This window comes from Hibiscus syriacus, unplaced genomic scaffold (genome assembly GCF_006381635.1).
Source record: "Hibiscus syriacus cultivar Baekdansim isolate YM2019G1 unplaced genomic scaffold, ASM638163v2 tig00110633_pilon, whole genome shotgun sequence".
Classification (NCBI taxonomy): Eukaryota; Viridiplantae; Streptophyta; class Magnoliopsida; order Malvales; family Malvaceae; genus Hibiscus; species Hibiscus syriacus.
This window is the reverse complement of record NW_024062806.1, coordinates 312406-384494: the sequence shown is the minus strand read 5'-3', so window position 1 is coordinate 384494 and position 72089 is coordinate 312406. Positions and strand designations below refer to the sequence as shown.

Sequence of the window (72089 nt, the reverse complement as noted above, 5' to 3'; positions counted from 1 at the left end):
GGAGAAGGCTTCGGGGCCTCACTTCTCGGCCCTCCGTTCTCCGGCCGCCGCTTTTGTCGACGCCAACGCTCCTCGTCAACCTTTCTTCATTGGTATTCCTCACTTCACTTCCTCTTTAAAAAAACAAACAAAGTATTTTCTGATAAGCAGCTGAACATTCGCCTTTTTTTTTATTTGAAAAACCGAGAAAAGTTTGAATGCTTTTATGAATCAATAAAGAAATACGATTCTCAAATCTGAATATCTGTTGCTTGTCTCTAATTTTGTTTTTATTTTCTTCAAATTAAATAAACGTGCCAAAATTTGATCTGCATTAACTTCGCGACTGATGAAGCAGGTGTTTCGGGAGGTACAGCTTCTGGTAAAACGACTGTCTGTGACATGATCATCCAACAGCTCCACGATCACCGTGTTGTCCTTGTCAATCAGGTTCAAATTCGAGTGGATATTTTATAATCTGAACTGTAATTTATTAGATTATTAGTATACATTTTTCATTTTTTTGGATGTAGGATTCCTTTTATCGTGGTTTAAATACTGAAGAGTTAAAACGCGTCCACGAGTATAATTTTGATCATCCTGGTAAATTAGTTTGATGTTGTTTGCTGATTTTGCTGTCTTCTGCTATGTTGGATTTGGACGTTATTGTTTTGACTGTTCATTGTTTCTTTGCTTGTGTAGATGCTTTTGATACTGAGCAGCTTCTGGATTGTGTTCAGAAGCTTAAAAGTGGGTAAACTGTTCAGGTCCCGATTTATGATTTTAAGCAACATTGTCGATCTTCAGATAGTTTCCGACAGGTAGTTCGTAAGTTCATTTGTTCATTATTGAACTTTGCTTAACAATGCTGAACAAAGATACTTGCATTCAGTTAAAGAACTTGTAATAGTTATTTCAGGTGTTTTCTATTTTAGATGTAGTGCTTGCTTGTTCTTGCATTTACTTGCGTTTCTCCTTTTAGTCATTAAGCTCTTTATTGCATTTCAGAATATCCAAATATGTTGGTGATAATTCAATAAGCTGGCTACTTCTTTTAATCTATTTCCAGGTTAATGCTTCGGATGTCATAATTTTGGAAGGAATTCTTGTTTTCCATGACCAGCGTGTCAGGAACCTTATGAATATGAAGATTTTCGTTGATACGGGTTTGACCTCTTCTACCGAGTACCTTACCATTATAGATATGTCTACTTGTATTATTTAATGAAGAAGCTAGATTCGTTTTATTTACGTAACATAAGACATGCTATCATGCGTACCTCACGAGGTTAAACAACCTATAGCCGTTGCCAACTACTCAAAAGAGAAAAACTGTTAACTGTAAGAACTGATAGATTAAAATTAAGTATTTATCAAGCCGAAATGGAAACTCATGGACAAAACTAAGCTCAAAGTCAACTTGTGTATTAATTGACTAATTGTTGACTGCAAACTGTGTTAAATTGTATATAGCCATTGACCTGCCAGCCAATAGAAGAGGAAAGTTTAGCTCTTGGTTTTCTTTTCCCTTCTTTTTTTCTTCACAAAAGTCGACTCAATCAATTCAATGAAATTTGGGTTCTTAAATCCCCAGGATTGTCACCCTCAAATTTCGTAAGAATGCAATGGCCTCACCTAGTTAAATATGTTTGCATTTGTATTTCATTGCTTGTGCAGTAGTGCCTCTGTTGCCTTTTCCTATGACCATGTTTCTTCTTTTCTTGCTCTCATGGTTTCTTATGGTTCTTGGTTTTATTTCACAATTTGTTATAGATGCTGATGTGAGGCTTGCTCGTAGAATAAGACGAGATACAGTTGAGAGGGGTAGGGATGTAAACTCTGTTCTTGAACAAGTAAGCCTATGTATACCATATCTTCTTTTGTAATTTAATACTAGAAATTATTCCTGAAGTAGCGTAAATCTCTGGGGTGTAATTTAATACTTCCCGTGATATGCAGCTTGTTTAAGTTTACTTGCCTGGTAATTGATGTCATGGTGTATGTTTGTGTATCGGTTGTATTCAAACACTGAAATGAATATCTGGAAGAATAAATGGGCTTGAATTTGAGACAGAATATGTTCTCATTCTCACGCATCCATTAAACGCTTATGGAGAGATTTTTTTTATTAGTATGTCTCACATTTAAGTATTTAAACATTTTAATGACGATGTTGCAATATTCTGTTGTTTTTGCAGTATGCAAAGTTTGTCAAGCCAGCATTTGATGATTTTGTTCTCCCATCAAAGAAGTATGCTGATGTCATCATCCCCCGAGGAGGTGATAATCATGTTGCAATTGATTTGATTGTGCAACATTTCCGCACTAAGCTTGGGGAGCATGATCTCTGCAAAATTTATCTGAATGTGTATGTAATTCAGTCAACCTTTCAGGTAAATCTCATGCTTGATCTCTGTCCTATTTCTTTTACAAATTGTTTGCTCATGTAGAGTAATACATATATCTGGTAAGATATATTCATTCGTAGCTTTTTCATGTGCCATGTACCCTAAAATGTTCTGGTAAACTATCAGTTTGCAGTATTGAAAGAAAGCTATCACACTTATTGTAGTTTGAGCTTCATGATTGGCAAAAATAACGCTACTACTTTAAAGTTATTCCCAACATTTTTTAATCTAGCGTGCATGGATCTTTCTTTTTCCTTAATTATTATGGTGCAGATTAGAGGAATGCATACTCTGATTAGAGACCGGGATATTTCTAAGCACGATTTTGTCTTCTATTCAGATCGGCTTATTCGTCTGGTACCTTCTTTTATATCTTGTGAATGAACCGTGTTCTGTTTTTCTGCAAGTGTTTTCCAAATGCAATATATTCCTGATTTTGTTGCATTTGAATTAGGTGGTGGAGCATGGTCTTGGACATTTGCCTTTCACCGAGAAGCAAGTAATAACACCTACAGGTGAGAAAACTTCCAGTTCTCCTTTCTGAGCATCTGCAATTGGAGATGTTCAAAAGGAAAATGATGAATTTTTCTTAAGCTTAAGATTTATCATTGAAAACAGTTAATATTCTGCTTATGTTTGAAACTTGCTGCTATTTCTTTTCAGCATCTGTTTATTCCGGGGTTGATTTTTGCAAAAAACTGTGTGGTGTTTCCATTATTAGAAGGTGAGCTTTCAATCAGGTATCAAATTGGTCGGTTTTGTTATTTTACATTGGACCTTGTTTAGTCAAAATCTGGGGTATCGGGCGATCGACGGTTACATCTGGTAAAATTCTGATGAATGCTCAGTTGTTTTTTCCTGTATTTACTAACAAGTTTTTTTATATTATTTTATTACAGTGGTGAAAGCATGGAAAACGCGTTACGTGCATGTTGCAAAGGAATAAAAATTGGAAAGTTTCTGATCCACCGTGACGGAGATGATGGAAAACAGGTTAAAAATGTTATTTGGATCTTTATGCTGTTAGTTACTTCATATAAAATCAATCTAATCATTAGTACGCTTTCTTCAAAACTTTTAGCTTATATATGAGAAGCTTCCCAAGGATATTTCTGAACGACATGCCTCCTCCTGGATCCGGTGCTCGGTACAGGTAAGTTTGTTCCTCTTCTAGAAGCTATGTCCGAAAGAAAGTTGTCTCGAAACTTTTCCACGTCCTTTTTCTTCTTTGGTTAGCTTCAGGGGATCAAAAATTGGGCTATCAAGTTTAAGAATATTGCGTGGAAATGCATGTAGAGCTACTTTGCAACCTTCAATAATCTATTGATTTCTGCAAAACCATAATGTCAACTCTTCTTGTAGGGAATTCTGCGAGCCATGCCATTGAACTACTGTTACGGAAAGGAGTTCCGGAATCTCACATCATATTCCTGAACCTCATCTCTGTAAGTTTTCAGCATTGTTGGGTGCATATACTATGTTGCAACTCTTCCTATGCAATGACCCTGATCCTCTGTTTTTCTTTTTCCTAAAGGCACCTGAAGGAATCCATTGTGTCTGCAAACGGTTCCCATCCTTGAAAATCGTCACTTCAGAGATTGATGTTGCACTAAATGAGGAGCTCCGTGTAGTACCAGGGATGGGTGAGTTCGGAGATCGTTACTTTGGCACCGATGACTGATCCACCGTTGTCAGCAAGTTCCGATTAACCAGGTATCGTATGGACCGGTTGTTCAGTATGTAACATTCCGAAATACATATAGAAGCTACAGAGTAGGACCGTCGGGACAGAAGTCTTATGTCGAAGTGAACTTTCTTTTGCCTTAAATGCTCAATTCGTGAACTTGCGGATAAAAGAATGGTCAAACAAAGTGAAGTCGTCGTCGTAAATGGCGTAGAACGTTATGAATACCAATTTCATGGGGTTGATTTTGGACAAATTTATTTATTTTCATCTGTTTACCAGTAGAATCCATAGATTAAATGTGAAATAACTAATGAATTTGGCGACTATAACGTTATAAAATGATAACATAAATGACCAAAACATTACTTTTTTTAAAATTTGGTGAACAAAAATGAATGTTTATAAAATGAAAGTGACCATTGGAATAATTTACCCTTAACTATATGTTTTGAAAGATAAGAATTATATATATATATTGACTTTCCGATTTTAACAGTTTAATTATTACCATTCCTATCTTTTGGTCAATTATAGCAATTACCAAACCTACCAAAATTATCAATAAACTTAATCATATTATCTTCGAACAAAAAAGAAAGAAAAATCCCCGCTGGAACAATTTATGGGAAATATATGAAAATTACTAATATTAAATAAGAAGAAAAAATGGAAAATTAATTAATTAATTGGTCAGCAAAAATGGATGATTATGATTCTTCATATGAACATGGCATAATAACAAAATTAGTCCATAATGTTTATCAAAATGGTTATTTTGCTCCCTATTCTATTTTTTTGAAGCATTTTAATTCCCAACGTTTCATCTTGGGGCAAAAAGCTCCGTTTATAGATGAAAACTATTAGTTAACATACGATTAACGCTCCAAAATAGAAGTATTTTTTAACATAAAATAAAATTTTTGAGGGTTAAAAAGCCCTAGAAAAAAATGAGGGACAAAGTAATTATTCTGTTAAATGTTAAGGGTATTTTTACCCTTAAATGAAACGTTGGGGGCTCCAAAAATAGAATAGGGAGCAAAACGACGAATATGATAAACATTATGTCTATAAACATTATTGCATACAAATAATATTTTTGAAAAACTTGTTTCATTGTCATTAAGAGAAGGATGAAAAAGTCAAGGAGGATTTCAAGGCTGCCATGTTGTCTCATTGTCTCTTTGATGTTCTTCATCTTCATCTGCTTCATTTTCCATCACTTTTCCGATCATCCAAACTCTCAATCTCTTGTCGTCTCCAAGCCAACGCTTCCCAATTCACAGCATGTAAGAAATATCCTTCTAACGTGTAAGAAATTCTGTTTCTTTTAATGTCTGTTTGCGTTTTTTCATTAGGATTTGGAAAGGAAAACTCTGCTGCGAGCAGCACTAAGGAAAGCATCGATGATCGATAGAACAGTCATTCTGACGGTCGTCAATGAAACTTGGGCGAAACCGGCATCGATCCTTGACCTCTTCCTTGAAAGCTTCCGAATCGGAGAAGGAACGGAACGTCTTTTAAACCATCTGCTTATCGTTGCCGAAGATAGCCGAGCATTCCAGTACTGTAACTCTAAGCATCCCCATTGTTTCAAACTCGAAAACTTGACGAAGAAACTCACCAAGACACCACCAGGAACACAAGGGAGCCTCATGTTTAGTCCAACCAGACTGATTTTGCTAACCCAAGTTATCGAATTCGGTTACAATGTCGTCTTCACCGTAAGTTTTTTTTTTGCAGTTTAAGACAATTTGAGACCATGTTAGATTCAATTCAGGCTTACTTAACTATTGTTGCAGAATGCAGACGTAATGTGGCTGAGGAATCCGTTAAGTAAACTTGTGCCTAATTCCGATTTGTCGATCGGATGCGAGCTTTATCCGATCGATGCTAAAACATTCGGAATCAAAGGAGACGGGGGATTCTTTCATCTCAAAGCAAACGCAAGGACTTTCGAATTCATCAGAACATGCAACTTGAACAGGGTTCTGTACCCTGATGATTCTGAACACCAATCCCTCTGCAAAATTTCCGAAAAAGGAGAATACATCGGCCTCATCGGAGTCGAAGTTTCGTATTTCAATGAGGAGAAATTCGGTAGACTTTGTCTGCCATGTGATTTGAAGCAGATACTTACGGTACAAGCAAACTGCTGTGAGAACATTGATAGCAAGATCCATGATATGAAGCTTGTGCTCGATGACTGGAGGAACTTCGTACAACTGTCTGCGAATAATGTTAGCTCGAAACAGACACCGTCGTCGTGGAGAGCTCCGGAGAAATGTATCACCGGGATAGATTCTGCTGTCGTGTAAGCCGACGAGGTACGCTGATGGATCGGATCTAATAGCTTGTCGGATGGACAAGACATTACCTGAGTTTTATGAGCTTGAATGTTGAATGTCTTTTACATCACATATACTAACAAATTCACAATGTTATTTAGCGAACACGTAAAGAATAAGTTAGGGGGGATGAATATGGATGAACACAACATTCGATAAATACTTTTTAAATTGTTTGTATAACATTCGTTTATATTTATTTATTGAGTTAAATAAACAAATGTAAACAAATTTTTTATGTTTATTTATTAATAATATTTTCTTTTTTAAAATATTAAAATAATACATCCTCAATTTATTATATTTGAATTAAATTCATTAATTTAGATGTACATACTTATTACCAATATAAGTAAGTGTTTATTTTTAGGTACTAAGATAATGTGAGATGTATATATTTATGTCGGTGTAAATATGTACTTATTTTTAAATATCAGAATAGTGGGAGATGTGTATACATCAATATAAATGTGTTTATTTCTAGCTATCATGATAGCGAGGTATGTACATATTTATATTGATGTAATGTAAATATGTGTTTAATATACTTACATTAACGTAGATATATACATCTAAATTAACGATTTGAAATTTAAATATTAAAATATAGAAATAATATCTCTATTTATTTTTATATTTGAATTGTAACTCATTACATTAGATGTACATACTTACAATGATGCAAGTGTATTTTTTATTTTTTAGTATTAGGATAGTGAGAGATGTCAATATATATGTACATTTTCATAAATATGTTGACAAATGCTAAATAAATTGAATTCAAACACATCAAATATTAAACGAATCGAACTTGAACATAATATTAAAAATTTAAACAAACATAAATCAAACATAAATAACTTCAAAATCAAACAAACAAACATAAACACAACTTGACTCATATGGGTCCGGTTCATTTACACCATAGGGATGAACATTTTATTTCATTTACTCGTATATTGACATAGCGATTCAAGTGGCAGGGTCCATCCGAATGCAAATTACAAGAGGGAAAATCCCCATAGAATCAAAGATAAAAAGATTTGGCAAAATGGGTTCATCAAGGAAGGTCTCCATCAGGCATGTCCCAGTTATCATCATCATCCTCATCCTTCTTCTTCGCAGATTCCTCCTGCTTGCTCTGTTGCGAGTATCTTGCTTGTGGACGTCTGCTCATAACAGGCAGGAGCGGATGAAGAAGAATTTTGTGTTAGGGGACGAATTTGAACTTATAAAATTTTAGAAAATAAAAACAATTTTAATAAAAATATATGATAATTTTAAATGTTCGATACGACTGACATCCCGCCTCTGCATAGGTACATCCCTTATAGCAAGCGAAAAAAAAACTGCCATCACTAATAATTTTCAATCGTATATAGTAGTGTAATATTTTTTTACGAATTTCTTTCTAAAATCTAAGCACTCTCTCTTGGTCTCGTACTATTCATCGTCTTCAACTCATCAGTCTCTTTAAGTGTGACCCGTCAATTTTCTGTCGTGAATGAACCGTTTATAACCGTCACAACTCAAATTTTATCTTAATAGATTGATTTAAGATCGTTAATCGTTCCGATAACTATAACATGAAGCGAAGGGGCAAAAGCTTTACCTTCTACGGTTACGTTTAGCAGCCTCGCGTGATTTACGTTTCTTCTCATCTTGCTTGTTCTCATGGTACTGTCTTCTCTTGCACTCTTGAATCACACCAGCTCTCATCACCTCTCTTCTGAACCTGTTGAGCAACCTTTCTTCGGGCTCGTTTTCATCCACGATGACCTGAACATTATATCCTGATTTGAAGAAAAGGGTGTTTGCATATGCAAGAGAAGGGCATATAACAGAAGGGAGTTCAGTGGATGCTGAAGGAGATTGATGATCCTCTTGAGCTGACAGTGAAAGCTGAGTGTTTTTGGGTTTATGGGATGAGAGTGAAAGGTTGTTCAGAGTTTGTGGTGGTGGCGACGGTGGTGGTGGTGGTGGTAGAGGAATGGAAGGCGAAAGGAAGGAGATGAAGTTTGAAAGAGAGAGCCAAGTGGCCATTGTTACGGATTGGTTTTGACTTCTTTTTCCAGTTTGTGGATAAGGGATTTTATTGGCTTTTCCTTTCTGTTTTATCGTATAAGAAAGAGTTAATTGCATCATATTTTCTCAAAGTATGACTTTTATTTTAAATTGGTCTCTATACTTTTAAATATTTTAATTTCATCACAAAACTATTACTCAAACTTTTGAACATTTCAATTTCATCCCCAAAACTATGGCATTCATTCTAAATTAGTCTTTAAACTTTTTGAACATTCCAGTTTCATCCTAGACTATATGTATATAATAATCACATCCATCTTTAATAAAATCGTTAGGCAAAGTTTTATTATATAATTGGAAAAAATAGGTTAAATTATTGTTGAAACTAATTATATTTTGGTGAATTTGGGGATGAAATTGGCATATTCAAAAGTTTGTGATGAATTTAAAAAGAGTGCCATAGTTTAAGGATGAAATTAGAATATTCAACGGTTTAAGCGTTAACCTAAAATGAGAGTCATATTTTGATGATGCTATTAGAATATTAAAAACTTTAAGATTAATTTAAAATGATAGTTATAATGTGGCGACATATGATATAATTAACTCTATAAGAAAAGATTAAATGGCTTCATTTAGGTTAAATTGGTTGATCCAAAATGCTTTGGGCTTTCTTCCATTTGGGTCAGAAATATCAAAGGTTAAATTTTCTTATTAGTCATTGTATTATGGATAAGTTGTAGGTCTAATTATATTCTTTAATTTGAGTAGCTTTAGTCCCCATGCATTTTAAATATTAAAATTTTAGGTTCACTACTATATAGAGTAAAATCTCTATAAATCAATAATTTCAGGACCACATAATTTTATTAATTAAAAATATATTAATTAATCAATAAATTAATAATTTATTAATTTCAAGAGATCTTTTTCGATTCAACGATCTACATTATTCTTAATGAATAAAACATATACATTGTATTAACTAATTGAATGATGTTAATGTACAATGTGACTAATTAAATATAATATACTCCTAAAAAAAGAGTTTATTGTAGTACGCAGTACTAATTAATACTTAATATAAATTCATGTATGGTGAAGAAATCAACAACTATACAAACAACATCAAACATTCCTAATTAGTCATCAAAATCAACCAACCATGGCTTCACATCTAAAATGTGTCCAAAAATCAACCATGACATATCGAATACGTAAAGTATTATATGAGTATAAGAGAGATCACCCTACATGCACTCAAAACTACTTGCAACAATGGATTGGTGTAAATTTTCATTTGAAAGATAATTAAGACACAATATTGAACACACTCAAGCGGTCATCTAAATACCTTTAAGCTAACTTAGAAAAAGGAGGAGATACCAAGTGACACAAACATGCAAAATATCCAAAGATAGAGAATGTTCTTATTAGTGGTTTCTCCAATACCACGAACGTGTAAAAATGTTCGGAGAATTAATTTTGGAGAAGATAAAAGACAAGATGAAACTTCTATATCCTCAACAACCTCTGAGTCGCATAAATTTTCAGATTAAAACCTACCCAACTTAAAACCTAACCCGATTTTTAAGATAAGCAACTAATTGATTTTTATATTATTTTTTAGATTGAATATTTTTTATCCTAAATTGAACTCGGCCTTATCCTTTAAAAAAACTTGATTCATATCCATTTTTAAAAAAAAATTAATCCTATAAGATGAAATCAAATTAAAATTCATTAAATTTGAATCAATATTTATTCATAATCATAACTCCAATATTATCCATTATGTCATGTTTTGACATTCCACTTAATAATTCAATACATTACAAAAACTGTATGTGTCACTATTTCACATCACAAAGGCGACCTGATAATCTTTTTTTCTCAATTTAATATTTAATTTGGTATATTAACATTATCATATTGTTTCATTTGATACGTATCTTTTAAAATATATTTTACATTCTTTTGGAAAATAAAAAAGATAAGATAAGATATGTAAACAATTTTTAATTGTAGGGAAATTTTTACTGAGCTCGTCGATTATGAAAAAACATAAAATATTTATATAATTTAAAAAATAATATATTGATAATTTTTAATAAAAATTAAAGGTAGATGAATACGATGCACTGATTAATAAAACTGAAATGATAATAAAAATTATTCTTAATATTATATTTTTAATTTTATCTTAATTTTCAAAAGTAATTATTAATATTATGATATTTTACCAATTTAATCCCTCTTCAATTAAATTAATACCATTAATAAATATAACTAATTTAAAAAACTAAAATATTGTCTTTTTCTTTTTCTTTTTCATCACCACTTCCTCATCATCGACAAAATCAATTAAATGGGATGTTGGAGAAAAAGATGGCTCGTATAAAATGAGACGAAATATTTTATGAGATGAGATTATTATTACAGTGTCGGGAAAGACGCACAGATCATCTAACATCTTCCCCATATTTTATGTAATTAGATTATCAAGACTAGCAAAATAACAAAGAAAAGAAATATTGTGATCACCGTGTATTTCTGAAGACATTATGCATCCGACGTCTTCTTAAAGACGCATTATACTCTCAGCCAAAATATTTTACAACGTCCAATTTTATCGATTTTACCCCACCATTAAATTATAATTGAGCATTAACCATTAGAAACATGATGGGCCCAAATTCCATCTAATCATATTTTCAATTCTAACCTTTTAAAAATAGGATTAGATTTATATATATATATATATATATATATATTATTTAAGGAATAATTTTTTATTTTTGCCAATTTGATTAACGCAATAGAAAAGGAAAAACATATCTTTCTAAATAAGTGATCATTTTGTAATTTTTTATAGTCATGAGATCTAACAAAATATATTATATAATCATGGTACTATTTATGTATTTTACCCAAAAATAAGACGTAAGCCCATTTTCTTCTATAATAATATCTTTTGAACTAATTGCCTTCGTCAATCTAGTGATCTCTTCTTTATTATTCCACTGTATAGCACACCAAAGATCAGCATTCCCACAATGTCGAACAACAAGCTAGAATGCAAAGTAGATGTAGACACCCATTTTATCCAGGTTTTAATTATTATTAGGGTAAAGTATAGTAATGGTCATTAAACTTTTTTAAAGCTTTCATTTAGGTCCCCAACTTTTAAAACTTGAAATACAGTCCTCCCACATTTAGTTCATTTGTAATATGGTCCCCCGCTGTTACACTACCGTTACTACGTTTGCAATATGGTCACTTAACTTTTCAAGCACTTGCATTTAGGTCCCCCAACTTTTAAAACTTACAACACAGTCCTCAATTTCATTCTAAACCCCAAATTCTTTTTCGATCTCGAATTTCCCTTTTCGCTTCTCTCTTCTCTCTTCTCATTTCTATCGTAATTTTCAGTCGGGGATGCATGGGAAATTCTAATCTAACTTTGAATTATGTGGAGGTGTTGACTTGAATAAGGTTCCATTGAGAAAAGACCCGACCAAGGGACTATCGGGACCATCAACGATTCAAGGTGTAATGTTAGATACATGTAATCTCAGGTGAAGCATAGATGTTCGATGAAATGCTTGTGATAAAAAATGGGGTTAGAAATGCAGAGTTGACAAATACTACTAATATGAACCAAGTATCATTGTTGAAAGTCACCAACAAAGCTAGAATTATTTTGTATAAATGATATATAATAATTTCTTCGTTTGATCCTCGTGGTTAAAGATTTTCCAACAAATGATCAAATATAATGAAATCCCAAACAACACATTCACCTCTCAGTCTCTTTCGCTCACATGCACTCTCGTTTGGTTTTTGTTCTTTAATTTTCCGCCATATAAAATTGTAAAACCAAGTTGTGCTCTATCTTTCATCTTTTTATTTACAAAGGAAAAAGGAAGGAAGAATTGCTGGAATGCAACATTGATTGCGTTTATTTCTTAGTTTCTCCCCCTCACTTGCAAGAAGGTATTTATTTTCTCTTTTGTGCTATCCGGAAGTAAGTTTTTCCTCTTTCGCACTTTTCCATTTTCAGCTCGCATTGTGTGTGTTTTGTTGAAATTTTTATGTTTCTAGAACTGCATGTCAATGATCTGGATATTCAATGTTAGTTTTGAACCAAAACAATCTAATTTTATTTCTTTCTTCTTAATCAAAACTTTTAGTACTCCTTATGAAAGATATTCAGTCCATCATAATAGAAGTGAAAGAGGGTCCTATGCTAATTTTTTTTTATCTTCTTGTTTGGTTTTTCTTTAAATCAGGGAATTGGTTGTGAGTATCGACATAGTGAAATCGCCAGACTCAATTCGAGAGACTGCTAGTACTCATTTACTAGGAATTGTATTGATCCGACCTATGGATTTTGACATCCTGTGAGCTTGTATTCTTTTTAATAAGTTCATGTTGATAATGAGACTGATATATCGTGAACGAATTGGATTTTTTACATGTTTTGGAAAATTTACAGTTAAATTGTATTAAATTATAGCTTTAGAAGACAATTCTACATGCACGCAAATCGAAAGGCATCATGACAGGATAGTATATTTGGAGCAGCTACTTGACCCTGTCATGATGCCTTTCGAGTTGCGAAAGAGACTGAGAGGTGAATGCGTTGTTTGGAATTTCATTATATTTGATCATCTGTTGGAAAATCTTTAACCACAAGGATTAAACGAAGAAATTATTATATGCCATTTATACAAAATAATTACATCTTTGTTGGTGACTTTCAACAATGATACTTAATTCATCTTAGTAGTATTTGTCAACTCTGCATTTCTAACCCTATTGTTTTTCACAAGCATTTCATCGAACATCTATGCTTCACCTGAGATGACATTTATCTAACATTACACCTTGAATCGTTGATGGTCCCGATAGTCCCTTTGTCGGGTTTTTCTCTCAATAGACCCTTATTCAAGTAAACACCTCAACATAATTTAAAGTTAGATTAGAATTTCCCATGCATCCCCGACTGAAAAGTTACGCTAGAAATGAGAAGAGAGAAGCAAAAAGGAAATTTGAGATCGAAAAGTAATTTAGGGTTTAGAATAAAATTAAGGAATGTGTTGCAAGTTTTAAAAGTTGGGGGACCTAAATGAAAGTCCCTTAAAGGTTTAGTGATCATATTTTAAACGTACTAACGGCAGTGTAACGGTGGGGGACCAAATTGCAAACGAACTAAATGTTGGAGGGCTGTATTGCAAGTTTTAAAAGTTAGGGGACCTAAATGAAAGCTTTAGAAAAGTTCAGTGACCATTACTATATTTTACCCTTATTATTGTTATATTATTATTATTATTATTATTATTATTTTATTTCTATTATTTTTATAGGGTTTACAAGTCCAATTTGGGGCCCAATTACAAGAGGCCAACCGACCTAATCCAAGTGACCCAACAAGCCCAACATTGGAAAACCCTAGCCCAAGTGATTTTAGGGTTTTTTAAAACCCTAGTCATCAACAGTAGCAGTTGTTACCGATCACTCTCGCCGCCACTACCAACCAAAACTCCAAGTCGAGCTGAAAAACCACGCCGCCAGTCACATCACCTCCCCTATTCAACCATCAACCAAATCAACTAACCAAATCAAATAAATAATAAAAATAAAAACTTAATCTTGGGAAATTTGACAACCCTAATTTTTTGAAGTCGTAACTACTAACCGAACCACTCTACTATGGTTTGAAAAAAAGAAATCAGAGAAAAAAAGAGAAAAAAAACATAAAGAAAAGAAACGAAAAGTAAAGAAAAAAGAGACCTTACCTCTGTCTTCACCTCACCAGCAATGAAGGAACCTGCCAAGCATAAACAAGTAACTCATTTTGTTTATTTCGAGTTACGGTTTGGGGGAGTTTTAGGGTGTAAAGGTTTTGGGTTAGGGGTCAAGGAGGTTAAGGGGTTATGTTTTTGGTATTTTATAGTGGGTTGGCCCTTTATCGGGGTGGCGTACGGTGGTGGCCACGAACGTGGCCACCGAATGAGTTTTTTGTTTTGAACAAAGAAAAAATGAAAATGAAAAAGAGAGTTTGAGAGAGAAATGGCTGAAAAGAATATAAAATAAGGGCCAGGGTTTCCACAAATCCTATAATGGGGTATTTATATTAATCCCAAAATGAAGTAGTTTTGGGATTAGGGGTTTTGAACCTTTTGTGAGTGGGATAATCCCTTTTCTAGCTTTCCTAATGCTATAAAGTTTCATTTTAGTCACTAGAAATTCTTGTTATATTGCTCCAAAGTTTAGTTTAATGCAATTTAGTCCTCAATTTGAGGCTTTTAATGTTTTGAAATTTGTCCTTTTATTTTACGCACCTTATTTTTTTATCTCAGATGATTTGTCATTCTATTTTTTATTTGTTTTACATTTGATGTCTAATTTTACATGTTTATATTTTAGTCCATGATGTATATTTGGGTTATTTATGTTTCTAATATTATATTTTGAGTTTTTTGCATTGTTGATCTTTACTACTTTAGTGGCACTTTATATTTTTAATTATTATAATTTGATCCTTATGCTTTTTCATTATTTTAATTGAGCCTTTTTAATACGTGCATATCTATATATTTAGGAAATACCTTATACTATATGTATATTTATTTCATTTATTTTAATTTTATATACATATATATGTGAGTATTTTGCACTTTTTAGATACAATATAATTATTTCTAACCTAAGTTATATATATATATATATATATATAGATATATAGATATGTAACATCCCAAAATACGGGTTAGTGATTAACTTATAAAACTTCAGAGTTTGGTGATCGAAGTAGGATATTTGAATAGTTTAATGATTTGTTCAGAAATATTTCCTAAAAGTTATTAGTAATTATCAAAAAGAATTAAAGGGCAAAATGGTCATTTAGCATGAAAGATATTTTCCCCAATAATATGAATAAATCACGTGGAGGTGGGGGAAAGAGTTATCTGAAAACTCTTTCTTCTTCCTTTTTTCTTCTCCCAACCGTGGAAGCTAGGCAAAGGTAAGTGTTTTCTGAGTTGTTGATTATTTGTTAAATTAAAGGTTAGGTTTTGATCATTAGATGATAATTAAGCTTAAGGAAAACTTAAGTTGTCTTATAATCAAAAGATGAAGAAGTTATAAGAGATTTAAGAAAACGAGTTTTTATATGAAATCATGGAAAAGAGTTGATAAGTTGAATTTGAAGTTAAATTTGACTTGTTATCATGATAATTAATGGATATGAAGTGTTAGAATTGTATTTAGAACATATTGAAATTTGAGTATGATTCTTGAATTACATATGAGGGATAGAATTTTTAAGTTATAGATGATTTTCATGGATATAAGTTGGTTTAAGTAATGGTAGTTGAGTTTAATGATATGATAGGGGTTTAAAAAAGAAGAATTAAGTGAAGAATTGATGATTTTCGGGCTTAAAGTACAATTTCTGGGCAGAGGGAACTGATACTTATGAAGGGGAATCGATTCCCCTTCTTGAACGAAAAATTTCCAGTATGTTCAGGGGGTATCGATTCCCCCTGGGGGGGAATCGATTCCCTCTAAAGGAAAAATGAAATTTGGTTCAATAATCTGGCTTAAGTTGTTAACTTTATGTTTAAGGTTTAGGCTTCTGATAGTTGTTTTGAAATGTTATATTTATGTAGATATTGAGCCTAAACAAGCTCTGGAATAATCAAGGGATTAGAATTGATTCAAATCAAACAAGGCTAAGGTGAGTGCAATTTTAATTGTACTTATATTATTGAACGAACATTGGCTTGCGATGAGTCAGTGATGAAGTTACTATGGTAAGAAGTGACTCCTAAAATGTTATTTGATTGGTGATTCTTATATGTGCATGAATACATGAAATGAGTATAGGTTATTATATATGTTACATAATATGCATATGTGATATATGCTATGAGACATGACCAGTGTGAAATGAGATAAGCTATATGACTATATGAAATTATATATGAATATGCAATATGTGATACATGTGATATGATATGAAATGACATATGAATATGTAATACGTGATACATGTGATATGATATGAAATACATGGTTACACATACATGTGGTATGTGATAGAAGAGAAAGAACAAGTGATGAGAAATGTATTCATAATAAATTCCCATAGTATATGATACGAGAGTTATAGGTATAATTGGCATGCCAAGAGTTGAGGGTTACATATGTCCTATAGGACATATGATAGGTCTTACGGGACACAGATTACATCCTTCGAGATGACAGGTCCTTCGAGACACAGATGACATCCTTCGGGATGATAGGTCCTTCGGGACATTTATACGAGCTGTGGTGACAGCATATGTGTGCACAACCTCAGTGTACTCGTATACCTCTATTCTCAATAATATACATGGGCAATACAATTGAAAGATAAATTAAAGTGAAAGTGGCACAAGAAGGTAAGTTTTACATGTGCATGACATGCTTACATATGTTATCGTGTAATAGATACATGCATATTGAAATGTCATGATCAAATGAGAAGAATGCATATTCATGAATTTATTGTTAAATGTTTATTTATTGCCTCACTAAGTCTATGACTTAGTGTGTAAGTGATTTACACGTAGGTATCAAGAAACGAGAAGAGCAAGAATAGAAGTGGCAAGGACAATATTATTACTAAAAGATCAGATCAGAAGTAATCGACAAAGTATGTATTTTGGTGTGTATAGAGTGTTGGCATGTAATGAGTCGTTAATTACGAGTACTCTGATGGAGTTTTTATTTTGTGGTCATTTTTATGTAAATTAACGTATTCTGCTTTAAACAAAGTTTTAAATTTCTCTGTTTTTCAAAAGAGTCAAAGTTTGAAAAGTCAATGTGACACCTCAGACTTGTATTCGAGTCGGGTACGGGTTGGGGTGTTACAATATATATATATATATATATATATGCAAATAGATATGAAAACTTAGAATTTTTTTATGCATAACTTTTTAGGAATTTTAAATTCATACATATGTGCTATATTATTAATCTTTTCTTTCCAAGTATAATATAATTTAATAAAAATATTTTATGTATATATTAATTGTATTATTATTTTTATGCATGTTATGCATGTAAATACGTAATTAGATGCATATAGGTCTAGGTTTTTATTTTAATTAATTTGCATGGTATCCTCATAAGCATTTCTTGATTTGATCAAAAAAATTTGATTAAAGGATTATCCGTTTATTTGGAGAATAAGGGAAGTGATTGTCTTAAAGAATAAGAGGTCGTTTTCAATATTCTTAAAATAAAAAAGTATCCTACCATGTGAAACTAATAAAATTATTTACATTCAAATTTGGGATTGAGAAAAAGATTATGTTCTTTTAATTAAATTCATCGAGAAAAGATTGTTAGATCGAATCTAAGGTCCCATCTTGATGTATTTAAATAATCGAACATCCTTATTCTCATTAATGGTTAATAAAATAATTAATTAATTGTATTTGTTTGATATATGTTTGCATTTTTTGTTTTATTTTTGTATATATTTAATGGGATCTCAAAATAAATAGCACTCGAATTAATATTGAATTTTAGGATGAAAATAATAATATTTATTTATTTCGATTGGAGTAATAAATGACTGCTTTAAGGCATGAGAGGTCATTTCTTCTCAATAAGAAATAATTAAATATTACCATTTTCCTTCTTAAAATTCAAAGAAAATGTTTTAAAAAGAAAACCTTTATTTACTTTGCTTTATTTTATTGTTATTTATGCATTTAAATTTGGAATTAATAATGAGCTTTAGAATGGAATTATAATATTTTCTTTTTTTTCGATTGAAGTAGGAATTGACTGCTTTAAGACATAAGAGGTTGATTCTTCTCGATAGAAAATAATTAAATATTATTTTGTTTCATCCTAAAGTTCAAAGAATATTGTTTAAAATGAGTCTTAAATTAAATTAAATTAAACTCGAATTCATAAAATTCATTGTAAAGATAACTAATTAATTGACTAAGTACCGATTTAGGGCGTTGTGGAGATGCTAATCCTTCCCCATGCATAACCGACTCTCGAACTCAATTTTTTGGTAATGCATACTGTAAAATTGTTGTTTTAATTAAACTTAAATTTTATTAAAATGACAAAACATTTTGGGTGCCCAATCACACCCTAATCAAATATTGGTGGCGACTCCTCGAACCATGTTTTATTATTAAAAGGAAATACCAAATTATTTGAGACGAGATCTTTTAAAAATTACTTTAAAAAATGAAATTTGTTTTTTAAAGAAAAAAAATCATTTCGATAGCTTGACGACTCTGCTGGGGACTTTTTTGGGAGGGTCAAGCCGTTAGTCAATTAATTAATTGTCTTTGCAATGAAAATTACATGTTCGTTCTAATTTAGTTTTTGATCTCTTGTTTGGTTTGATTAAGTTTTATGTTTATAATTTGATTAACCAGTAAATAGTTGTACTAATTTGTTTGCTGATGTTTTCAGATTAAATAAATGTTCAAGAATTTGAGAACTTTGTTTTGTGTTGTTTATATTGTTTTCGCTTTTCCTCACACACTGTACAACTACATTTGCATAACATGAGCCAAAACCCCGATCCGTCCAATTTAGGTAGGAGTGAGAAACTACTCCTTCTTGTGGTTTTCATCTCCGTATGGGATAGTTGATCGCTCTCGGGGTTCACGCCTTTTGGTCATCGTGATGGTTTTCACCTCCGTGTGTATATATAAAGAGGTGTGTCCCCTCAAATTGAAGTCGATCCGAAAGTCTGTGATGGGATAATATTGAGGGTCTGTTAGCCAAAAGCCGACAAGGATAATTCGATAACCTTTTACTTTAGAGCTGAACCCAGCATATAGTGAACCTAAAACCAGAACATAGGAAGAGCCTAACCCCAAACCTTAAAAATCCCATGAGGAGAAGTACACAAGGAAAAACTCTTTTGAGTCTTTTAATTTTGTAGTTTAATTTTGTTTTGTTAAATAAATGTATGAGAACTAGAGATAATGTTGTTAGGTTCATTTTTTCAAAAGAGCATGTGAACTCGATGACATGAGATTAGGATTTATATGTTGAACAAAGAATGGGGGTAGAAAACATGTCGGGGTAGAACTGTTATAAAAGCATGTCAAGGTAGATACCATGTTGGGTAGGATTTTTTTCATAAATATTTTTCTGCTTTTTTGGTTAAGTGGTATTAACAATTTTTTTTGTTTTATCTTATTTTTTATGTCTTTTGTTTACATTTGCATTTTCACATCATAACCAAACAATGTGTTAATTTGCAAGTGATTGATCAAATCAGAAGGTTTTCATATTGAAAAAAAAAAGTTTCATAACTAGGTAGTCAAATCCGTAAGGGCGGTGACTTACAAACAAATTTGATCGACAAGAGAAGAGCTCAAAGTTGATCAAAGACTCCTAAATGAACAAATATCGATATGGTACCAAATAGTTAGAGGCTAGTTGAGTCAAGAATGAGGAGATCCTTCACGAGATATTAAGGTCGCTTTTCTCTTGGAGAATCCCACGGAAATGAAGGTCTAGAGATCCAACACTTTGAGAAGTCCAACATCGACTATCAAGACAACATCAAATCGTGAGAAAGGCCTAGATAAATTAAATGAAGAAAATGAAGCTCGTCTATCTAGTGTAAGAAGGACTTATGGTCTAATGAAGGTTGTTCTATGGTGGCCATTTTTGGAATTAACACCTTATGCATTTGCATTTGCATTCTTGTTTTGCATTAGCTTATTATTATTTTTATTTTTTATTCTTGTCATTTTGTTATCTTATTTGTACTAACTTGTTTTTATGTTACTTTTCTTTTTGCTTGCATCACATGATCATGACATAATCAAAAGGTGTTGATTTGTGAGTGGTCATCAGAGTAAAAAGTTTTAATGATGCACAAAGAGTTTCATGATCATGACACAACTAGGGAATGGCATCTTGAGGAAGCTCTGAGAATAGTTGAAAGCTATGCACCCAAATATTGTATGTCCGATGAAGAGAAAAATGAGATAAGAGAGATGAAAGAGTAAATGTCTAAGATGATGGATAAAATAGTTGTTTTGGCCAAAGGGAAAGACACTTCTGCAAAAGAAAGGAAGAAGCTAGATTAAAACAATCTCACGATATCAAATACACAAAGGACTACTTGAGAACAAGTTTATCCTAACCAATATGAGAAATCACGCACAATCACCATTCATATCAACAAGTTTTCTGGAGACACCAAGGAAATGGTGACAACTATAGAAGTTCAGAAAGGTGAAAATAAGTTGTGCAATCAAAACTCGTTGGTATTCGAGAGTATACTCCCAATAACAGGGGAAATAAACCTGAAGACTCCAGTTTAATCTAAGCCCAAAGGTGGCTCTCATTTTGATTTTATCCTTATATCATATAAGGGGTTGTATGATAAGATTTTAGAAGCTCAAGAGGTGGCCTTGCATTATGTGAAACCTTGGCAACCTCCATATCCAAATTGGTATGACGTCAAGGTTCGTTGTGAATATCATGCCGGAGCTCAAGGACATTTCATTGAGAATTTAACCGCCTTTAAGCATCGAGTCCAACATCTTATGGATCATGGAGTATTAGAGTTCAAGATGAAAGGTTAACTTAGTTTGGTAACTAATTGTCCTGATAAGATGGAGCCAAAAGTGTTCAAAGGTAAGGGTATCAATGGGGACATCCAGGAGGAAAAATGTTGGCTAAATTACAAAGCTCAAGTGAATCGTTTGAGGATTAAAAATGATAAACTAAATAGAGAGATGGAAGCCATGCATAATGGTTTTCAAAGGATAAGTCAAGCCTTTAAAAATTTTGGTATAAGAAATGCCCCAGAGGAGTGGGCAAAATGGGTCACTAAACTGAAAAATGATATTGAACAATGGAGAAAAGAATTGTAAGGTGCATGAAGGTCAAGCCAATAAGTTCTCTTACGATTTATAGATTGCAGAAAAAGGTGCAATACAACCGTTAAAGATTTGGAAAGATGTCAAGCTGAAAATCAGATGTTGAATATGTCCATAGCCAATATGGAAGCTTCATATCAGCACCACAAGCGTGAGAATGATGCTGATCTAGAAGCCATTAGGGCCAAGAACAAGACATTGATGAAGTTTGTAGATGATTATGGAGATCTTGTACGAGAACTTCGTAACCACATAGACTTTCTTACAAGAAAAAATAAACAACATTATGTACAGCTCCGAGAATGGACAAATAAGATAGAGGAAAAAAATGACGTCATGAAAGAAGCTATGATACAAGCAAGCAATGTGGCTCCCAATTTGGTTGATTTAGCTGGCTTTGTAAGAGAATTCAAGCTGGTTGACAACTCAACACCCGAGCATGAGTGGAAGTTAACTTGGCTTTTGAAGGAGATAGCGAAGTTATGAGTTAAAGTTATCCCTTATATGTAAAGTTTGTTTGATTTACCAAAATCTTTGTGTTCAATGAAAGTTATTTGAAGACGGTCACTCTGGAATGACACATTTTATATACATGCATTTGTATCACATTTGTTTATTTAAGCATTTTTACATGCATTAGTTTAAAAACATGAAAATAATTTATGGAGGGTTATGTGACAGTAATACCAAGATCATTCATTCATACTACTTCCTCAACATCATGAACAAATAAATGGAAACAATAGAGCAATCTCATAAGGGATCACGAGATCGGTTGCAAGAGTAGTTGACCGAGTTACAACAAGATATTAGGAATCAAACATCTAGTTCTCTATAAGATTTATCAAACCAAATGATCCAGGAGATGGCAACCAAGGCTGCTGATATAGAGAAAATAGTTGCTAAAGGATATCAGTGTTGTCAGAATAATGCATCGAGAATGGAAACCTACCCCAGAGCATCCCACTCAAACCTAGGGAAGAGTCTCATTAATCATAAGTAGTCTGAAGATAAATTCAAACGGTTGAAGAAAGAAATTGGAGCTATAAAAAGATGGCACCGATTGTCCCCTAATTCATCTGAAAATGTTTAGTAGAAAGATGGAAGTGTATTTAAATGATGACAATCTGTTGATTCATTACTTCCATGATAGTCTTATTGGGCCAGTTGTAGTATGGTATAACCGTTTGAAGATAGATCATATCAAGATGTGGGTCAATCTAGCTGATGTCTTTTTGGGGCAACATCGATATGTTAAAGGCTTAGTCCCAAAATGTCAAGATCTTCAAAGAATAAGGATGAAAGCTACTGAAAGCTATAAAAAATATGACCTAAGATGGAGAGGGGTGACAACACAAGTTTAGCCTCCCATGTTAGAAGAATAAATATCATACATGTTTCGTAATTCTCTTCCAACCCCTTTCTTTGAGTTAATGCTGGCAGATTCAACAAAAGACTTTGAGAATATTGTGACATATGGGGAGTTAATTGAAAATAAAATCAGGAAAGGAAACTTGAAATCCACTTCCAAAAGCCCAACTGATCAAGAAACAAAAGCTGATAAGGTAAATAAACGTCACGTCCAGAGCCCCACAACCACAAAAGAAAAAGAGAAGCTAGTCGTTTGAACCGACCAAAGAAAGTCTCACGATCGAGAAGTACTTTGAAGGTGTTCAAAACTTCTATCTCAGATCTGTACCCCCATTTGATTAAAGGTTAATACCTAACATCGAAGCCAACGAAAGTGCCACTAAACCCTTCTGCCTACAACTATGATCAAGATATTGTCTGTGATTTCCACTTGAGGGTATTTCGGTATTCTACGGGGAATTGTAGGTCATTGTTAAAGAAGATAGAAATGCTTGTTGAAAATGAAATATGTTGCAGCCGCCTTTTAGGTAGGCCCAGAATTGGGCTTCGAGTTGAATAAAAACGTTAGAGCCGCCACCAATCATTTAAAAACAATGTTTAGGTTGATCGGACACCATCTTACCTGATCTGCGTTTTACCAGAAATATGTCAGATTTGGGAGTCGGTTACAGTCAAGGAATGATTAACACACTTGAATTGATCTTTCGGTACCATTTAATTTGTCGTTTGTCTTAATTGCGAAAAATTGAAATTTAAATTGAAATTTAAAGTTTCGATTCAAATCACTCACCTTTGATTGGTTAAAGTTGTCCCTAAAAATTCAAGATAAATATTAAATGGTGAAATATATAAATAAAAATAAATAAATAAAAACAAACAAATAAAGGTAAATATAATTACGAATATAATAAAAACGAAATAATAAATAAATAAGAAGAAGAAAAAAAAGGTTAAATTTTGTAAGTAAAAAAATGTTAAGAAAAAAATGTTAATAAAATAAAAAACACTGAAAAATAAATAAATACATAAATAGATAAAAATCAAAAGATCAAATTGAATTAAATTGGAATTTATGGATTGAAATTAATGTTAAAAATGAACTGCAAGAGAAAAAAAATAAAATTAGGGAGTTAATTCACAAAATATAAAAATTAAAAATAATGATTAAATTGAAAATTCAGAGGCAAAATTGAAACAGATGACCAAAATGAATTACACTTCAAAGCTGGAGGGACTGCAAAAATAATTTAATTAATTTCTAATTACACACAGGTCCCTTGGTTATAAATAGCCCCAAACCAAAAAATTATCATTTGAAACCAAAACCGAAAAAAACTCTTCCTCCCAAAAAAAGTTATCCCCTCTTCAACTGGCCCCGATAGTCGACCACTGACCGTCGTTCCACCGCCACTTCTTCTCAACGCCCTAAACCCAAAACTGAGACCCAAAACTCCTAAAAAAGCTTTGAACGGTATAGATCTACACCTAAACTTTCGGGTTTTACCTTTTAAATCTGGCGACTCTTGGTTTATCGGCGTGCTTGGCTCCTCTCGGTTCTCACGAGCAAAATGAGGCTTTGCTCCCTTTATGATTATATGCTTTCTGTCTTTATGGTTTCGAGTACTTTTTGTATGATTTGCATTTTTGTTGTGAGATCCCTTTGTGGTACGATGCTCTATGTGGTTCGATCTTGTTGTTTTTTTTGTGGTGTGTTGTGTTTCGTGGTTTTTGTATAATGTCATTGTATGATGTGTCTTTGATTGTTCCTTCGGTGGTTTTTTGTGTTCCGCTCTGATTCCTTTGCTTGGCCTCACCGGGGCTTTTATAGCCCCGATTTTGGTCATTTTGAGCCATGAAAGGAGTGGAGTTCGTGGTTTTTTGTGGGTTGACCGAAAACCCCGGGATGGTGCAGTCCCAGGTTCTTCGGCCGGACATTAGATTGGAATTCTGATGGCGTGTGGCTTCTTGCGCTGCACCATGAAGCACCCTTCCTCTTTATGAAACCCTATTTTCCTTTGGGTTGAACTGGATTTACTAGGACAGGCTACGGATTGTTTTGGACCCGGACTCTTATTGGACCTTAAAAAATCAGAAACAAATATTAATAAGATAATAAATAATAATAAATATTAAATAAAAAATCATTTTTAAAACTATATATTATATATGTTTTTAAAAATTGTTTTCAAAACATATAATATATGTATTTTCAAAAATTATTTTTACAACTATATAATATATATTTTCAAAATATTTTCAAAACTATATATTATATACATTTTCAAAAATATTTTCAAAACTATATATTATATATGTTTTCAAAATATTTTTAAAAAACTATAAATTATATATATATATATTTAAAATATTTTCAAAAACTATATATTATATATATGTTTTCAAAATATTTTTAAAAACTATATATTATATATATGTTTTCAAAATATTTTTAAAAACTATATTATATATATATATATATGTTTTCAAAATATTTTCAAAACTATATAATATATATATTCCAAAAATGTTTTCAAAACTATATATTATATATATTTTCAAAATACTTTCAAAACTATATAATATATTTTTTTGAAAATCAATTTTTTTAAAAGTATATATTATACGTTTAAAAAATTGAAAACATTAACATATAAAAAAAACTCTGGACGAAAACAAGTGTCTACAAAATGTTGCACAAGAATTGGTGGAGCAGTGGATGACGAACTCAAGTGGGGCATCAAAGCACAATATGTAGCACTCGATTGAGTCAAGTGCCACTGCATTAGATGAGTAACGGGGCATCCTAATTAGGAAGAGATCATTTCATCCCTCATGAAGCTCTATTCCATTTGTATTGTCTTGTTTGAGTTTTTTTTGTTATTTCTTTCTTTATTTACCTAAATATTTTGTAAATATGTTTGGTGATTAACTTATGCTAATTTTTAAGGTTATGAGCAATGAATCAAATTTTTAATCTGTTAGTTCTTTGAGTATCAAATGAATTAAAGATTCTTTTAAGTTTTCAAGAATTATAGATCTTTGGCAAGTGGCAAAATTAGACCTTTCATATCCCGTCCAAAGCCAAAAGCACAATTACTCGATTTTTTACCTTAAAATAATTCATGGTCACTACCAAAACCAAATTTTGACACTACATCTATTTGAGGCACTCAAATTCATACCCTTACCTCTCTTTAAGGCAATAAAGTCATGCCCACATCTTTTCAGACACAAAATCCTCTTTTTTACGCCAATAAAATATGAAGGTCTTAAGTGTAAAACTTTCATTTGTTCGTGAATCTTCCTGCAAGAAGAGATGAGATGGGGCATCCTAGATTAAGTTTTTGAAGATAATATCAAACAATCAGGGCATACTCAAAGCAAGCATAAGAAGAAATAAAAAGAATGATTGAAACAATTCTATCATGAATTAATTACATTGTTTTCATGTAAATAAAAGTTAATCTTGAATATTCATCCCCCTGAGGATACCTTTTTTTCACAAGGACTTCTGTGTATGAAATGATGAACATATTTCTTTCAATATCCATTCACAAAAAGAGAAAAATATATATCCCTTGTTGTCCCCATTTGAGCCTGAATTATTTACCTTCTGATTCAACCTTAACCAAAGATCACCCTCCACACTGGGGGCAAAAGTGAAGGAAATCTGCTCGCAGGAGTGAAGACCATCAATTCATGTAAATTGAGAAATAACAAGGAACCATAAGGTAGATCAAATGCAAAATACGGAGATCAAATCCAGTTGAGAACAATGAAAGAAGTTACAAATATGAGAAATAAATAGAACAAGAAGGTGCTCAAAGCATTTGAAGTCCTAAACTCATCCAATAAATTCATATTCAAGACAAAAAAAAAAGAGAAAATATAGAAAAAGAGAAGAAGGAGAAGAAGAAGAATAAGAAAGAGAAAAGATAGAAAAATAGAAAAAAGATAGGAAAAAAGAAGAAAATAGGAAAAAAGAAAAAAAATAAAGAAAATAGAACAAGTATTTCAAGATGAGCGACTTATTGAGCCTCGAGCCACAAGGTTAATTAAGTGCAATCGTTTCAAAGATCCAGATTCAACAAGAAGAGCGAGAAATACCGAAGATATAGGAAAATATAGATGAACTCTAGGGTGAAAACCCAAAAATAGGCAGTTTAGAGGATCCAAAAAGAATGAAAATAAAAGAAAATGGCAAGCAGATTCAAATTGAAAGAGACAAGATTGAAGGCATCAAAATGAATTGATCATTGGTTCAATCGCCTTTAAACATTTGTTTGGGCCTATTATCCCTTTTTTCGTAATCGTGAACTGTAGCCTACATTATGTACCTAAAAAGTCCATTCTAATCATACATGGAGTTCTAACCAGAAGAGACTATCTTCAGATTTTATTTCGTCTCTCAAGATTATTATTTTTTTATTTTCTATTCTTTTCGCAAAAGGTTTTCTAAAATTTTTAATACATGATAGGAAAAATGACAAAGGGAGGTTCAAAACTTAAAATTTTGAATAACGTCTTGAAGCAAATGAGGATTCGAGTTGAAAACTTGAAAAGGTAACTCAAATATTAAATTGAGTAACTACGACATAAGAGCCGGTCTTACAAATCTCTTGATGAAGCACCCCACATCCCAAATGTGTTCTTGAGAGTTTTGAACTGGTGAGTATCTCTAGAAGATGAACATAGGAACCACTTCCTCAAGTCAGTAAACACCAAAGAACCATATATGTTATAATAAAAAGGCCAACCTGAGAGACCTTACCTTTCCAGAATCAACCTAGACCTCAAATTTGATACTTGTCAAATGACTATAATTCTTAAAGAATCAAAAGAGCAATTGACTTGTTTGATATTTAATGAACTCTTGTTTATAATTTGTTTCAATTGCGAGCCCATTGTATGAGGCACCGGTTTTCGAAAATTCTTCATCAAACATTTTCACATTTTGAAAAATTTTAAAAAAAGAAAAACATTTTCAAACAGGATAATCTCTCCAGAATGAAAGAGGTTCTTGAAAATGATGAGACTTGTTCTTCCTCAAATGAAGAAGTGAGAGGGAAAAATAAGAGCCAAAGCAAGAAGAATAAACGACATAGGAGAAATGAAAGCATTCTTCATTTTTTTTGAAGCAATAAAGTTTGAAAGATCAAAAGACTCAAGAAAAAAACTTCTCATACTTTGTTGTGACATCATCAACATCAGTAGTATATTATGAAGCAGGAAATCACCTTAATAAGAAGTGCTTGTGATTTTTTATAAAGATTGAAAATTTGACACCCGAATAGGGATGAGTCATGAAAGTATCCACATTGGGGCATGACCAAAGACCCAAATCATGTTGAGATAACAAGGTTCAGACTGAAAAGACATTGAGAATGAGCCTCAAAACTTGGAGTGGCAGGTGTAGAACATGGATTTGTGAAGAGCTTACCTTGTAGAGCAAACCAGTCGAGCATCAATGTAGAGTTCTAAAAAAACAATTGTAAGCCAATGACATAAAGGGGCATCAAAGTCATATTTTTTTACTACAGTAAGAATTCAAGAAATGAAACATTTCTTCTAAGACTTTAATGCAGAAAAGAGAAAAAGAAGACACAAAGACAAGATGATTAAATGGCTCTTAAAAAATGCAAGCTTGAAATTTTTAGTTGCTACACTGATATATGAGTAAACCCTAGAGAAGAGTGATCAAGTGGAAGAAGACTGAGTTCTCCATTTTAGAATTAAAGGAAAGTTGAATCATCATTTTTGCATTCATGAGAACATCATTTACATAAAAGAAAATGCATTACATTGCATTCACATTTCACACATAAACATATGGTTTTTACAGATCTTCCAATAAAAAAAGAAGATTCATGATGTCAAAATCTCATCAGGTGAAAGCTAGAATTCAAACCTCGAATACAAGAAAACATGTTTAGAGAGGCAGAACCTGAAGAACAGGAGAGCCCAATCCATAAAAGAAGCATTACTTTGAAATGGGGTATGTTACCTGACCATTAAGTTGTTTTTATAATTTGAAAAGTAAGAAAACGATTTCCAAAGTTTCTTACTTAATAAGTCCTTTGGGCCATCAATAAGTCTTTCGAGTATGATGTTTAAATCCTTCAGGTCATTTGTAAGCCTTTCAAGCAAGATGATAAGTCATTCGGGCAATCTATAAGACCTTTGGGCATGATGTTTTCACGTGATTTTTGAAAATTGAGAAAGTGATTTCCAAAGTTTATCGTTTAAATCTTTTCTGAAAATTGATTTTTTTTAAAAGTAAGAAAACGATTTCCAAAATTGCTTACTTAGTAAGTCCTTCGGGCCATCAGTAAGTCTTTCGAGCATGATGCTTAAATTCTTTGGGTCATCTGTTGGTCTTTCGAGCAAGATGATAAGTCATTCAGGCCACCTATAAGACCTTTGGGCAAGTTACTTTCATATGATGATTTGAAAAATGAAAAAATGATTTTCAAAGTTTCTCATTCAATATTTTTAGAAAATTAAAATTATGAAAAGTAAGAAAGTGATTTCCAAAGTTTCTTACTTAGTAAACTATTTCCAAAATTGGTAAGTCATTCGGGTCAACAGTAAGTTTTTCGAGCAAGATGACAAGTCATTCAGGTCATCTATAAGACATTTGGGCAAGATGCTTTCATATGATAATTTGAAAAATGACAAAGAGATTTCAAAGTTCCTCATTTAGTATTTTCAAAAAACAAAATTTTTGAAAAGTAAGAAAGTGATTTCCAAAGTTTCTTACTTAGTAAACTATTTCCAAATTTGGTAAGTCCTTTGGGCCATCAGTAAGTCTTTCGAGCATGATGATTAAATCCTTCGGGTCATCTATCAATCTTTCGAGCAAGATGGCAAGTATTTCGGGCCATCTATAAGACATTTAGGCAAGATGCTTTCATAAGATAATTTGAAAAATGAGAAAGCAATTTTCAAGGTTTCTCATTTAGTATTTTCAAAAAAGTGAAATTTTTTAAAAGTAAGAAAGTAATTTCCAAAGTTTCTTACCTAGTAAACTATTTCCAAATTAGTAAGTCCTTCAAGCCATCGGCAAGTCTTTCGAGCATGATGATTAAATCCTTTGGGTCATTTTTCAGTCTCACTTAAGACAACATCAGGATGAAAACGGACAAAATCACGTTGTCTTTTTTATCTTTGCCATATTCATGTTAACATAAGCATGGGCAAATAGGGGCAGCTGTAGACACCTGTTTTGTCTGCATTTTTTATATTATTATTATTATTATTATTATTATTATTATTTATTTATATTATTTTTACAGGCTTTATAAGCTCAATTTGAGGCCTAATTATAAGAGGCTAATCAGCCCAATCCAAGTGACCCATCAAGCCCAACATTGGGAAACCATAGCCCAAGTGATTTTAGGGTTTTCTAAAACCCTAGTCATCAACAGTAGTCGCCGCCGTCGGTCACTCCCATCACCACTGCCAGTCGAAAGTCCACACTGAGCTGAGAAGCCACACCGTCGGTCACATCACCTCCCCTGTTCAACCATAAACCAAATCAAATAAATAATAAAAATAATAACCCAATGTCGGGAAATCTGACAACCCTAATTTCCCAAAGCCATAACCATAAATCAAACCACTCTATTGTGGTTTGACTCACTAAACACGCATGGGAAACAACAAAAAATATTAGAAGATTCGAGGGGGAGGGGGAGGGGATTCAATTTTGAAAAAAAAAGGGAAAACATAGTGATTTTTGAGAAAAAAGAGGAAAAAATAGAATGAAAGAAAACAATGGAAAAAGAAAGAAAAAAGATACCTTACCTCAGTCTTCACATCACCAGCGACGAAGGAACTTGTCAAGCATCAAAAGGTGGCCTATTTGTTTATTTTAGATTATGGTTTGGGGGAGTTTTAGGGTGCAAAGGTTTTGATTTAGGAGTCAAGGAGGTTAGGGGTTATATTTTGGGTATTTTCGAGGAGGTTGGCCCTTTATCGAGCTGGTGTGCTGTGGTGGCCATGATGGTTCGTGGCCACCGAATAGGTTTTCTGTTTTGAATAAAGAAAAAATGAAAATGAAAAAAAAGAGTTTGAGAGAGGAACGTTTGAGAGAGTAACGATTGAGAAGAAGATAAAATGAGGGCTAGTGTTTCCAAAAATCCTATAATAGGGTATTTATATTAATCCCAAAACGATGTAGTTTTGGTATTAGGGTTTCTAAACCTTTTACGCCTGGGATTATCTCTTTTCTTGCCATCTTAGTGTTGTAAAGTTTCATTTTAGTCACTAGAATTTCTTGTTATATTGTTCCAAAGTTTAGATTAATGCATTTTAGTCCTTAGTTCGAGGCTTTTAGTGTTTTGAAATTGGTCATTTTATTTTACGCACCTTATTTTTTGATCCCAGATTATTTGTCACTCTGTTTTTTTTACATTTGATGTCTAATTTTACATGTTTATATTTTAGTCCATGATGTATGTTTGAATTATTTACCTTTCCAGTATTATATTTTGTGTTATTTGATCTTTACTACTTTAGTGGCCCTTTATATTTTTAATTATTCTAATTTGATCCTTATGGTTTTATTGTTTTAATTGAGTTTTTTATTATGTGCTTATATATATATATTTAGGAAATACCTTATACCATATGTATATTTATTTCATTTCATTTCATTTATTTTATTATATATATATATATATATATGTGTGTGTGTGTGTGTGTTGCACTTCCTAGATATAATATAATTATTTCTATCCTAAGTTAAAAAAGTATATATGTAAATAGATATGAAAACTTATAAATTTTATTTTTTGATATATAACTTTTTAGGAATTTTAAATTCATACATACGTGATATATTATTAATCTTTGATTTATAAGTATAATATAATTTAATAAATAATATTTTATGTATATATTAATTGTATTATTATTTTTATGCATGTTATGTATGTAAATGCGTAATTAGATGAATATATGTCTAGGTTTTTTTTTAATTAATTTGCATGGTATCCTCATAAGTATTTATTGATTCGATCAAAATAATTTGATTAAAGGATTATCCGTTTATTTTGAGAATAAGGAAAATGATTGTCTTAAAGAATAAGAGGTCACTTTCAATATTCTTAAAATAAAAGAATATCCTACCAAGTGAAACTAATAAAATTTATTACATTATAATTTGGGACTGAGAAAAAAAATTATGTTCTTTTAATTAAATTCACCAAGAAAAAACTGTTAGATCAAATCTAAGATCATGTCTCGATGTATTTAAATAATTGAACATCCTTGTTCTCATTAATGGTTGGTAAAATAATTAATTAATCGTATTTGTTTGATATATGTTTGTAATTTTAGTTTTATTTTTGTATGTATTTTTAATGAGATCTCAAAATAAATAGTCCTTGAATTAATATTAAATTTTAGGATGAAGTAGTAATATTTCTTTATTTTGATTAGAGTAATAAATGATTGCTTTAAGGTATGAGAGGTCATTTCTTCTCAATAAAAAATAATTAAATATTATTGTTTTCCTTCTTAAAATTCAAAGAAAATGTTTTAAAAAGAAAACATTAATCTACTTCGCTTTATTTTATTGTTATTTATGCATTTAAATTTGGAATTAATAATGAGCTTTAGAATAAAATTATAATATTTTCTTTATTTCGATTGGAGTAGAAATCGACTGATTTAAGGCATGAGAGATTGATTCTTCTCAATAAGAAATAATTAAATATTATTGTATTTTATCATAAAATTCAAAGAATATTATTTAAAATGGATCTTAAATTAAATTAATCTCGAATTCTTAAATTTAAGTGAAAATACAACTAATTAATCGACTAATCATCGATTTAGGGCACTGTTGGGGTGATAATCATTCCCCACGCATAACCGACTCTCGAACTCAAATTTTTTGTAACACATACTGTAAAATTATTGTTTTAATTAAAATTAATTTTTATTAAAATGACAAAAACATTTTGAATGTCCAATCACACCCTAATCAAATATTTGTGGTGAATTATTTAACCATGTTATATTATTAAAAGGAAATATCAAATTATTCGAGATGTGTTAAAAATCACTTTAAAAATTTAAATTTGTTTTTTTAAAAATCATTTCGACAGTAACCATCATCACCGGTGGAGCAAGCGGCATCGGCAAAGCTACTGCCTGTCTCTTCGCCAATCACGGTGCTCATGTCGTGATTGCTGACATCCAAGACGAACTTGGCCAGCAGGTAGCCGCCTCGATCGGTTCCAAAAACTGCAGCTACATTCACTGTGATGTTACCGATGAAGAGCAAGTGAAAGCTATGGTCGAATGGACCGTCCAGAATCATGGCCGCCTCGATATCATGTTTAGCAACGCCGGGATGATTCATGCCACAAAGAAAACCTCCAACTCCAACCAAAACATCCTCGATATCTTCTTCGTAGCTTTCGATCGGCTCTTTTCCGTCAACGTACGTGGCATGGCCGCGTGCGTTAAACAAGCGGCCCGTGCCATGGTCGATAAACAAGTGAGAGGAAGCATCATCTGCACGGCGAGTGTCTGCGTCAGTAGCGGTGGAGAGATGGATTTTGATTACTTACTGTATGTAAAAGCATTCGGTGCTGGGATTAGTAAGGTCGGCGAGCAAACAGCTGGGGCAGCATGGGATAAGGGTAAACAGCATATCGCCGTTCGTGGTGGCGACGCCGTTAATGTGTGAACTGATGGGAAGGGAAGCGGAGGAAACTGAGAAGATTTTTGAAGGGCTGACGACGTTGAAAGGGGTGGTGGTGAAAGAGAAGCACGTGGCTGATGCGGTGTTGTTTCTGGCATCCGGTGATTCGGAGGTGTTATCCGGACATGACATGGTGGTGAACGCCGGCTTTTTGGTCAAATAATTTGATCTGTGGGTCCGACTAAATGGTCGACAAAATCTTATGCCTTTCACTTGATCCTTTATTTTTAGGGTAAAATATATAAATGGTCACTAAAGTTTTTAGATGCTTGCATTTAGGTCCCTTAACTTTTAAAACTTGTAATAAAGTCACCAAACATTTAGTTCGTTTGCAATATCGTCCCGACGTAACGACCATTTCACTTCCGTTAGGGTAAATTATATAAATGGTCACTAAACTTTTCAGGCGCTTGCATTTAGGTCCCCATGTAACACCTATAACTCGTATAATTATACCTATACAGATTATAGATGTCACCCGAATGTTTTGGAACCATTTCCAATTCAAAAGTGATTTAAAATTTATTTTCTTAAAATGGTAAATGATAGTATAAAAATATCATATCATATAAATTATGTTTCATCATAACATAAACTTCTGAATCTTTATCGGACATTTACTATTTGTCCAACTAACACTTACATTATGACCCATAGGTCTTCCATTATAAAATCACTTGATATCAAGAAATTGAATATTTCTACTTTGGAATTCGTTATTTCATTCTTAAGGAAATCTTTATAACTTTTACAGATCCATAGAAATTATTCTCGAATAATTGAAACATTTTCCATCTCAAATGAAAGTCTCAATGTTCACATCATTCAATAAGAAAACTTGATAAATTTGTAGCAATAACTTCATAGCAGTTAATGCTAAAATCACACTATCAAGCAAATTTACTATTTTCCTCTCACTAGAAATCTGACACTTTTCAAGTTCTTGAGAATCAATCTCGATCTATACAATAATTCATTGCAGCATGGAAGGTTAGACAATCCATTTTCGCATATTTACATTCACAAGGTAACTCTATCCAGTTTTATGGATTTGATATATATGCTCAATCCAATTCATAACCATGTGATTCACTATTAACTCAATTTTCTTTAAACTTTTAGCAGACAACTCATTACCGCTTATTTATTTCCTCTTACTCAAATCAACAATGCTTTAAACAATTTAATGCTTAACTTAAATATTTCTCAATTATTTAAGCTTACCTCAATTCTTCCCATTCAGAAACTTCATTGAAAGTTGGGGTATTTCTTCCACAAAATGGAGGAAAATCCCTAACATCACTCACCCTTCTAAGACGTGATATGTCAGGTTCCTTTTTGTCGACTTCAATCTAGACCTTCATTTCAACATTTTCAAATTTCTTACCTTTGTCTTTAGTTTCCGACATCTAAACATAGTCATAATCATCATACATTAGTAAAGAGTAACTTTACTCCTAATAAGCATCATCACAGTATATATACAATTATCAGTAATTTTTGACATCCTAGTGGCATGTATACACTTTTTAACTCAAAACAAACTCGGTTTAGTCCTAGAATCGACTAAACATGTAGCTCTGATGCCAATAAATGTAACACCCATAACCCGTATAATTATACCTATACAGATTATAGATGTCACCCGAATGTTCTGGAACCATTTCCAATTCAAAAGTGATTTAAAATTTATTTTCTTAAAATGGTAAATGATATTATAAAAATATCATATCATATAAATTATGTTTCATTATAACAAATTTAAAACAAAATATTTTTTATGAATAGTACTGTGATCTTACTACAGTAACTGCTACAGTAATTTCAGCAAAATATATAAAACTCATAAAAACTTAACCTTTCACCACAATAAAGTTACCATTTTGTTTCCAAATTTGTTCAACAAAATAAATTGAACATTAATAAGTACATGCCACTAACAATGTCAACAATACATCATAAGATGTCTTACTGATATTGAAATATACTCTTCGATGCTTGATGTCACTTTGAACTCTTTATTCTACTACTGGCTTTTTACCTACGCGTGAAAATCATCACACGCTAAGTATATACTTAGTGAGGCAATTTAAAACAATAAACAGTGAAATATAACTCATGCATGAATTTCAGTGTCATAAACAAATGACATAAGATCATGTTACATGCATGTCCAATATTTTACCATGATCTACCAATATGCTTACCATTTATCCTATAAGCTCGTAAGCTTATTTTACCAATATACTTACAATTTATCCCATAAGCTCGTAAGCTTATTTGCATGGTTACCATTTATTAACCAATAAACCATAACCCAAAGTATAACTGTATGAGGAACCCGGTATAGGAGTCAAATATTGCACCGAAGTGCTGAGGTCAAGCTTTGCTCACCTAATAATGCACCGTAGTGTTGAGGTCGGGTTTTACAAACCTTGTACACCATAGTATTTTGTACCGTGTCTTCACTAGACACTTTGAGGCCTGCACTATGTGCCTTCTCTAGACACTCTAGTGCTACCTAATATGCAACTGCTAGACTCTATGGCATGCCATTAATACCAGTGATCCTCAATAACATACTTAGGCATGTAGTCTATTTTTATTTGATCCATCCATGGCAAAATATATCAATATCGTTTAACATTGGGAAGTTCATACCCGAAATAATATTCATGGTAAAATATCACATTATTCATGATCAATGCATTATAATTTCACACTATGACATATCAATGTCATATCAAAGTTATAAAAATGACATAATATCATGTTGATATAAACAAGGTCGACTTATCGCAAGTCTTCCTGATGATATATAAAGCATCCATGTATAATGTCATGCATGTATTGCACTCACCTTGACACTTTATATCTTTCAAAATATGTGCCTCACTATTGTCCACAATAAACCCTTTTCTATTTAACTTGCTTCGATCACAAATCAATCACAATCTGTATAAATCACTAATTCATAACGATACATATGTTAGTATTGTACTAACATAAACATATCCCATAACAACTCCATAATATACTTCAAACTCATTTTCCACCAAATATTTTAACACCTATTAATTCTTTTAATTTTGGCACCAATTTTTTCAACTTATATGAAATGGTCCTTCAACATTTTACCACTTAAAATTTCAATACAAAAATTCCAGTATTGAAAGTATTATCAACCAAATACCCATACAAAGACATAATTACAATAAACACTCCCGACAATTCGAAATTTGCATTACAATCACCAAACTTTCTAAACTTCCCAAAATAATCAAATTTCACATATTAACACTCATTTTAATTCCCAAACAACAATTTCCAGCATAGTACATCAATTATATAACACTTACACAACAACCCATCTATTTTCCAAAATTTTCGAATTGATCCCAACTGTTCAAAAATTACAAAATGGTCCCCAAATTTTTCTAAGGCTCGTAGAATACTTCCTTCATCATTTCCAACCCTTATATAATTTTTTTCACTCAAACAATCCATGACCGAAACTTAAAGAACAAGTTTTAGAAAGATTAAACATGTTCTAATCATCATACATGCTTGAATATGAATCTACTACCTCACAAACATCAAGATTCATCATCAATTTCATGATCCCTTAAATGAACACAAACTGTAGAATTTGAGATCTTTGAACACCAACAAGATTATCATGCAATATTAGTACCAAATGATAGCGTTTTTCGCGTATAACAATTTCCATTTTACGGCATACTTAAAATCCAAATGAAATTGCTTAAAAATTGAATTGAAGCTTTCTCTTACCTTTGTAGAAAACCCACGACAGCTTGGAGAAGATGATGAGCAAGTTAGAATGAAATGTTGGGTGCATTTCATATTAGTTTACATTAAATTCCACTATAAATGAATAAAATATTCATTTAATTGAGATAAGACCAAATCACCCTTAATGAATCTTCCTATTCACCATAAAACCATGACACCTCATCCTTATCATCTATCAAAGTCAAAGATGAATTATTTTGACTTTGATTTATGAAATTTCCCCTGAATTTTTCAAAATTTGCGTTTTAGTCACTAAATTCCATTGTTTCGGTTAAATCTAAAAAATTGCACATTTCCAAACCAAATTTCTATGATATAAAATATTAAAATAATATTTCCAACTATTTTATAACATCCTTCAAATTTTTGTAAAATTCCAATTCGATCTGAATTTCAGATTCCTTACCGACATTAACCCTTTCTAATTTTTCTTTACTAATATTCCAAATCCATAAATATGATTTCTATAAAACCCCACTCTCAAGAGTAAACTATCTAATTTTTGGGGTATTACACCCCAACTTTTAAAACTTGCAACACAATCTATTCTCAAAATCTATCATAACAAACTGAACTTGAAGCAACAACCCTAAAACCTCAAAATATAACCCTAAATACTAAATTTCCCCACCAATTAACCCAACATAATCAACAACATTTAGTTCATTTTTGGGTCCATAATAATAAGTGATTATGTTGGGTTTAGGATTTAAAAGTTAGATTTAACCAACTATAAGTGAACAATACTCAATTCAATTCGAAAAACATTATTTTTTGACTTAAATTGATTCAAAAAATTTGATACAAATTGACTTTGAGTTGCAATTTCATAAACTCAACTTAAAAAATTCAAGTTAAAATCGAGTTGTAAAATACAACTTGAATATATCAAAATTTTTAGTAATTAGTGGATTATGTTTTAAGTTTGAGTCAAGTCCCTTTACTTTGTATGATATATGTATATCACATATGGAAAAAATATGAAGAAATATATGTTTTGTATATGGTTAAAAAACTATTTAAATTAGAATCAAATAATATTATAGTATTATAAATATTTATAATTAAATTTAAACAGAAACTCAAAAATTCAATTCAATTCGACTTGATTTAAATTTTATAAACTCAAATAAAAAACAATTCAAGTCAACTACTTTATAAACTGAACTGAATTAGAATTAAACAATATTATAATATGATAAATATTTATAATTATATTTAAATAGAAACTTGAAAATCCAATCCAATTCAATTCGACTTGATTTAAATTTTATAAAATGAAATAGAAAAAATTTCGAGTCAACTATTTTATAAACAGAAGTTAGTATTTAGGTCCAACATAACCCTAAATCCTAAACCCAATATAATCACTTATTGATCACTTATAGTTCGTTAAATTTTTTCGAAATGATTATGTTTTAAGGGTTTAGGGTTGTTACTTCAAGTCTAGATTGTTATGGTAGGTTTTTGAGAATAGATTGTGAATTTGGGGTTGGGCATGTAATTGAAGTATTTTGGAATTTGAGGTTTAGAATGTAATTGAAGTTATTTAGATTTTGAGGTTTAAAATGTAATTGATGATTGTGTTGCAAGTTTTAAAAGTTGGGGGACCTAAATGCAAGTGTTTGAAAAGTTCAGTGACCATTTATATAATTTACCCTAACGAAAGTGAAACGGCCGTTATATTGGGGATCATATTACAAACGAACTAAATGTTTGATGATTGTATTGCAAATTTTAAAAGTTAAGGGACATATATGCAAACATCTGAAAAGTTCATTATCCATTTATATACTTTACCCTTGTTTTTATTATATGCTTTGGTTTTTGTGTGTTCTTTCATCTTCCGTATCAATGTGGGATATGTAATTTTATTAATAAAATATTGAAATTTAATTTATAATAAAATTATAAGAATATAATATTTTAATAATAATTTTGACATAAATATTAATATTGACTAAATTAATATAATATTTCAAAAAAAATAATTTATTATATTTGATATATGTAATATAATTTACATAACATCATTTAAATACTGTAAAATATTTTTTGAAAATTATTTTTTAATTTACATTTTATGCAAATCATTTTTTCAGGTAATTTATTTTACGTAAATCATCCGTAAAATTAATTACAATGTATCAAAGAATTAGTAAAAATTGGCTTACACAAAAACAATGTAAAATAATTTCTAGAAATTATTTTTTTTAAAAATATTATTCATTTTATGTAAAACAATTCATGTAAAAAATTTTTCATGAAATTTATTTTACGTAGAATAGTTTTCATAAAACTAATTATAATGTATAAAACAAGCCCTTAATATAGAGAGGGTAATGATAAAATAAAAGTCCTTGAACCTATGAAATTTAATTACAAGAATAAATATTTATTTAAATAATGATTTTAATTATTTATTAATAAAATATAAAAACTAAATTTTAAAAATAATATAAATTTAATAAATTGTGACATAATTAAAAATAATATAATAAAATATCTAAATTTAAAAAATATTTATATAAAAATCATCCTTAATCTAAAACATAATATTACCCCATTGTAAAAGTTATATCGTTAAACGACTTCTAATCTAACATATTCGTCACTATTATTCTTATTACTATTAGTAAAAAAGAATATTATACTTCTTAAATATTTAAATTTGAATAATATATATATATATATATATATATATATATATATATATATATATATATATATATATATATATATATATATATATATATATTTGTAAATGATGAAATTTGGTGTTACAATTCAAACGAAAATGTTCAATTAGAACTTTATAGATTAACTAATAAGAAAACCCTTGAACTTGTATTCTAATAAGCTTAACCCTTAACCTAAACAAGCCTGGAAAGCCAAATCTATTTCATCAGTCTAATTAATCATGGTAAGTTCAAACAAATAAATTAAGTTCGAGCAATTATATTTGTAGATGTATGTATGTTTATTGTTAATGATTACGAAAATTATAAAGGGTAAATTATACAATGATCCCTTGATTATAGAGTATTGCTTTGTTGAGTCCTTCATGATTATCTTCAAGTAATTATCGACGTAGGGTGTGAAGAGTAGAAGACTTATTTACTTCAAAATCACCTGGCAAAGACATCATTAACATGTTAAGAATGAAAGTAAAATGTTAAAGGGTAAAGTACATACATCACTTGACTATAGAGTATTATTTTATTGAGTCTTTTGACTATTAAAAGTTACAAAATGGTTCATATGAAGATGTTTTGTTAAGTCCCATGACTATTAGAAGTTATAAAATGGTCTCGACTAGAGAGTGATGTTTTGTTGAGTTTCTTAACTATTATAAGTTACCAAATAGTCTCTTGTTGAATAAGATATGATAAAATCCGATCCCAAAATCGTTTTTAAGTTGTATTTTGTGGATCGACTATCTATTTACATTATGTCGTCAAGCTAGTGCTTGAAATGTTATAAAGTCGAGCCAGTGCTTCAAAGTAACGACAATGCCAGTAAACATCATTAAAATATGATTTAATCATATCCCCGTTAGTATGTTATCTCCAACTTAGACCACCATCAATTTTTTAACAAAAAAAGATGAATTTGGAACACATGAATAATCGAGTGATCACTTTATAACTTTTAATAGTAGGAAGACTCAATAAAAATCACCCTATAATCCAGGGACCATTTTATATTTTTAATAATCGAGAGACATAACAAAGTTACACTCTATAATTGGGGACTATTTGTATAAATTACCCAATGCTAAAATGGGTTTCGAGTGTGTATAATTCGAAGTTCAATCCTCACATTCAAATGTTAGCAGGAATGTAAGATTACCGTGTTTGGTTAAAAAGATTATTGGAATGTATATTTGAACAAATCGTCCTTATATATTTTTTAATAAGTGGAAAATATTTATATTTTCTTTAAAAAAAATTAAATTCATAAAATTTATATAATTTTTTTAAAAATTGAAAAAAAGGTTTAATGAAAGGGAAAATTTTAACCCCGAACTTCATATAAAATTTTAATTAGAAATTTTTATAAATTTAAAATAGTTAAGGATAAATTTTTAACATCGTAGAATTTTTATTATTCAATGACAGAAGAAGAATATTTTTGACAGAAAAAAATTAAGGGCATTAGTCCAAAACGCTGGTAATCCAACAATACCTAAGGAAAGGGAGGTAATGACATCCCGGTAATATACCCCAAAAAATCACTATTGATAATCTTACATTACCGGAATGGGATTCTCGGGCTAACCAAACGGGGGAATGGGATTCCATTCCCATAGAAATCCCACATTCCCCATCCAAACACCCCCTTAGAATATTTCAAAAAAAATTACCCACAGATGATATTAACCAGTGCAACAAACACTTTCTTTCTTTTCTTAAAACTTTTAAATATTTAATACACCTTTTTCCTTCTGAATATTAGATCCTAACTCTATTCTTGAGTTGAATTCTCTGGTAAAGAGTCCTAATCGTTTCTTCTTTAGGATGTGTAGCGATAAGAGAGTTTGAGCGTGAGAGGAATGCAACAGATGATGATATAGTAGTGATAGACGACAACTATAACTATTTAGAAAACATTTAAAAAAAATTTAAGTTTTTTATTTGAGAAAGAGTGAAAGGTAAATTTTTAAAAGTTATGAGTCAATAATTCAAATGTTATCGTTTGAGTGATCAAAATATTAAACCCGAAAATAAGTGATCAAAATCAAACTTTGAAATGTAACTAACCCTATTTTAATAAAATATTTTTTAGGTATTATTCCCATCATATTACTACTTAAGTTTGTACAAATCAAACGAATTCAGTGATTAATAGATATTTATTAAGATTTTAGTTGAACACTATAAATAAGGATATGATGATTAAACATATATTTTTGTTATTAATCTAAATTTTATATATATATATAAACCAAAGTTACCGTTTCTCAAGGCTGTTTCTCTGGGTTATAAATACAAAAGAAAAGGACCGAGTGGACAAAAGTAAAAAACCGAGTCCTCAGCCACGGAAATCTGCAAAGCAAAACCCTTTTGAGTGGTGATGGAGATAGACAGACCCACACTGCGACTCACCAACATCCCCCAACAGCCGTTGCCAAAGACCTCTTAGACCTGTTCGAATCCACGCTTGGCCCCGACACCGTCTTCGCCGTCGAAATATCCACCGACCGCAACAACTGGAAGTCCCGTGGTTTCGGCAGAGTCCAGTTCGCCACTCTCGAAGCCAAGTCCCAAGCCCTCCTTCTCTCCCACCGTGATCGCCTCGTCTTCAAGTCCCATTCCCTTAAACTCTCTCGAACCTATGACGACATCATCCCCAGGCTGATCAGGGCCGACTACAGGCTTGATGACGACCTTCTTCATGTGGGTTTTATGACTAACGACGATTGCTCGTGTTTTGGAGCGATGGGAGAGTGTGAGAGGTTGGATCATGTCTGAGAGGAGGAGACTGGAATTTTGGATTTGGACCGATGCAGATTGTTACAAGCTTGATGTTTTGTTCGATGATATTTTCGAGATTGTTGGGTGCGGCTTCAATGGCTCCGCATGCAATGCTCTTCTCTTGAGGGTATGCTTTTTCGTCATCGATTAACTGTTTTACTCTATTGAATCGTTGGACTTGAACATTTGCTTGTCAAGTATCCAATTTTGAGCTTATTCATGTGTGGTATCGTCATAGTACTAAATTCCGGTCGCGTATGTGTCGATGTTGTGGACGTTAAGTGGTTTGTTTTCTAAAAGTAACTATGTTTCTAAATTGTGGATGCGGTGGTGACCTTGAAAAGCGTTACAATGCGGCCGTTACCATTACACTGCATACGGCTGCAATTAGTACTATGACTATCGTTATTTTAGTCGAGAATTGAAGCAACGGACCTTTAAGGGAATTGACGATTATTTTGCATTTAGGTCTCACCCTTTTAGTTTCTCTCAAAGTGTAGCATTCTATACTAGTCGTGAGCATTAAGGTCTGTAGTTATACATTTGGGAATAGACTATGGAAGAACCCTCAATGATGATATCCTGAATTTTTCTATAATATAAAGCTTTATTGATCTTGTTAAATAATAGCACATATTATGTGTTCTCTCCATTTTTATGTTTAGTTCTCATCCAAAACACGTGTGCATTGTTGTAGTTCCGGAGGAAGAAATGTTGTGATGCACGTTCTAGAGCTAAGTTAAACTAAAATATGTTTCAAGTGGTACAACTGTTGACAGTTTAATGATCTTGATAATGTCCCTTTTCCTTGCAATAAAAATAGTATTTATAGACGTATCGTTGAGGTTTTCATCATGGAGTTATTTGATTTAGTAATTGCATGCAAGGAATTGTCCCATATGATGAGATGTAATATATTGCCCGGGTACATATGTGGGAAACTATTAACTGTATTAATAGCGTGGAAACTATTAATTGTATTAATCATGTTAAACTATTAATTGTTTCCAGGTTAGGTATGCTCCAAGGATATATCGGAAAGTATCTGGGCCAAACGTGGATTCAAAATTCAGAACTGATCGTTATCATATATGCAAGGAGGATTTTGACTTTCTTTGGGTTCACACAACAGATTTTTCAAGTATAAAATCAATTGGACAATCAACTTCGTTTTATTGGGAATTTAATGCAGGATTATCAGTCTCGGATTTGTCGACTTATTTCCCATGTTATAGAGAAGACATTAAATGTCCATCTTTAGAGACTGGGGAAGAATTCTCTTTGCCACCTGAAATTGTTCCGCTTGTAAAGTGCCCATCAGATTCCAAGTTAGCATATGAGATCATTTTTCAGCTCAACTCCCTTGTTCATACCCAAAAAATCAGCATTACTTCAGTAGACGCTGATCTGATTGGTATCCTCAGCGTTTTGCCAGTTGAATCTGCTGTAACGATTCTGCAGCAGCTTTGCAAGCTACAGTCCCCTTGTTATAAACCCGTGTCATTTGTGAAAGCAAAATTATCTACGGGAAGAAACTACCAAAGTCCTTTGTCTTTATCTGAAAGGTTAAAAAATCACAATGTTATGAGTTGTCATAGAGCCCTAGTTACACCTACAAAGATTTATTGCTTGGGTCCTGAGCTTGAAGCAGCTAATTATGTTGTAAAGAACTTTGCAGAGTATGCTTCAGATTTTATGAGAGTCACTTTTGCTGAAGAAGATTGGAGTAAGCTTTCTGCAAATGCCATTTCTACTGGCGTGCAGCTAGGTTTTTTTGCGAGACCATTCAGAACTAAAATATATGATAGGATATTGTCTGTTCTTCAGAATGGAATTGTTATTGCAGATAAGCGATTTGAGTTTCTGGCATTTTCGGCTAGTCAGCTTCGATCAAATTCTGTTTGGATGTTTGCATCTAATGACAAGGTTAAAGCAGAAGATATTAGAGAATGGATGGGGTGCTTCAAAAAGATACGCAGCATATCTAAGTGTGCTTCAAGGATGGGCCAGTTGTTTAGTTCATCTAAACCAACTCTTGTTGTCCCTGAGCAGGATGTGGAGATTATTGATGATATTGCAGTTAACACTGATGGCATTGATTGTTGCTTCTCTGATGGTATCGGGAAAATATCTGTCTTTTGCCAGACAAGTTGTCGAGAAGTGTGGATTGGATCACATTCCATCAGCATTCAAATAAGATATGGCGGATACAAAGGTATTGTTGCTGTTGACCGCAACTCCTTTTGGAAGATGTCTCTGCGTAATAGTATGCTGAAGTTTGAATCTAATGTCAGGATGCTTAACGTCACCAAATGAAGTGAGTCCATGCCTTGCTTCTTGAATCGAGAAATTGTTACACTCTTGTCCACCTTGGGCATCAAGGATGAAGTTTTTGAGAGAATGCAACAAGAACAATTGTGTCTGCTGGGTAAAATGCTGACAAATAGAGAAGCAGCTTCGTATGCATTACAAAGTTTAAGTGAAGTTAATTCCAAGAACATTCTGGTCGAAATGCTTCAAGTTTATGAGCCAAATGTCCAACCTTACCTCTCAATGATGCTTCAAGCACATTATGAGAGTCTTCTTTCTGATTTGAAAAGCAGGTGTCGTATATTTGTTCCAAAGGGACGAATCTTAATTGGATGTTTGGACGAAACTGGTACTCTGAATTATGGTCAAGTTTATCTGTGTAAAAATGAGAAAAGCAGAACTAGAATGTGCAGACCAAAGTTGCTTCCGTATGGTGGATGAGGAAACGGCTGTAGTGGTGGGGAAGGTGGTTGTCACGAAAAATCCTTTTCTTCACCCGGGGGATGTCAGAGTCCTTGAGGCTATTTATGAACCCCAACTAGAAGAGAAGGGATTGGTCAACTGCCTTGTCTTTCCCCAGAAAGGAGAAAGGTATTATTGGTTCACAGTTTAAGTTAACTCTTGGTTCCGTATTCTTCGTGGAAAAATCAACATTCTCTCCTATATGAAACAGTTGCTGCCTCATGTTTGTTCCTGTCATTTTCTCATCTTGTGGCAGCTTATGAGATTTTGTGTTAGTTGATTATGCAATTATAATGTTGTGTCTGATGCCACTTATGGTGATAAAAGGCTTTTGCCGTTATTTGATATCATATCTTAAATAGTTGGTGTGGCTAACACCTACAGTTGAATCTTGCAGGCCGCATCCGAATGAATGCTCAGGCGGAGATCTTGATGGGGATCAGTTTTTCATAAGCTGGGACAAAGACCTCATCCCATGTCAAACCGATCCCCCAATGGACTACACGGGACAAAGACCTCGAATAATGGACTATGAGGTAACCTTGAAGGTAATTTGAACCTGACCTGAATTTCTCATGCGATGGAACTAGAAAAGATTTGCATTTAGTTATATTTTATTTTCATCTTCATCCTTTTCTAAAACTTGCAGGAAATTCAAAAGTTCTTCGTTGATTACATGATCAATGATACTTTGGGTGCCATTTCTACTGCACATTTAGTGCATGCTGATCGAGAACCTGACAAAGCCCGCAGTGAAAACTGTCTAGCATTGGCTACTCTTCACTCCATGGCTGTTGATTTTGCCAAGACAGGAGCACCTGCTGAGATGCCTCGTGCTCTTAAACCAAGGGAGTTTCCGGACTTCATGCAGAGGGAAAACAAACCCATGTATACTTCCTCTGGTGTACTAGGAAAACTGTACCGTGGTACGATCAACTCAACTGTGCAAGCAAGGTCAAAGTTTTTCTGGACAAAGGAGATGGCTGAAGTAGCGTACGATCATGAGCTTGAAGTGAATGGTTTTGAGTTGTTCCTATCAGTTGCAAGGACTCGTAAAGAAAAGTATGAAGAGAGAATGAGTTTATTGATGAGCTATTATGAGGTAGAGTATTAGGATGAGATCCTGACAGGTAACGTGCACAACAAAGCACAGTTTTTGCAGCGAGATAACAGGCGATACGGAGAAATGAAGGAACGAATTGTGCTCTCTGCCAAGGACCTGCAGAGAGAAGCTAAACAATGGTTTAAGAATAGTTGCTGCAAGGCTGATGAGCATCAGAAACTTGCCTCAGCATGGTATCACGTGGCTTACCACCCAAATTACTTCCAGGAAAGGACGAACTCCTTGAGCTTTCCATGGATTGTCGGAGACATTCTGCTGAGGATAAAATCTCGGAATAGGTTTCTGAATAGCCGAGAAATTCAGAGAAACCGGCCTGAATTCGCTAATGTGTATGTAAAGTCCCCAAGAAGGCCTACTGCATCAGGTGATGAATCCTCAGAGGCTTGATCAATGACCAAATCCAATACTCCTGTGAATGTAAACTGCTGTCTCACCAATTTGTAGGTGTTTTAACTATTCTCTACCAGTGATAGATTTACCACCCCTTTTCTTCTGTTAGCATTCTGACTAGATGAGACATAAAGGCAAATTACCATCTAGCCCCTGCAGTTTTTATTTACAACCATCGACTCTCACTAAAATTTGGTAGTATCTTGAATGATCTCTTTTCTGAATCACAACCTTTAGTCCACTGGTCATGTAAGCCGGCAAGAGTGGGACAAAGACTGGTTTTTCCGAAACAACCGGTTTGGTTTCGAACTGCTGGAAGTATGGAAGCCACCACATAGTTCATCTGAATGAATGCAATCTTTTTCCCAAGGATCTGCCTGGAAGACCGGAAACTTGTATGGACAAACTTTCCTTGGTGATCCTCCATGGTAGCTTGCAGGTTTAATAAACCACGGCTCGGTCTGAATTCCATAGGGAGAATATGTTACCCTATCTCCAGCACGTACCAGAGTGCCATCGGGCAATAAGTCATCAGCCAACGCTACTGGTGGATAATGCCTCGTTGATTCACAAAGAGATGCTTTCAATTATTGAAGTCCCTTCAGTGATTCGTAATCTAACAAGCTTTTCTCCATATTGTTTGTCTCTTTCGTAAGCTCCTTGTTTTATAAATGGATGGCAGGAAAGCAACCAGAGGAGCCATGTCATTACAGCCGAAGTTGTATCCCTTACTGCCATGATGAAGCTTATGGACATACCTCTCACCACTTCCTCCTCGTTACCAGCAATTATCAACCTCGGTAAGAGATCTTCTTCACCGAGATTCTCTGTTTTCGTCGGTCTCTCTTCTTGTCATGAATGATTCCCTCAATGAATGCGCGAACTTCCTCCACTGCATCCTTGAGCTGTTTCTGTGATCCGACCCGGACGCATTTCTTAACCTTCCAAACCAAGAACAAAGGAGCAGCACCACGCCTGTATGATATCTCTGACGCTGTGTCGAAAGCCTTGTTGCGAGGTGAAACAGGATGAGAAGGATCCAAACAACATCGATCCACCCCTAAGGAGACATTGTAGATCAGATTCCTTATAATTTCAACCAGATTCTAAATTAATGCCCACATATGTATGTTTTCACTATTACCTTTTTACCATTTTCATTATTTCTTTTATTTTCTTATAAAATTTTAAAGAAATATATTTTAATTAGTTTTATGATTTATGCTATAATTAATACATTTTTTATATCAAAATAATGTTCAATGTATGCATATTTAAGCTAAAACACAATATTACCAACCACATTAGAAATATCAGGTGACAATGATTGTCACATCTAACCCACAATGTGAAATCACATTCCAAAATTACATAAGAAGAATCCATCAAAACAGCATTGTTAGTATTACAATCTCACAGAATTCATGAAGAAAACAGAGTAAGCAAGGTATTTCGGCATGGTAGTCAAGTTCATTACATATTCGAGTGGCCTACGCTAAATTCAACTCGGTGCCAACGAAGTGTTCAGAATACCTCTTAGATTCCAAATATCCTGCACGTTTTCAGGTTGGACATTTGCAGCTGAATACACCTGCGAATCGACAAAAAGAAATGCTTTGCAACTGTAAAACAGCTACCGATACAATGGATAGTAGGAACCGAACAGGACTCTGTCGCGCTGTAAGTAAGTTCCTAGGGTTCTTATATCAAACAAGTTCCATGAACATATGATGGAACTTCAGAGACTAGAGATTATTGTATTAAATAAGGGCAATGAATATGTTGTTGCATAATTTCTCTCGGAATGACTTCCAGAGACGCCCTTGCAAAATGGCGACTTTCGATCACACATTTACAAGAACCACGAATAGAAAATATAACTGATGATCGAATATTAGCCGGTGCACTCTGCATTCTAACATGGTAAAATGAAACAACGTACCGCTTTGGCGACGACCTGAGTACCGCGTGGGATATCAACTGTGATCTCAAAAAACACCCATGCCCATTTGTCACTACTTTCGTGATCTGATCTGTAAGGGATCCTGATTTTATGAAATCTTGAGGCTTCTAACCAGGTTTTGCCACCATCAATAGACACATCTACTCTCTCGATTCCTCGGCCCCCTCCAGACGCTGCATATCCACTAATTGTTTCTGCATAACATTTGACAGCTTACAATACAAGTAACTTCGAGTAGCATTCGAATCGCAGGGGAACCACGGTTAACAACGTTTAACATAACAGTAGAGGAAAGGGGTCATTGATTGAGACTAAACTTGCACGAGGTCAACTTTGAAGATAAAAAACAAAGAGTACATTTGTGTCGATTGGCCCGGATTTAGAACAAGGGAAAAGCTTTCTCCTAGCAGATACATGTGAATCAAAATAGCCAAAGTCTCTCACAAGCAGGCAAAACTTCGATATAACAAGATTACTTTATATACCATCGGCAGATTCATATGATCTCTGCGTCTATTTAATACTAAATAATCGACCATTTCAGTAAATACATAAATGGTCACACCAACCTTTTAAATCCAGTTGCGGAGTTCAAAAAACCCTACTGCTGGTGTATTCGAGTCGGACAATTATCTCAAGTATAAACAAGAACCTTTGTAAAAGTGGGAATAGTTCTAAAGTCAAGCAAGCCAAGTGAAACATGACTGAAATAAAGGCTAGTCAATCCATAATGGAAGGACTATAATCATGTTTACATACTAACACCTATATAAACTGGTGATTGCAAAGAGAACAAACCTTTCCAGGTTTAATCGACTGCACTTCTTCTAAAGAACAAATCACAGACTGTCAACCAGCAACGAAACTAATATTAGTCAGGACATTCGAGCAAATTGAGTTTGTAAAAGAAAATTTATGGCTACAATATTAAAAATAAGCTTGACAGCTAGATAGGTCCTTATCCTTTGATTTTTACATAAGAAAGCCCTTATTTGTAAGTGGAAGGTTGATTTATTTTGAGGGTTCTTTGAGGTACAAATTAAAGGTTAGGGGCTTATTTTTTTTGATAGAAGTTGGAGGTCTCATTAAAAACTCCCTTCGTATTCTTCCACATACTTAGGAGTATGTTGAAGAACATTGAAGGGAGAAAAAGTACCTCAATTTTATTAAATAGTAAACCAAGTACAATTGGTAAGACCGATCCCTCATACGGGAATATATGCCATTACAAACCAAAAACCTAGAAATCTTATCTTCAAACAAACGACCTAAGACAAACCTATCTCTAAAAAACACCTCAAGATATAAGAAACATAGCCAAATAAAAATCAACAATTACAACCCCAAACTAGAAAACACCTCTGAATACTGCTGCCGAAACATCACAATCCAATAGGAGGAATAAGATCAAATGAAATATCGCAATCTTCAGGGACCCAAGAATTAGGTTTGAAGGAAGGATCAACTTCATGCACCAAGACATTGAATGAATTATCACCGACCTTCAACTCCAACACTCATCAATTCTCCCTTTATCATTTGTGAGTATTTGAATTTTTAGCCCTATCAAAGGACGATGGAAACTCACAACTGTTGTCAATTGTATTAACTTGCCCCACTTAGTTGTGATGTTTTTGAAAGTATCCCAATTCCAGCGTGAAAAGGGATACCTTCGCAAACCAACACCCCACGCGCCTGCACTCCACCAATAGGCTCTCTGACCAAGTTTCCACTCTGGAAAACCATTCTGCAGCATCTCTAACTTATCATCCTTCACGCTTCTCATCGAATCAGAGTCTTTAAAAACCATGAGAATTACATTACCAGCAGCTCTCATCAGCGCGAAACCAGCTAATCCTTTTGCTTGTATTTGGTTAGCAAGATACCAATTTTAATAAAATTCTTGCACCATCCCACAAGACAATTGCTCAACACTTGTAGTTTATCATCGTCCACTACGCCCTCAACTTTAAAGAGTTTATTCCTCGGAGTACATCTCTCCTAGACTTACTATGAACAACTGTCAAGGCCTTCCTCCAGAAACTATCGGGGTTTATATTTAGCCAGAGAGACTCTAACTTTGCAACCGTAAATATAATTACCATTCATCTTAGATATCGCTATCCTGGTTTCTTCAATGTTTGCATAGCGAATAAACCCAAAACGAACCCCTTTCGATTTTCTTTTTTAGGAATGAAGGCATCAATAACTTGACCATGTGTGCCAAAAATAGACCCAAGTCTCTTCCAATGGATGTCTCTGGAAGGTTTTCGATAAAAATCGTGAACAACCATTTATGACCCATTTCCGATTCTTGGATGACCATCCTTCGACAAATTTTGGAACCCATTCTTCTCCTCCTCGAAACTTCGGGAAACTTTTAAAAGGAGAGGCCTTCATGTCGCTCTCCTTGGTTCCGTCTTCAATATCAACGATAGGAAGAGCTGGAGATACCCGAACTAAAGAATTCTTTCCTGCCTTTTGTCTCCTCTAAGAGAAGAAGATAATCCGATGTCATATTTGCATCAGACTTTTCAACACAACCCCCAGAAATATCAGGCACATGAAAACTTGGAAACGCTACTGGAGCTGAATTCGACACTGGCAAAACAGGAGGAACAGGATAATATTCTCTACCTATTCCTCTTTTAACAACCAGATTCTTCTTTGCCATCTCAATATGCAAAAAAGACTTCAACTTGATATCGAAAACCATCTCCTGAAGGGCAACCTTGGCAGCAACTGCAATTTGACATTAGAGAAAAGAGCAAAAGCCTTAGCTTTTCACCCTTATACTTGCGAGACTTCAAAACCAGGGAGCCATCTCAACAAATTTTGCAGCTCTCTCTTTGAATCTTCAGGCAGACGAAATGAAGATAGTACGAACCTTGTCTTGATGAGAATGATGAGATATTGAGAAGACAATGCTGCGGATGGTGGAGGAGCATGGACCGATGGGTCTGTTGGTGACAAGGATCGATTCCAACACCCTCCATAATGAAAACCCAGTGACCTGACAAGAAATCCGGCGCTAGTCCGGCGAAAATATGCTGTGACTTCAACGAAACCGTAGAATAAAACAGATCGTGAAATATGTGATGCCGATGAAGAAGAGAAGGACGGAAATGATGAAGAGAGTCCGACTGTCGGATCTTAGCCGGTCAAAAAGGCAGAGAAACGGAGAAAGGCAGCGACTAGGATAGATGGGAATCGCGATTGTACGAGCCCGGTGATATGACGTGTGACCTATGCGGCCGGAGGCGAAGTCTGTGAAGGACGGCGTTTAGATCTGCGCCGAATGGATTATTTTCTCGTAAATCTAATCTCAAAAATGAAATCAGAGTGAGGAACGATCTTTCTGGGTAAAAATGGCGGCGAACGGATGACGGAATGTGGCGGCGGAGGCGGAAGTCGGACTGTAGACGGCAGACGTTGTACAGTAGACGGCGAACGCAATGTATAAAGATGGCGGGCGGTGATGGTTGAGATGAGATGAAATGATGGATGAAAAAAACAAAAAGCACCTTGAACCAAGGAGCTTCTCTCACTAGGTTTGAATTTTGAAAAAATGCTATTTTAGGGGCTTATTTGGGTATAAGTTTAAGGTCGAGGGCTTGTTAGAATACAAGTTAAAAGGGTTAAGGTCTTATTGAAGTGTATTAAAAAGGTATAAGGGTTTATTTAAATGAAGTGGTAAAGTTAAGGGCTTTTTTATTTTATTTTTGATAGGAATAATAGGCCTCATTAAAAACCTCCTCCTTGATTAACGGAGCCTGATAATCAGCTCCTTAATCTGCAGAGGGAGGAAGAGTGCCTTAAAACTTTTATTACTCATACGAACTTACATAATGTTTAACAAAAACTCCAATCTGAAAAACACAACATACTTAACCACTCAAGTAACAACCAAAAACCAAAAAACTCAAACAATAAAACCCACTAATAATGCCTAACAATCAACCAATTCCCATCTTTGCTAAACTATCAGCCTCCCCATTACACGTCCTTGGAATCCATCTAACTGAGTGCACCCTATCCGAGATGAGTGATGAAATCTCCTTAACTAAAGGTAAGATAAAAACAGGGGCCAAAGTTGGGGTCAATATCCATTCCACAGCCGACTTACAGTCACTTTCCACAATCAACCTTCTAACAGTAACCCAACAAAAAGACATATAGATTTCAATTCCTCTCTTAATAGCCTTTAACTCAGCAACCTGGGGGGGACCTTGACCTATATTTTCTGAAAAATTCAGAAGAGAGTTGCTGTTCCAGTCTCTCAAAATACCTCTTATACCTCCATTTTTGCCATCAAGTCTAACAGCTCCATCAACATTCATCTTCAAAAAATCAACAGGGGGTGGGACCCAGCGAATCACCTGAACATTCTTAGGATTAAGAGCCTTAATACCGTCTGCAAGAGATGGATCACCAATCAGTACATCCTCCTGAATAGGAAACTTAGGGTACTTGGCTAGAAACCATTTAGATAACTTGAATCTAGCAATAAAAAACAGAGACATCCTATCAAGGGGAGAACCTTCGAACACCATTGCGTTCCTAGCTTTCCAAATCGACCAAAATACTACTCCAGGAATAAATTTCCAAATCAACGATTTCCCCCCTCAGTTCACCCCTAGAGCTGAGCAAAGAAGGTGGGTCCTTTGGAAGTACCAAAGCTATATCCCAAAAGCTTACTAGCTTATACCATAGTTCCCAAACTACAACACACGAAATAAATAAATGTTGCACTGATTCCACTTGTTCCTTACAAAACGGACAAATAATTTCATCCCCTAGCTGCATTCCTCTTTTCACCAATTCTTCTCTCACTGCCACTTTCTGATGAGCTAGTTGCCACAGGAAAGCTTCAACACGAGGAGGAGATAATCCCTGCCACACCCCTTTTAACCACATATCAGAACCCCCCGACACCTTCCCGAGTACATTTCTGCAAGATTTTACTGAAAACATTCCATCTCCACTTGCAGACCAGGAAAGAAAGTCTTCTACTGATTCTGTCAGTTTAAAGTCATTCAGTTTTGTCATCAATTCCAGCCACTGCTCCAATTCCCAGTCACACAAATTCCTTCTGGTTTCGACGTTCCACACCCAACCATTCGAATCAAAACAGCCAAACTCAGCAACCTTACCCCATCTGTTTGTAGACAGCACATACATTCTAGGGAAAAGATTTTTTAAAGGAAACTCATCAGCCCATGTATCTGTCCAAAATGAAATAGACTTTCCATTCCCCACTTTCAACTTAGAGTGTAATCTGATACATTCACCCTCCGAGTCATTCTTCAAGAAATTGTTAGCAATACCTCTCATAATCCAAGAAGATTTGGTCGTAAACACCTTGCTAATAAACATGGAATTACAACTAACCTTGTGTCTGCAACATAACACACTTTTCCACAAAGTATTATTTTCATTGGCAAACTTCCACACCCATTTTCCCAAAAGAGCCCGATTAGAAAGATTCACATCAAGAACACCAAGACCACCATAATTCATAGGCTTGCAAACTGATTTCCAATTAACCCAGTGTATCCTCCTTTTTTCCTCATTACCCCCATAGAAATCTGGCCATTAATGAATTGAGCTTCTTACCAATAATATTGGTAAGGAAGTTAGCACCGACTTCAATAAAACTGTCCTGCCAGCCAAAGAGAGACAAGAAGCTTTCCAGCCGGCAAGTTTGGAGCTAAAATTCTTGAAAACTGGATCCCATAGAGCTCTGAGTTTTTCTTAGCACGAGAGGAAGTCCCAAGTAATCTGTTGGAAAAACCCACTGAACAGCCCACTGCTAATGCCCACTCTGTTAAAACTTCCTCTTCCACATTAATACCAAACAACTTTCTCTTAGCTAGATTTAGATGCAACCCTGTCATAATACTAAAAATCCTCAACACTCTCTTGACATTTTTAATCTGGGAGAGAAAAGCTTGACAGAAAATGATCAAGTCATCGGCAAATTAGAGATGTGACAACCGAACAGAGTTTTCAGATTTCCCAATAACAAAGCCTTGAAACAGATCCCTGTCTACTGCTTTAGTTATCATCAAATGAAGTAGCTCACCTACAATGTTAAACAGTAACGGAGATAAACTGCACCCTTGCCTAAGTCCTTTGGTCATAGGAAACTCTTCCGAGGGAGACCCATTTACAAGAATCGAGATTGAAGCTGTTGATATACACCTGAGATATCCACGACAACCATCTCTTGCCAAAACCCATCTCTGACATTACTCTGAATAAAATTGGCCATTCCACAGAATCATAAGCTCTACGAAAATCTACTTTGAAGACAACCCCTTGTAACCCTTGTTTTCTCTAGTAATCAATCCCTTCATTTGCTATAAAAGCACAATCCAACAGTTGTCTCCCCGGTATAAAAGCAAACTGAGATTGACTAATAATATCACCAACACAACAACTCATTCTCTTCGATAAAACTTTAGAGATGATTTTGTATAAACTGCCTACAAGGCTGATTGGTCTAAACTCCTCTACACTGTCCGGATTTAGCTTCTTCGGAATAAGTGTGATAAAAGCATGATTTACACCATGCTCCCATTTCCTTCCAAAATAGAAATCTTCAAAAAAAATTCAACACATGTTCCTTTAAGCTTGACCAACATTTTTTAAAGAAACCCATTGTGAAACCATCTGGTCCTGGAGCTTTAGAGTTGTCTGATGAAGCTATAGCCTGCCAAATTTCCTGTTCTAAGAATTGCTCTTCAAGTTTGTTAGACTGTTCCCCTGACAGCTTAGCAAATTCCAGAACTAAGTCCTCCACTTCCATTGTTGAATTGGAGTTGTAGGCTGCCTTAAAAAATTCTGAAATATGTAACTTTAACTGTTGAGGATCTGAAACCACATTCCCATTTATCTTCAAGCTTAAAATTTCATTTCTTTTGCTTCTGTTCAGTGCAGACAGATGGAAAAACCTTGTGTTTCTATCCCCGTCTTTAATCCATCTAGTCCTTGACTTCTGAAACCAAATGCTTTCTTCGATTCTATACAACCTCCAGAGATTAGTTCTACACTCCCTTAATTGATCCCACTCTTGCTTCGAGAGAATTCCACCTTGAGCTTTACAATCCAATTCATTAATACACCTTTCTAAATCATAAATCGACTCAGAAATCCCAAAAAATTTAGTGCTAGACCATTTTCTGATTGATGTTTTTGTTCCTTGTAAGATGTTGAAGATTCCCCTTCTGTTATTTCTCCCCCTCATAACAACCATGGAAGATTTAACCAATTCCTCAAATCCTTCCTCCTCTAATAGATAATTAAAAAATCTGAATGGTTTAGGACCCTAATTAACGACTTTATCCTCTAGTGAAACTGGATTATGGTCAGATAAGGATCTAGGCAAAAGTCTTTGCACTACATTCGGAAAACAAGTCAGAAACCTCCCAGAGATTAAGAACTTGTCGAGTCTTTCCCACGTAGAGTCTTCTCTATTATTACACCAAGTATACTTTCCTCCCACCATAGGGAGATCAATTAAGTTTGATTGCTGTAAGAAGTTTCTAAATAAATCAATAGAATGCCAGTTTTGGGACTTGCCCAACTTCTCATCCGGATCGAGATACACATTAAAATCTCCCCCGATACACACTAACAAATTTTGAGCAGACACAAACTCCAACAGTTCCCTGAAAAAATCTTTCTTTTCTGCTTCAATTGATGGTCCATAAACATTTATAATCACACACTCTTCACTTGAATTTCTGAACTTCCCAAATACTGCTATGAATCTGCCATTTAAGAGGCTGTTCGAGACTACAAAATCATTTTCATTCCGCATAATCATTAATCCACCTGCAGATCCCACTACTGGAACAACAATACCTCCTTTAAGAAAACTCCCCCTATCCTTCTTCTTAAAGCCAAAGAAACACTTTCTAGTTTGGTTTCTTGAATTAGAAGAAAGTTCGGCTTATTCCTCTTCACCAAATTAGCTACAACTCTTGATTTTTCCTTTTTTCCAAAACCCCTTACATTCCATGAAATTATGTTGACATTTATCATAAAGAAAAATTCAACACCAAAACCTTTAAGCTAGTCAACAGAAGAATACTAATCTCCTGAATTCTCCCGTTCCTTACTTTCGGCCAATCCCTCCTCAAAATTTATAATTTTGTCTAGAAAAGCCTTCTTCCCCTCTTTAAAAGATATCCCCAGTATTTTGCTGACTTCCTATGTAGCCAAAGACTCCTCCAAGAACAACGAGAATGTTGAAGAATAAACAGTAGGGAAACTAACCACATCCAAAGCTTCTCTGATCAAAAGCCTTCTCCTACTTCTACTCACTCTCCCTGGCATAGAACCATGTATATATCTAGTAGAGAACTCTTCTACATTCCCTGAATGTTGAGCAATACCCACTTCTGAAATCTGAGGAACACCAAATTCCTCATTAATGGAATTGACCCCTTCCACTAAGGAATTTAGATATGATTGTCTGCTCAAACTAGGGATTAGAATATTCCTATTTTGAACAACCAACTCCCTTATTTTAAGTCCCTCATCTTTTCTGCTCGGATTATGCAACACCTTTCTTACCCTAGATCTTCTATATACTCTAGATACAGATCCTCTTTTCCACCTTCCTACTGGGACGTTCCTACCACACAAACTTCCAGACAAGAGGTTCAGAGGACTCCAACTCCTTAAACCATTTGTGACAGACTCCTGATTGGCTCCCAACACCTGAATTCCAACCTTTTGGACTGGTACGAGTTCCCTTTCCACCTCTGTTTCCTCTATACTTCTAACTTCTTTGTCCAGTTCAGCTTCTTCCTCTATCCCTTCAGAATTATTATTTTTAGAAAGCCCTCTACAATGTGACTGAATTCTGACATTTGATTCTCCAGTATTCCTTTTTAAAATAGAGTCAAGCTTAGCAGGAACCAAAATCTGCAAGTTTGATTTCTCCAAATCAGTCTGCTGAAGATCACTTGGAATGTCCACCCGAGGATCTATCTGTTTACCATAGCCCAATTCTATTAAGTTCATAGCTGGCCCAGTTGGAGAGAGTCTTGTATTAATTGGGGTGGGCTCACTAAAGTCTTCTGACTATGCTTTTTCACTACTATAACATATATTATTCCTCAACCCGAGGCCCAGATATTCCCCTCTTAAATTCAAATTTTCCTCTAGTAGTTCTGACACCCTTTCTCCACTGGGTTGACCTTCATCTACCTGCCCCATTAAATGTTGATCCTCACAACCACCAGCCGCAACATTACATACATCCCCTTCCAACCACGTGTCGACTCTACCTGTAGTATCCTCAGCTAATATGTCTGACCTACCAACCCCTCCTGAGTACCGATCATCTTCCTCCTCTGATGCTGCAACTTCCCTGTACGCTCCGCCGCCGTCCACCGCTGAATTCACTGCTGAAAAACCATTCTGTTTCAAAAAAACTGAGCCCACATTAATTTTAACCAAATAAGATCTCCCATACGATCCAAGTGTAACTGTTTCCGGTATATCAAAAGGACTGGCCACCCTCAACAATGTCCTTGCAACCACCATAGCCTCTCTTCTAGCCGTCAAATCTTGAATACAAATCAGCTTCCCCCACCTTGAAACAAGTTTTTCCAGAAACAGGACATTCCAACATAATAACGGAACTCCAACTAATTCAACCAAGCAAAATGACATCGGTAAGCCTTCCTCATTCAGAAGCATATCAAGCCATTCAAACCAAAATGATAATATCTCCAATCTACTAGACCACGCCTCCTTTAATTCCTCCACTGAAGCAAAAGTTAAAATGCAAGAGTTTCTTGCATAACCCCATTTGGCTAACTTGACTTTGATCCCATCACTCGCCAGACCCTTCATCACTAGCTCCAAATCAAAGTGTGTTTTAATGATCCCTGTCAATGATCTTTTCACCCAATCCGATTCATCTGAGGGAATGTGCATCTCCCACAAGTTCCTCAGCCCCGATTTCTTCCTAGGAATCCCCATCCTATTTTCTTTGCTCACCTGATCTTCCCTCAGCCCAACATTGGAGACTAACGCATCCTTATATGATCTTTCATCTCTCAATCGATTAAAGGACTCATTATCAACTTTTCTTCTCCAATATCCTCCCTTATACAACGTATCTTCTTCCCGTATGAAATTTCTGTTGTCCACTTGGCGAGGTCTCTGCTTCTTATACTTAGCTACCCCAACATATATTTTCTTTCCATCAATCCAAATACCATTGACATTTTCCACCGCCTTCTTCAATCCTTCCTCCTTTGCAAACTGAACGAAAGCAAACGTATGATTACTATAGTTTGGTTTGCTAGAACTACTCGGGATGAAAACTCGCAGTACACGACCCTGTTGTTGAAAAATTTCCTTCACTGTTTTCCAAGAGACTCTTTTGCTCAGATTATCCACAAACACCGTCCAATCCTCACCGGAGGACTGAAAACCTAAGGTACTCTCTCTCTCTCCAATTTTCTCTCTGACACTCTCTCTCATCTTTTTTTTCCAACTAAGGGCTTTTTTATTAGTTTAGCCAAAACAATACTTATTTAAATATGAAAACAGCTTGTCTGGATCTTGACACATTGTTATACAGCTTACAAGGAAACCTAGGCTAAAAGATTGAAGTACACGTCCTTCAAGCAATTCACATGCAATTTACATATAGGACTAGACTAATTTAATCGAAAACTAGTAAAACCTGAATCGGGAAATCCATTTGTGGCCGCCTGGTAGACCAATAGATGATATCCCAATCCACGGATGGTGGAAACATCTTGTAATCCTTTTGCACGAAGAAGCTCTATGAGGTAGTAAAATGGAACTCAATCAGATAACAATGTGGAAAATGATAAATCAATTTAAACATAAAGATAAAGCCTCCCTTCAACCTGGCATTCTTCTGCTATTATGTTGATAGAATCGAGCCACTTGACAGAACGTGCACCTATAACACCGGGAACAATTACTCTCAACGGGTAACCGTGATCCCTGTTGAGAGGCTTCAGTATGAAAACAGAACAATTCTTCATGTCAGAGAAACCCAGTGGGACATCATGAGAAAAAGAATGTTCAATTGAACTAATATAAGTATCGATTTCATCAACTCGAGCATTGCAATGTCGATGATCATCAAGTCCAGGCAAAAGTATACCATAGGAAGCAAGTTTTTCTTACCTCTCCATTCATCTCGTAAGCAAGTAAAACATCTGCTTCAGGGTTAGTGGCTTGACTAAGTGGAATTGATGCCTTGTATGGGCCTCCATTCTCCTCCTACATTTATTTAAAACAAAACAGGCAAAATATGAGGTTATGTTCTCCTATTGAAAGAAAAAAAAGTCATCTAACAGCAGAAGCTTTGACGACGAAATTCAATAGACCAACTTACTACCCTACACTTATCAACGCTCACAAATTCGACGTGTTTTCCACCGGACTTGGTGCTATTTGTCAACTTTGGTATCCCGACAAGCTCAAGTACATCAGCCAGTTTGGCACCACCCCAGACAGCTGAAAGGTCAGAAATACGATATAGACTCGAATATAACATCACATCTATAATGACATTTGAGATGTGGTTATGTACACTAAATTTACAGAACAGTATGAACATATACATAGATTATGGGAGGGAAATCAATAGAAATCCTAAGGAAATAAGCATACTCTAGTTCATTCATAATTCTGTACACCGACGTGAAGAGTGCACATGCATACACGTGAAATATAAGTTCGGAAAACTAATTGCAAGTCGGAGATCGACAAAACAAACCATTCCCTATAGCAGAAACATCCCAGCCAACTCCACTCACTTTTTGGGTTTTGCTCATGGCAGTCCTCCTATTACCTGCACACTGAATAAAACATCAAAGCCAGATCAGTGAACAAATGCAACAATTGCAGTGCCACATAAATCAGCAGAAAATACGTTGAAGAAACTTACCCGTAAAATGGCAGTCACGTTGTATTTCGGCAGCATCCTGTTAGTCGTTAAAGAAAATTCTCAGTACATTGTTTGAAAAACAGACCAAGTTAACATATTGAAGAATAAAATAAGGGAAGAAACTAGAGAATAAACCGGATTCATGCAAGATGAAATTTCTAAAATGTACATTTATTTCTTGGATTGTAATCGGCAATGCTATCACTCACCTGATATCTCTCATATACAGCTTTTTTGGAGTTTGAATTAAGCCAGTTATATCGGTACAATATCTACATTTCCGAAACATGTATGAAACTCAGTAAGGATCCACATCAAGATAAATGGCATAAAAAATGTTCTAATATAAGCTAGCATGGAATAAGAGGACAGAGTATATAACCTCTCTATGTCATCAACTACTGGGATTGGTCCATGATTTCTCTTGTAGAACAAATCCACCGGAGTCACATAAGAGGAAACTAAAGCAGAACGCGGCGGCTCAGCGTTGAAGGGCTCCTAGATCAAAGATGCCAATACCAAGTGGATTACACAGTGAAACTGGAATCAATAAATACATATTCTACAACTAATTATTTGCAAATGGAAACTTAAAAAGGGTAAAAAGGCATATACTTTTGGGTTAAAGCAAGCATATTTAGATCAGGGACGAATGTATTATTTTATGTCAGGGATGACAAACGTAGGAATTTATATTAAAAATTTAGGGAATTTAGGAAATAGAACATCGACTGAAAATACAAAAAAGATATCTAAACTACATAGAAATTTGAAATTTCCAAGGGCACAACTGCATTTCCAACACCCCTCGATTTGGATCATGCCCAATTCAATTCAACAGACAAAGAAACATCTTGATTAGCAATTTGGATACCCATTTTTTCAAAAATGAAATCAAAGCTGGAACATTATATACCAACGAATCAGATGTATTTGGAACCCAAGAAGAAATATATATATATATATATATATATATATATATATATATATATATATATTCACATAACACATATGAAACCTCCTTTCTCTAGATAAAATTGACATAAAAACAAATGAAATCCAATAATCAGATGCAAAGCGAGTGATTAAACAACTAAAAGAACTTGCCTTGGAGTTGATTTGAAGACAAGGATGGCGTGGCGGTTGTGAATAATCAGAAGGTCCCTTTATTCCCGGCATTTTTCACAGCCTTCCCTTCTGCAATTCTATCAAGCTGAGCCGGCTATATGTAGAAACACTGTGTGTTGGCTTTTAGTTTAGTTGCCCCCAGAAAGAAGATGATTGGGTGATGAGGAGGCTACCATTACCAATGGAAGAGGCCAACCATCATATGCAAGTAGGACCCACTTGGACAATGAAGATAACCTTTGCTTTTTGATTAAAAAAACAGCATTTTATGGGTTTTTTTTTGGTTTTTCTGTGGCGTTTGATTCATGGTGTCTTCTTCATGGAATCCACAGAAAAAAGTTGATTCCCAAGTTTGGCAAGCTTGACAATGGAGTTGACAAATGCCACTGAGTTGTACTACTGAGCGTAAAGTGCTTTCTTATCTATGGGAAATATAACATTATTTAATTTAGACCTGAGTATATCATCCAATCAGAAAATTTTAAGTGGGTGAATTTAATAAGTTTTATTTTATAACTCAAATTTTTTTTAAATTTTAAATTTATAAAAATTGAATTGAGTATTATTTAAATTTTTATTTCAATTTAATTATATATATTTATAATATTATAATCAACATGATATATATATATAAATAAATAAAAAAAAGAGTGAAAGACCTAAATTTAAAAATTAAAAATCAATATACTAATTATTAAAAATTATCTATTTAATTTACTTGATTTTGGTTGATATAATTATAAAGAATTAATTACATCATATGTCCTCAAAGTATAGCATTCATTTTAAATTGGTCCCTAAATTTTTAAATATTTTAATTTCATCCTTAAACTATGATTATCATTCTAGATTAATCCTTAAACTTTTTAATATTTTATTTTCATCCCTAAACTATAAATTTCATTCTAAATTAATCCCTAAACTTTTTGAATATTTTAATTTCATCCCAAACTATATGCATATAGTAATCACATCCTTTGTAAATAAATAGTTAGGCCATGTTATATTACTATATGTTCAAAATAATAAAATTTAAGTCAAACTATGGTTTAGAATATTCAAAAGTTTGGGGATTAATATAGAATGAAATTCATAGTTTATGGATGAAATTAGAAATGTTCAAAAGTTTAAGGACTAATTAGAATGAGAGTCATAGTTTAGGGATAAGATTAGAATATTCCAAAGTCTAAGGACCAATTTAAAATGATGGTTATAGTTTGGAGACATATGATGCAAAAAAATCAATTATATATTTAACCCTAAGTGAAGGTTGAATTTTGTTGGATTGCTCTCCCAGTTCCAAGGCTTCGCCTTGATTAATTAGGATTAACTCGCGTCGCACACTTGACTTTGATGGGTGAGTCTCTAGCAGGAATTTTTTATATATACACAAGAACTCAAACTCGAGAACTTGCTTGAGCGATATTAAATTGTTTATCACTTGAATAAATCAATGTAAACCATAATATAAATTAGATTTGTTAAAATTAAAATTAAATTAACATAATATATAAATATGAAAAATAAATTTATTATTAAATTAATCAAAATTACATAAAATAAATAGAAAAAGTAAACACTATAAATCATAATTTATTATTCTTATAGTTTAGTTTCGAAATGGAGTAGTACTTTCTTTTTTGAGGACTAAGTTATCCGATTTCAGAATATTAGGAACCTAAAAGATACTTTTACCAAACCATTAAAGAACAAATGGGAATCAAATGCGAACAAAACAACAGTTTATCTCATTCTTGATTGCTTTCTGATAGCTCTTCCCAATTCCACATAAAACTACAGAGCTCGATCCTCAAATGGCGGGAATGAAACTGTTCAGTTCCGAGTCAACTCACTCGCTTTCCTTTCGCCACTCTTTCGCAGTCGTACCGCCGCGCCTGGTGCGGTCTCCCGCCCGTGTCAGTCTCGATGATGCTAAACCCAGTAGGCTTCGAGTCTTAGCTATGGCCGCCAAAAGGAGTCCGAAGCGTCTCAAATACTCTGCTCCTCGATTGTCCAAGGTCCAGTTTCTTCTCAATTTGATAATATTTGTGCAAAGTTAAATGCCAAAGAAAATAAAGAAAATGAAATTGGCAAGTGGATGATTTGGTTTACGTGGAAGTTGATCCGTCAGGAACAGAAAACTGGAAACTTGAACCTGTAATTGAACTTTTAAACCAAGGAGCTGTTGGTGTTATTCCAACTGATACTGTGTAAGTGCTCTTCGATCATTATTGCTTTTTCATTTTTGTTTATGGAAGCGAAAATCATGTTTGGATGTAAAATTTTTTTTATTAAAACTTCAAATTTACATACTTTACTTTGACTGAATCAATTGCTATATTTGAATGTGTTACAGTTAGTATTTGTAGGTATGATTATTTTTTCAACTTGAAGCAATTAGAAAAAAAATGAAAATTAAGGATCAAACTGAAACTTACAGCTTCTTTTGAATTTTCTTAATTTGAATTTGATGTTCATATCCAGGTATGCAATAGTTTGTCATTTGAAAAGCCATTCAGCCATCGAACGTCTTCGTAGGTAGGTTTCAGGTAGAAAATTTCCCTTTTTGTACTAATTTTTTAGGTTTAAACATTTGCCTAAATTCAATTTTTAGCTGATAAAAGCTGTTGTATGTTCTCTTATTGCAGAATAAAAAAATATCGAACCTTCCAAGGTAAATTTGAATACTTTATCAACATGATAGTAACTTTGAGTTATTCTCTATTGATTAATAGCTTTTGGGTGAAAGAGAAGTATCTATTTTTTCATGCATATAACTTTTGCTTTGTTATGTTGTTTTACTGCTTATGGCTTTTATGCAGCCACTTAGCATCTTATGTCGCTCTCTTCGAGACATTGACACCTATACAACAGGGTTCCCTCGTGGTGATGGCCAAGGTCATGCAAATATTTTTCGAGCTGTTAAGCAATGCTTGCCTGGGCCTGTAAGAATTCTCTTTGTCCTATTCTTAATTATGGTTAGCTGAAGGAACCTTAAGTACACTTCTGTGGCATTACAGAGCTAGAATAGAAGAAGTGATTTGTTATTTGTTGTTAACACAAGGGGTAATAAATGAAAACATCGTAGTGGAATTTCGACCAGAAACTTTAATGACTGTATGAGCTTTTTGGCTAAATCCGTTTACCTTGCATGTCTGCATGTTAGATTGCAGGGTCATGAAGTGGAATATTTACATGAGAAATAGGTTCCACAACATTTTTTCTGAATATGTTTTTAACTTGCAACAAAATTTCTGTGAAACGGTATACTTTCATCTTAACTGCAAGCAAAGAGTTGCCAAAACAGTGTGTGAGGTATGGCACTACAACAGCAAAATATGCTGCAAGGAAAAATGTTGGTGTTCGTATGCCTAATGATGCTATATGTCTAGCAATATTAGAAAAGATGGATGCACCTTTAATATCCACAAGGTTGGTTTCAAGTGTGTATTGATCATGCAAACATTAATGGACCTGCTCTTTTGTATTCCTGATGTTCAGTATGACTTCTTTTTTGGATAATTGCAGAATTTTATTACCCAAAGTAGAAAAATCTGCTACAGTTCAACATATACAAACATGGTTAAAAACATGTTCTTTATGGTTCTATACTTAATTTCTTGTTCCCTTTTGGCAGTGTCAAGTGGCCAAAAGAAAATGAGTGGATGATAGACCCAGTTGTGATAGCTGATATATATGGACCAGAGGTATGAATCTCCCTGGTTCAATTAATCTTTCAATGTTAAAATTTCACCTTCAGCTACGGCAGTAGCTTTTACTTTCCCGACAAATTACACTTGGAGAGCTGTAATCTTTCTCGGATCGCTTTTTAATGGGCTACCTAGAATATTTTACTTTTGGTTGTTAATATCAAGTTCACATGTCATATGTCATGCAAATATAATTTGAAGTGAAAATAAAATGGACTGAAATAAATTATATATTTTGTTTCATAGCACTTGTTGCTTAGGCCTTATCTGCTGCTACTCAACAGTTTACCCTCCGAATCTTTTGTTTATAAGCAGAACGGATACTCAGAGTTGTACTTCAAACTTCCATCAGTACTATTCTGAATAAGTTTTCCTCACATTTGAGCTCTATTTCCACTTCAGGGTCTTGATTTTGTCGTTGACAGTGGTGTAAGAGTTGCTGATCCTTCTACTGTTATCGACAGACTGGGCTTCTCCGAAAATTGTACGGCTCGGAAAGGTAATTATATATGTAATGCAATGCTTTATGATTACATGAGTGCTTCAAGGCAATATATAATGTGGTCATCTTCCTATAACCTAAGAAGTCCATCTTTTTCCAACTGTGGACTAGCTATTGCCTGAGCTTTGCATGGTATCTATAAACTTTAGTGTCATAACCGATTTTAGGTGGGAACAATTAAATATTGTTTTAAAAACAGCTACGACTTTTAATTTTGAAAAATGGGTGATTTTGAATTAAATTGGATAAAATTGGATAGAGTCACCATCAACTTTTAGGTTAGGTAGGTCGAATACCTAAAACGTCTTTTAAAAACAATTTTAAGAAAAATCGTTTTTAAGACAAAAATTGGTATGCGTTTACCAAAGATTCGATTAAAACGGGTTACGGAGTCGGTTACACGCGGGGAAGGATTAGCACCCCACAGCGCCCAAAATTAATATTGTTTCGTTTACATGTTGTCGTAATGGTGGAAATCCTGAATCAAATATCAAGTTCAAATATGATCTATTTATTAAATATTAATAATTTGCTTCAAATTAATTAAAAATGGTAAGAGCATAAGCTTAAAAGACTAAAACAGTTAAAATATAAATTTAAAGGACATAAATAGTAAAAACGGAAACTTAAGTGACTAAAATAAAATAACAGAAATTAAAGTGTCAAAATCAAGAAAATACATATATTCAGATGCTGGAATGAAAATATGCATAAAAGTTCAGGGACTAAACAAAAATTATTTTAAAAATACATAACATAAATTAGTTGCTGGCCACCGTCGTCGCAACATCGTGTCGTCGTCGACACCGTCACTGGTGACTAATGGTTACCAAATTTCACCGGGAAGTCCGTCTTGGCCTCTTCATCTTGGATCTAAAGTCGGTTTTGCATAAATCAGTTCCGTTCGTTGTAAAAAGACGAAAAACCGTTTGGATTAAGTTTCTCCGATCCGCCTCCGTCTACCGTCTGATCGTCTTGATTTTTCAGTAAGTTGTTCGTGTTGGCCTTGCGTAACTTTTCACCGTTCGGAACGTTGATCACAAATCCCGATCGCCGTAAAGAGGCCAAAAACTGTTCGGATTTATTTTCTTCGATCCACCACCTTTTACCGTCCGATCGTCCGTTTTCAGTATGTCTCTCTTTGTAGGCTGACAGTGTATAGAGGACCACGGTTCATTTCAATTGAAGGTCGAATCGGTACAGTTCCACAAAAGATATAAATGGAAATGTTCATCTTTAGTAACTGAGGTCATGAAATGGTATTGTATTTGTGTATAGGTTGTTGTTAACCATTTTGCTTTCCGGGCGGAATTGATTATTGGTGTGTAGTTTTACTTCACTGATGGAGGCCCCAAATTATAACCAAAAACTAGGCTGCGTTCCACTCCTTCTGAACATGTTAACTGTTTAGGAATATTTTATATAATTTTATTTTTGAAATTTATATGTTTTTATCAATTTAATCATTTCAAATAAATTTCAAAATAAACAATGAATAACAAAATAACAATAAAATTACTATCAAATTATTTGCATCTCCTAGTAATTGCTAACCTATCAACAATAGTAAAATAACCTTTCCAGTCCCTATAGTCTAGACATGTAAACGAACCAAACATTAAACGAATTGTTCGGCTGAAAGTTCGTTTATTTATTACACTAGCGAACATAAATAAGATTTTATGTTTATTTACGTTTGTGAAGGTTTGAAAATATGTTCGTTTACGTTCGTTCATTTATATTCGTTCATTTATATTCAGTCCAATCTTTAGACTCGTTTAAAATATTAAGACCTAATAAATTTTTACCCTTCAGCTCATTAATATTTTAAAACCCAATTAATTTTAAACCCATATAAAAAATACCCAAATCAATTAAAGAAAATATAAACCTTAAAATTATTCAGATAAAATTAAATGAATGGACATAAACATATCTTCTTTCGTGTTCATTCACTTATATGACTACTACAGTCGCAACTTTTATCAAATTTATTATCAAATTTTTCCGGCATATATAATAAATGATTTGTTAAATCAAATGGGCTAATGCCCAAGTAGTCCAATGGTTCTGGACTCAATGTTCATTCAGTTAACGATACGCCTTCACCCTCCTTTTCCAACCTCTCCTCCTCTTCCTTTTTCATTCATCCTCTTCGCAAATGGCGACTGCAACAATGATCTTCAGTTTGGTAGGTACATTTAGGGGTCTTTCTTTATCATCAAGCTCCAATTCGTCGTTTTTGAAAGGCGAAGTGAGAGGCTCCATTCCCAAAACGGAAACCGTTTCCTTCCCGAGCAAATTTCCGTTCCCTCTCTCCATCGAATCGGCGCACAAAAAGGGTGCCGGTAGTACTAAAAACGGTCGCGATTCCAAGGGTCAACGACTCGTCGTCAAAATCTACGGTGACCAGGTGGCCAAACCCGGCGCTGTTATCGTCAGGCAACGTGGAACCAAGATTCAATTTTTCTTTCGCTTATTTAATTGTGTTTTTCGGCTTCTTTTATAGGGATTTTTTTTAGCTTCCAATTGCTGGAAAAGGGGTTATCTTTTGATTTTTTTTAGAACTAAAACAAAACAAAACAAATTATACAGTAATTATTACTTCTGAGACTTTCATTTCAGGAGAAAACGAGTTTGAGCATGAAGATTCAAAGTCGAAAGCATTACAAATTAGGTTAAATTGTGGCTTTAATTTGACATAATTTGATTCTCCTACTATCATGTATGTTATCTTTTAATCTAAAATCACTAACACTGTAAAAAGAAATCAGTTGACAAAGATGGCTCTTTTGATGGTGTGGATGATTTGGGCTAAGGAATCAAGTTGAAAATAGTAAAGGGACAGAAACCATAATTTGATCTATAAATCACAACATTCATAGCTTGATTTTGTTGCTTGTTTCAGTTTCATCCAGGGAAAAACGAAAAACGTGGGGCTTGGAAAGGATCATACAATCTTTTCATATTCATTCATATCATAGCATAGCATTCCTCAAGCTTTATATGAATTCTACTTCGACCCGAACTTGTGCTCGCATCGGCCGATGATGCTACAAATGGTAATCCTGTTTGCTGATCGACTCCGTGAAACTATATCTATCTTGTACCTTGTCTTTGTATGGCAACCAGAACTTACAGATTGGTACCAGGAAAGTGTACAAACTTGATGTATCCAATTTGGCAATTTTAATGTCCAGTTTCATTTGATATCTCTCTGTTTCTGGCATCTGGTTTTAGTTTTCTCTCTTGAGATGATAATGTTTTAGTAACTACCAATTAGAGGTTTTCCTAATCAGGTCAACGGATCGGGTATACTGGATCGCGTAATTTTGAACACCCCTACTAATAACCCCGTTAGTATCATGTACATAGAATCACCTTATGGAATGAAACTGACACTTTGAACTTAAGAACTGCTCTTTAAATATTATCAACACATGCACTGAACTAGATTACAGAGCAGCAACTGGTTTTAGAATAGGTTTCCACGCCACCAGCTTTAAAATGGAACGAAGTATTCATGGAAGAACCCTCCTCGATCACTCGATCTCGTCCTCGACATCAAGTGTGAGATTTTCCATAAAAATGAGCAAAAACAGTCTTAGTACGGTATACAATTATCACGCTTAAACCAGCTGCAATGATGCAAAATCCTGACATTATCATGGAACTCAGAAAGAGGCATATAGAGCCTTCGCACTTCGGTGGTTCGTCTACGCCAAACATTCCTGATAAAATCGACCTCGGTATCCGTGGCTCCATATGATATTGATGAGCTTGTTTCTCGGCTTCTCGGTCATAGATACTGCTGGCAATTAGACTTGAGAAGATAAGTGTACCTGCCGGATTAGCCAGATTGAGGAAATTGTAGAGAGCCCCAAACTTTTTCAAGCCAAATAACTCAAGAGGCAGTAGCTGGAACAATCGCCCAGTGAGCAACATAGCAGAGCCTTATCAACAAAGTCGATATACATTGCTCCAGGCCATCCCATGGCAAAGAAGACATGGCCAACGGCCATAACGAGCTGCACCACAGCGTTGTCTGCAGGCCTTGGATAAGCATGATCCCTATACGGTAATGTCACACCAAAAACGAATCAAAACCAGCATTAAAATTTATGTCTGGTGCTATCAGCATCCAGGGACAAATCATTTCATTCTGTATACCTCACAATAATCTCCGAGACGAAACCTCCATCCGACCGAGAAAGTTCCAAATGCTAATCACAGATACAAATATATGAGTATTATCATACACCAGAGATTGGCTCATCTGACCAAGATTATCCATCACTGTCAACCCTGATCCTGAACCTAATAGAAGAGACAGCATGATAAGCCAAAATTCTGCTGTGATCAAAGCCTACATCAAGGTAAAGTCCTCCCCAACCCGAGGACCTCTCGTCCTCTTCGCACTTACCGCTATCTGTGAGCCTACTTCCTCGGGCATTTCATCTGCAACCTCACTGCATACTACTTCATGTTCTTGAGCAGTCCGATCGGAGTTCCCGGTTTCTCATTGCTCGGTCTTCGGTAGAAGAACCTCTTGGTCAGGATCACTAGGCTCTTCGCGAAAACTTAATACGATCGGAATGAAAATAAGAACAAACAAAATCACAGTAAAAACTGTGACTAAATTGTGGCTCAAGGTACCAACATCTTCCAGAATTATGATTCCCATCAAGCAAGCAGCCAAGAGGAGGAGGCACACACTATAAATAAGTGCAAAAATCAAACCATCAGAGGGATGTCCTTGTTTGTGACCTTCAACAGGTCTGATAATGAACATAAAAGTAATAATCACCATTGATGGTCCAAGTGCAAGCATGAGTATCAAAGATCCTTGATCTGGGAAATTAATGGCTGTGTATATTGAGTCAAAACTGCACCACTCAAAGCAGAAAATCCCTTTAGAATTCCCACCACTGGACCCCTGCTCTTGGGGAAGTTTTGCACACAAGAAACAAGAACAGCTGTGTTGAAGTAGGTCTGGGCATTGGCTCCCACAAATAATAAGGCGCACATCTGCATACTGAGACTGGTTAAACCAAAAGAAAAGAAAGAAAGGAAGAATCTTGCAGATCAATGGTAAAAGAAGGAACTTTAAGATGGTACTCACAGCCCACAGAGGCAAAACTGGAGCTTTCCCAGAAACAATCAACCAAATCCCACCATAACCAAGAAGATTGTGCAAAGCACCGGCAAAATCTCAGACAAGCTCCCTGCTACAAACCCAACACAGCCTCCAAGATCTTTAGCTACATCCAACTTGGAAAGCTGCCTTTGATTATAATTCAAAGAAGTTTTGATCACAGGCGATATGCTACCAAAAAGATAGTCAGTTCCAGAACAGGATTGTATCCACATCGCAACAACAAAAACCATCTATTGTTCATAAAAGCCTGGAATCTTTCTTTCAGTCCACCCATTTTGCAGCTCTGTGAAGACCACAGACGATGAAAACAGTGTTGTTGCTGGTCAGCTTTAGGATGGTGGGGATATAGAAAAGAATATTATATTGAAATCTAATGTATTTGTCGTCCAGCGAAGAGAATGTATGGTTCCTACTATTTGGCAAAGTTTGCTGACAACCATTGACGAACCAGGTTTATACATTTGTGGAGGGGATATGAATACTTTACATATTCACCCAAATATTTTTTTATTACTCTTATTATTAAAAATTATAAAATGATTTTATAATTATAAAATATCATTTTGTTGGGTCTTTAGTTATTAAAAAGTTAAAAAATAATCATATGACTATTTATATGTTTTA

General features: G+C 34.1%; 5 protein-coding genes and 6 pseudogenes across 7 annotated transcripts; 7 read left to right on the top strand and 4 right to left on the bottom strand.

Moving 5' to 3' along the window:
* The window catches only part of LOC120136538, a 4148-nt pseudogene extending 49 nt beyond the window's left edge, over positions 1–4099 (top strand).
* A 1105-nt stretch (positions 4100–5204) lies between these two features.
* On the top strand, positions 5205–6537 carry LOC120136501 (uncharacterized protein At4g15970-like). Its single transcript, XM_039152517.1, has 3 exons — positions 5205–5360; positions 5430–5795; positions 5874–6537. The coding sequence occupies exons 1-3, from the start codon at positions 5205–5207 to the stop codon at positions 6387–6389; spliced, it is 1038 nt and encodes a 345-aa protein (XP_039008448.1). The 3' UTR covers positions 6390–6537.
* A 798-nt stretch (positions 6538–7335) lies between these two features.
* Positions 7336–8509, bottom strand: LOC120136576 (30S ribosomal protein S21, chloroplastic-like). The gene is made up of 2 exons (XM_039152560.1): positions 8032–8509; positions 7336–7588 (listed from the first exon to the last, which is right to left on the bottom strand). The coding sequence occupies exons 1-2, from the start codon at positions 8460–8462 to the stop codon at positions 7480–7482; spliced, it is 540 nt and encodes a 179-aa protein (XP_039008491.1). The 5' UTR covers positions 8463–8509; the 3' UTR covers positions 7336–7479.
* A 13741-nt stretch (positions 8510–22250) lies between these two features.
* Positions 22251–33641, top strand: LOC120136499 (annotated as a pseudogene).
* Positions 33642–40798: 7157 nt separating this feature from the next.
* Positions 40799–42751, top strand: LOC120136498 (RNA-dependent RNA polymerase 2-like; the record flags this gene model as incomplete). Its single annotated transcript, XM_039152516.1, has 2 exons — positions 40799–40804; positions 42284–42751. Coding segments are annotated over exons 1-2 (474 nt in total), but the record flags the coding sequence as incomplete, so codon positions are not given.
* LOC120136575 lies at positions 42720–47168 on the top strand (annotated as a pseudogene).
* A 35-nt stretch (positions 47169–47203) lies between these two features.
* LOC120136497 lies at positions 47204–48203 on the bottom strand (annotated as a pseudogene).
* Positions 48204–49019: 816 nt separating this feature from the next.
* LOC120136540 (sulfite oxidase-like) lies at positions 49020–62211 on the bottom strand. 3 transcript variants are annotated; one of them, XM_039152537.1, is made up of 11 exons: positions 62075–62211; positions 61350–61465; positions 61177–61239; positions 60968–61004; positions 60797–60878; positions 60413–60534; positions 60202–60297; positions 59916–60026; positions 59726–59827; positions 49810–49857; positions 49020–49205 (listed from the first exon to the last, which is right to left on the bottom strand). In XM_039152537.1, exons 1-11 carry the CDS (start codon positions 62144–62146, stop codon positions 49152–49154), a joined length of 903 nt encoding a protein of 300 aa, XP_039008468.1. In that variant the 5' UTR covers positions 62147–62211; the 3' UTR covers positions 49020–49151. The 3 variants fall into 3 exon arrangements, with proteins under 3 accessions (XP_039008468.1, XP_039008469.1, XP_039008470.1); XM_039152538.1 differs by having other exon boundaries at positions 60416–60534; XM_039152539.1 differs by lacking the exon at positions 49810–49857 and having other exon boundaries at positions 49021–49205.
* Positions 62212–63845: 1634 nt separating this feature from the next.
* Positions 63846–66429, top strand: LOC120136496 (annotated as a pseudogene).
* Positions 66430–68404: 1975 nt separating this feature from the next.
* On the top strand, positions 68405–69521 carry LOC120136533 (50S ribosomal protein L27, chloroplastic-like). The gene is made up of 2 exons (XM_039152534.1): positions 68405–68765; positions 69216–69521. Exons 1-2 carry the CDS (start codon positions 68469–68471, stop codon positions 69294–69296), a joined length of 378 nt encoding a protein of 125 aa, XP_039008465.1. The 5' UTR covers positions 68405–68468; the 3' UTR covers positions 69297–69521.
* Positions 69520–71739, bottom strand: LOC120136532 (annotated as a pseudogene).
* Positions 71740–72089: the final 350 nt, after the last annotated feature.

What these genes read in the sequence shown, in the direction of transcription:
- LOC120136576 (XM_039152560.1), bottom strand. Translation starts at nt 8,462, where the DNA reads ATGGCCACTTGGCTCTCTCTTTCAAACTTCATCTCCTTCCTTTCGCCT. An exon ending in GCTAAACGTAACCGTAGAAG is followed by an intron (nt 7,589 to 8,031) that starts GTAAAGCTTTTG and finishes TGTTATGAGCAG; the next exon opens with ACGTCCACAAGCAAGATACT.
- LOC120136533 (XM_039152534.1), top strand. Translation starts at nt 68,469, where the DNA reads ATGGCGACTGCAACAATGATCTTCAGTTTGGTAGGTACATTTAGGGGT. An exon ending in TCAGGCAACGTGGAACCAAG is followed by an intron (nt 68,766 to 69,215) that starts ATTCAATTTTTC and finishes TGCTTGTTTCAG; the next exon opens with TTTCATCCAGGGAAAAACGA.
- LOC120136540 (XM_039152537.1), bottom strand. Translation starts at nt 62,146, where the DNA reads ATGCCGGGAATAAAGGGACCTTCTGATTATTCACAACCGCCACGCCAT. An exon ending in TAATAGCAGAAGAATGCCAG is followed by an intron (nt 59,828 to 59,915) that starts GTTGAAGGGAGG and finishes ACTACCTCATAG; the next exon opens with AGCTTCTTCGTGCAAAAGGA. An exon ending in AAATGGATTTCCCGATTCAG is followed by an intron (nt 49,858 to 59,725) that starts GTTTTACTAGTT and finishes GCTGGTTGACAG; the next exon opens with TCTGTGATTTGTTCTTTAGA.
- LOC120136501 (XM_039152517.1), top strand. Translation starts at nt 5,205, where the DNA reads ATGAAAAAGTCAAGGAGGATTTCAAGGCTGCCATGTTGTCTCATTGTC. An exon ending in CGCTTCCCAATTCACAGCAT is followed by an intron (nt 5,361 to 5,429) that starts GTAAGAAATATC and finishes TTTTTTCATTAG; the next exon opens with GATTTGGAAAGGAAAACTCT. An exon ending in GTTACAATGTCGTCTTCACC is followed by an intron (nt 5,796 to 5,873) that starts GTAAGTTTTTTT and finishes CTATTGTTGCAG; the next exon opens with AATGCAGACGTAATGTGGCT.